Source organism: Phaethon aethereus (assembly GCF_964289735.1).
Source record: "Phaethon aethereus genome assembly, chromosome: 1".
In the NCBI taxonomy this organism is placed as follows: Eukaryota; Metazoa; Chordata; class Aves; order Phaethontiformes; family Phaethontidae; genus Phaethon; species Phaethon aethereus.
Window position 1 is genome coordinate 83891284 of NC_138575.1, and position 72089 is coordinate 83963372.

The 72089-nt window shown below is 42.5% G+C and overlaps 2 protein-coding genes across 2 annotated transcripts; one reads left to right on the forward strand and one right to left on the reverse strand.

Annotated features, from left to right (window-relative positions):
• Window positions 1-10816: 10816 nt before the first annotated feature.
• NDUFA9 (NADH:ubiquinone oxidoreductase subunit A9) lies at window positions 10817-29987 on the reverse strand (the record flags this gene model as incomplete). Its single annotated transcript, XM_082002008.1, has 11 exons — window positions 10817-11243; window positions 13736-13802; window positions 15793-15888; window positions 19461-19537; window positions 19684-19751; window positions 20512-20614; window positions 21742-21883; window positions 24844-24935; window positions 25125-25222; window positions 26045-26215; window positions 29930-29987. The coding sequence occupies 11 exons, from the start codon at window positions 29985-29987 to the stop codon at window positions 11073-11075; spliced, it is 1143 nt and encodes a 380-aa protein (XP_081858134.1). The 3' UTR covers window positions 10817-11072.
• Window positions 29988-38415: 8428 nt separating this feature from the next.
• AKAP3 (A-kinase anchoring protein 3) lies at window positions 38416-43747 on the forward strand (the record flags this gene model as incomplete). Its single annotated transcript, XM_082000846.1, is given in 13 exon segments — window positions 38416-38461; window positions 40846-41126; window positions 41130-41169; window positions 41172-41215; window positions 41219-41260; window positions 41262-41322; window positions 41325-41546; window positions 41549-41602; window positions 41605-41747; window positions 41751-41814; window positions 42236-42571; window positions 42911-42927; window positions 43499-43747. Coding segments are annotated over 13 exon segments (1506 nt in total). The 3' UTR covers window positions 43655-43747.
• Between the last annotated feature and the right edge of the window lie 28342 nt (window positions 43748-72089).

Here is a 72089-nt window from a genome sequence, read left to right on the forward strand (position 1 = left end):
GTCACACAGGGAGCTGTAGGCAATCTAGGAGACTCTTGGAGTGCATGGAGGAAAAATTCCTATGCCAGGTAGTAGACAGTCCTACCAGAGGGGATGCCATACTGGACATGCTTGTCACCAACACATGTGAGCTAATTGGTGACATCAAGATTGGAAGCAGCCTGGCCTGCAGTGATCATGCACTGGTGGAGTTCGCAGTCCTGAGGGATATGGGGCCGGCGAAGAGTAAAGTCAGGACCCCGACTTTTAGGAAAGCAAACTTCCAGCTTAGTCAGTAGAGTTAGTCAGTAGGACCCCCTGGGAAACTGCCCTCAGGGACAAGGGAGCAGAACAGAGCTGGCAGATGTTTAAGGACACTTTCCATGGAGCGCAAGAGCTCTTGATCCCCAGGTGCAACAATCAGGAAAGGAAAGCAAGAAGCTGGTATGTCTGAGTGGAGATCTGATGGGCAAGCTAAAGGGCAAGAGGGAAACACACAGGAAGTGGAAGCAGGGACAGGTATCCTGGGAAGAGCACATGGATGCTGCCTGGATCTATAGGGATGGGGTCAGGAGGACCAAGGCGCGGCTGGAGCTGATCTTGGCAAGGGATGCAAAGAATAATAAGGGCATCTACAGGTATGTCAGCCAGAAAAGGAAAGTCAAAGAAAGTGTACCCCCATTGATGAGCAAGACTGGCAAACTGGCAACAATGGATGAGAAGGCAGCTGAGGTGCTCAGCAACAACTTTGCCTCAGTCTTCACTGGCAGTTATCTCTTCTCACACCTCCCAAGGGGAGGGACTGCAAGATGGGAACTGGAGGAGCAAAGTCCCTCCCACTGTAAGAGAAGAACAGGGTCAAGATCACCCAAGGAACCTGAATAGGCACAAGTCTATGGGGCTTGACAAGATGTACCCCAGAGTCCTGAGGGAATTGGCTGATGCAGTTGCCAAGCCACTCTCCATGATATTTGAAAAGTCATGGCAGTCAGGTTTTTCAGACCCTGGACACTGCAAAAAGGGTAACATTGCATCCATTTTTGAAAAGGATAGCAAGGACGACTCTGGGAACTACTGACCTGTCAACCACACCTCTGTGCCTGGGAAGATACGGAACAGATCCTCCTAGAAGCTATGCCAAGGCAAATGGTGGACAGGGAGGTGATTTGAGACAGCCAGCATGGCTTCACCAAGGGCAAGTCCTGCCTGACCAACCTAGTAGCCTTCTATTATAGACCACATCAGTGGACAAGGGAAGAGCTATGGATGTTGTCTATCTGGACTTCTGCAAAGTCTCCTAAATTGGAGAGAGATGGATTTGATGGGTGGACGAGGAATTGGTTGGATGGTAGAGGGTAGTGGTCAATGGCTCAATGTCCAGATGGAGATCAGTGAGGAATGGTGTCCCTCAGGGGTCCGTATTGGGACCAGTAATATCTTCATCAATGACATGGACAGTGGGATCAAATGCACCCTTAGCAAGTTTGCAGATGACACCAAGCTGAGTGGTGCGGCTGACATGCCTGAGGAGAGGATACCATCCAGAGGGACCTGGACAAGCTTAAGCAATGGGCTGTGCGAACCTCATGAGGTTCAACAAGGACAAGTGCAGGGTCCTGCACTAGGGTCGAGGCAACTCCTTGTGTCAGTACAGGCTGGGGGATGAAGGGATTGAGAGCAGCCCTGCTGAGAAGGACTTGGAGGTACTAGTGGATGAAAAGCTGGACATGAGCTGACAATGTGCGCTCATAGCCCAGAAAGCCAACCATATCCTGGTCTGCATCCAAAGCAGCGTGGCCAGCAGGTCGAGGGAGGTGATTCTGCCCCTCTACTCTGCTCTGGTGAGACACTCCCCACCCCGAGTCCTGCATCCAGCTCTGGAGCCCTCAGCACAGGAAAGATATGCACCTGTTAGAGCACATCTACTGGGATGTTGTCGGCCTTTCACTCTTGTGGGATAAGAGAGAAACAGCCCTGCCAGCAGATTTCAGCAAATGCTGCTTGGGAACACAGTCCAATCAAGCAGGTGATGCAGAGTTCATGAACATCTTTTCCCCTACAGCAACTCCATTGCATCTATGCTCAAGGTACATGAATGGAAAAGACAAGAGTGTGTCAGAGTTCCCCTTGTTGCTCACCCACACAGCAGAGGCTGAGGAAATGGGGCATTTCCAGTTTCTCTCAAAAATAGTTTTTTATGGCAAACCCCTTTTGTTTTCATTTTCACTCAGTTCTGTCACTATGCCAAGTTACTGCTCTAACACTTTCCTGGAACACATCCTTCTGCTTTGCCCAGGATGGCCTCAGTCTTCAGAACCTCACCAAATGCAGTGGCAGCCTCACATTTAAGTGACAGCAACATGTTCAAGGCAGAGTTCCTAAGCAAATTATATCTATAGAGTCGAGCTGTGTATGTGTTCCTATTTACTCACCCTTCCCCTAGTACGTCCTGATCCTGTTGGCCAAAGACAATAGGCAACTTCACAGAGAAGAGACCTGCCATTTACCCACTTGCAGAAAGACTACAGCATTAAATTTAAGCCTTACACACCAGTTAATTCAACAGTAGAAAGACATCACAAGCACCATAACTGGGTCAAACTGAAGTGCTGATGCCCTGTTAGACAGCTGAAAAACTGAATACAAGACACAAATCCAGAAGAAACTAGATTTCTTTAGGCAAGAACCCTTCAGCTGCTCACTGAAGCCCTTGTTTACAAAACACACCAGACCCAGGAACCTTGGAGAGCCTTCCTGATTTTGTAACTCCCATGGCAAAATATTTATATTAGCAAAGCATTAAAAGACTGACTTACTACATGCACTGCCAGCGGAATGGATGCAGGAGCTCCAGGAATAGCTTGCAAACAGAAGGCAATAGTAGCTTCACAGCTCTCCCAACACTGGATTGCCAGAAAGCCAAGCTGACTCCTCTCCACACATCTGACTGCCTTACCACCAAGTAGGGCTTCTCTAAGTAGTCTGTAGTCACCTTTGCTCTCAACCTTCCTAACAGCCAGACCTGACCACACAGGAAAGGCTCCTCAGCTGCAGGCAGCTGGACAAATTAAGCAAATTAAAGGACTGGGTTTCTTGCTCTTGACAGGTCTGGGTTCTCTATTTGATAGTACAGACTTCTTTGATCAGGGACCAAAAGCTGAGGCGCATCTCCTTCAAGCAGAGTCAGTTTGCAATAGCCAGGTTCAGGGATGATCTTGACACAAGTGAACTCAATCATTTTAAAGCAAAGAACATGCACCCTCTACTGCCAAAATCAACAGTTGCTGTTGTCAAAGTTTGCTGTTGTCAAAGTTTGCTGTTGGCCAAGACCAGTAAGTCCATGGTAGAGAAAAATCATGGGATACAAGCACACCAGTAAATAAAACTTCATCAAGGCACAGGGTCGTTCATTTTGCAATTATCACCAGTGCTGTAATTGTTCACGTGTTCCTGCATGCACCATCTAGGACTTTCCCCATAGAATACTTGCCACAATTTGCAGAGTAAGACTTACCCACAGGAATGACTCAAGCTTGGTGAGCGTGTCGGTCAGCGTGCAGGAACGGAGCTAGGTGTGCCACCAACACCTTTGTCCTTTCGCTTACTTCCCAGGCCCAAGAACAATCCCTCAACTGGTCTTTCATGGCAATATAGAGGTAACCCTGTACACAAAACACTGCACTACCTTCTGCTCAGTGACGTTGGCCAAGTCAAAGAATTAGATGTTCTACATTTCATCAATACAAAGGAATCATGAAAAAAAAAAAAAGCAAAGGAATAGTTTGTTTTGATTAGGTTTTTGCCAGTTCCAAGAACACACAACTTAGATGTGCCAGTAGGTTGTTTGATTCATACATGTTAAAAAGCTAACCTTCAAATGGAAAGGAATAATGGAAATTAATCTGATTTTTTTTTCCTGATGCAAAAAGAAAGCGTGCTTACCTATGCTAAGATACTTCTGCTGCTTTTAGAGTTTCAGAACATGGCGGGGGGGGGGAGGGGCCCAAGGAAGCAGCAATAAAAACATGAATCCCAGAATCGTATTTGGTTGGTTGGTTTTAAAAAAAAATTCATTTTAATTTTACTTCTTTCATGAACACTTACGAAGAAAAGACAAAAGTATTTTCACAAAACATACAGATTAGGCTTTTGTCAAAATTTTATGGAAATCCAGGAAAGAGAAAAATAAAAGCCCTCTGGACAGACACAGAGCTAGGAAAAAAAAATGACAGAATGAGATTCATCTTGGGGAAGACTAAGCTAGCAAGAACATAGCAGACTGTATTGAAGTCCAGTAAACTGTATAACAGGAAGTGAACAACTGCCATCAAATTAACTACAGTGTGAAATGCGAGGAAGAAAATGTAGGGCAGTTCAGGATTCACATGCCACCACACACAGCACAGTCAGTCTGTTGGCTGTAAGCTCTGCTCACACCATGGCTGAAATATTATGCTGGCATTATTGCACAGCCCATTTTAGAGCCATTAAAAAAAAAAAAAAAAGAGAGACTCTGAGGGAACAAAGAGCACCTTGTACTGTACATGTCATGGTTAAGCCACAAGTACTGTACTATGTATGCACTGTAAACACATAGGAATACCTTAATAGTACAAGTGAAGTAGAACAGTATTTAAATACTGTGTATTTTAAAATATTGATTTTTAAAATACTTAATGTTTGGTTAACAGTACCAAAAAATACCTCTTTGGTAATAGGAATGTTTTCTGCATGGTTTGAGTATACTGGGGTGAATAGGAGAGAGGAGACAAGCATGCCTACAATAGCTGTACCATCCCAGTCACTTTCAGGATCAAAGAATGATCCTTTACTGGTCTTGTGTCACAGCACAGATACCGCCGTGACACACTGAAGAAAAGAGGGAGCGGAACTGGTTTCTAAGATGCAGAGTTTCTGGGCCTTGGTGGTAAGCAAACTCAGCACCCTCCGCAGCTTACAAGAAAACACTGAGCAAAAGTCCCATATGAGCTGAAGTCGGTGGCGTTTTTGCCAAACACAGGAATTCTTACTGGTAGAAACTGTGCACTGCCCAGGGTGGGCTCCTAGGAGCACTGGTAGCCCTCCAGCACAAAGAAGGACGGTGCATTGGAATTGGGAGTAAAAATACATGGTTCACAACCAAGATTTTGTTAACCTCCCTATCTTTTATTTTGGGCTGCATAAAAACCGTGGCCAGCAGGTCAAGGGAGGTGATTCTGCCCCTCTATTCCACTCTGCTGAGACCCCACCCAGCGTACTGCGTCCAGCTCTGGAGCCCTCAGCACAGGGAAGGCGTGGACCTGTTGGAGAGGGTCTAGAGGAGGGCCACCAAAATGATCAGAGGGATGGAACACCTCTCCTATGAGGACAGGCTGAGAGAGTTGGGGTTGTTCAGCCTGGAGAAGAGAAGGCTCAGGGGAGACCTTATTGCAGCCTTCCAGTATTTAAAGGGGTCCGATAAGAAAGATGGAGAAAGACTTTTTGCCAGGGCCTGTAGTGACAGGACAAGCAACAGTCTTAAACTGAAAGAGGGTAGATTTAGATCAGACGTAAGGAAAAAAAAAAGTCACGATGAGGATGGTGAGACACTGGAATAGGCTGTCCAAAGAACCTGTGAAAGCCCCATCACTGGAAATATTCAAAGTCAGGTTAGATGGGGCTTTGGGCAGCTTCATTGAGTGAAAGACGTCCCTGTCCATGGCAAGGGGGTTGGACTAGGTCATCTTCAAAGGTCTCTTCAAACCCAAACCACTCTGATTTCTCATGGTTCCCTCCCCTCCCCACCCCACCCGCCACCATGTAGAGGAAAATGCAGTGGCATAAGAAGTTGAACTGAGTACCAATACAGCCATTATAAACCTTGTCCCATTTTTTCTAACCGTTCTGCAGAAGCCATTACTTTATCTCCTTCCTTTTTCCTTTTAAGTCATACTTTCTCATACTACACCAGGAGATACGAAGTATTAAAAAAACCCTATCATATATACACACAAAATGTGAAACTTTGAAGGAAAGTATTTAATGCCTTTTTAATCAGTTTTATGAGCCCAGAAGATAAATGTTGGCCAGTAAAGTTACAGAAGAGGTGGAAAACCCAGAAAAGCATTTTCTAAGCAGTAGCTCTGACTACTGGCAGATTGAATTCTAATCAAGACGGTGGCAATGCAAAGGGTAAACCAATGCACACACGTTGCTATACATGTTTCTCAAACTGGGCATTCTATGCCCTGCTCCAAATCAGAATCCCAACAACAAAATCCCTGGGATCTGGATGAGATCCCCTCGGGACAATAAGAAAGGCCATTTCCATTTCCTGTTTTTTACCTCCCTCACCCTACACCCAGCCCCCCCAAAAACCCACAAGCAAACAAGCTTTGTCCACTACCATAAAACCACTCCCCAAAATCTTGGAAGCAGATCAGTTGTGATTCATTGTTGCTGATTTATATACAAGCCAAAACAGAAATGTGTGTTAGAACAGGCCTAAGAAAGCACAAAGGAAAGCAAAAGTAGAGGTTCACAGGAATCCAGAACTAGCTACATTCAGAATTTTCTCCAGAAGGTCTCATTTGTTTATTACAAAAATTTTGATGCTACCACCTTTGTAAGCTTTTTCAAGAAAAAATGGTGTTTAGGGTGAGTCCCAGGCTATAACTAGTCATTAAAAGGATAGAAAGAAGCCATACCAGCATACTGTCACTCTATTCTCAGCTCTGCAACCAGCTTTCCTTTGCCATTTTGTCACTGTCTTTCCCCTTCTGCCTCCATACCTCAAAGAGGCTGCAGTAACACTATCATGAATTACTCACAAGTTCTTGCAACACTTTGAATTAACTTTAAATATAGCAGTCCACTGATGTCCATTTCATATAAGACGTATCCATGCACATCACTTAGGACGGGGGGAAAGGAAGAAGAAAAAACAGCAGGGAGGGAGAGAGGCAACTACAGAGTTGATTCTGCCAGTGTGAATGCTCTTCTCAGTCGTTAACCATCTACCCTCTAAGCAACTGAAGAGAGCTTTAAGGCTTTCCAAGTCAGTCAAGAATGAAAAATTAACAGGTAAGAATAAAGCAACAGATAGACAGGAAGGCTTAATTCTATGCAAGTCACGTGTTCCAACTGGGAGCGATACACTATGCACAGCATAATTTAAGCATTATCATATTTTCAGCATAAATATACACATAATTAGCAGTAAGTCCAAACCAGAGTCCTAACTGCTTAGGATACATACAGTACATACAGTCTTTGAAGGAACATAAGGTCCAAATCCTTCTCTCCACCCTTAGATGCAGATACTATTCCCATCTACACAAGCTGTTCCTAAAATGCAAGTATCCTCCAGTCTTCCTTGCAGGGGGGTAAGTTTTCTATCTCCTTCTTCTTTCACACCTACCTCCTTTCATACTGAAAAATTACACTAGCGGTTACCTTCCCAATAAAGTACAAAGGCTATCAATATTTCCCACACAAGCTCAAAATACAGAGGTGCTCTAACTGATATGAGGACAACCATTACCATTAGAACAATCTCTCATGATATTCCTTACAATTTCTCTTCACATCAGCCAAGATATACCAGTGCCCCAAGGCAGCATATGAACCAAGTTAGCTACACTGAGCAGAAGTGTCACTTTTTCCTTTCAGGCTAACCAAGTGCCAAAAGCAAGAAGTGATGTTTTAGTAACACCTATGCACTGTTTCCTTTTTCCTTCTCAGTTCCAGGGAAATGCATATACTTGCCATCACTGCCCAAGGTTGGGTGGGGCATGTATACATACATATCTATGTACATTCACACACACAGAGATATATGCACATGTATCAAACATGACAGCCAGAATGATTACATTCACCAACTCTTTAGCCCTTATTGGTCCTTAACCATCTGCCTCCTAAGTGCACACATACACTCACATAGCCATGCAAATAATTAATCTGGTCCATACACTGATGCTGCCAACTGTCTACTTTCTCACAAGACCCTCTAGAGCAGGCTGAATATATACTGAGAAAGGACCAAAGCAGGCTCCCTTGCAGCCAGAGGTGGTACCAGTGTCATATATACCACTGTACCTGAATTTGTCGACATACAGTTTGGGGCCTGACCTGAAAATCCCTCTCTGCACAGCCTTCTGGCTGAGTGCAGGCAAGGAACAGAAATGAGAAATTGCAAAGCCTGACCAAGAAGCAGGCTGCGAAAAAGTGGAGGCACCCAGCACGCTTAAAGACCATCGCCACTTTCTGCTCTAGCAGTGACCTCTTGTGGGGAGGGTGGAAAACAACAGCCCCCTCTTTCCATACCGCTTTCAGGGACACCTCTCACAAAGGCGTTAAACAAGAGCCTTGAGCCCACACGTTTAAAGGACTTTCAGTACTTTGCAAATTGATGAAACACTATTGCAAACTGAGAAACGAAGGATAGGATAGGATAGGATAGGATAGGATAGGATAGGATAGGATAGGATAGGATAGGATAGGATAGGATAGGATAGGATAGGATAGGATAGGATAGGATAGGATAGGATAGGATAGGATAGGATAGGATAGGATAGGATAGGATAGGATAGGATAGGATAGGATAGGATAGGATAGGATAGGATAGGATAGGATAGGATAGGATAGGATAGGATAGGATAGGATAGGATAGGATAGGATAGGAATACAGCCCTCATTGATAAACGAGTAGGGATAAAAATCACAGATGAAACTGAACTTTAGTAACTTTGTATTCAGGACTGCATTACAAAGTAAGTGACTTTTTTTTTTAACCATTGAAGACCCCTACCAAAATTGCTTTGGAAGGATAAATAACAAGAAATCACACTCTAATTTCTACAGGGTGGGAAGAAGAAGTGCTATGTAAGGCAAAGTATTGCTGGTAATGAAACTTTCAGCAGCAGTAGCTCAGCACTAACATGACTCTCCATTTCACCACTATTCCCATCTGATGTGCAGCAGGCTGCTTAAAGCAAACTTTTCATGGATATTCATTACCTGCACATTCTCTGCCTAATGGCTGTCTGAATTAAGATCCTGTAGGAGTGGTCTGTGGTGGAACCAGAGCCACAGGAAAAGCTGTGCTTTGAATAGAAAAACAAAAATCCACCACATTAAGGTAATCATTCTCAGCATCGGCACCTAACATTGCAGTATAGCTTTGACAGTTTTTTTTCTGGCTCAGTTTGCCATCTGAAAATGGAAACTGCTTGTTATCTACCATGGACTATCGTGACAATTGCATATGTCTGTACTCTATGGGGCACTTGCAAAACAGTTCAGAAATAGTACTGTTTTCACAGCAGGATGTGAATAAAATCCAATAAATCAAGATTAGGGCCACACATATTAAAAGGCTACTTATGTACAACTAAGGTCTTATGGAAGAAAGCTTGCAGTCAGAAAAATAATAAAACTTAAGGATCAAATTATTAATGATATGCACTTCACTTCCAGTTTGTCCTAGCTTTTGAATGCTTGAATTAGCAGATTTATTTTAAAACAACTGAACTTACGTTATCAAAAGAAAAATAAGCAATCCATGAGACTCAAATTGAACACAGAGTAGGCGGGATCAAAAAATTTGTATTATCACAAAAGCCTACCTCTTCCTAACATAGTAAACATTAGGAGCAGCAGGTTTTATGTGGAAGCTGTTGAAATTAAAGAAACAATTTGCCCATGAGTTTCACAGTAGCTTGGCAACAACACAGAAATAGTGAGAATCTGATCTTTGGCTCCAACAATCAGTGTGTTCTAATAAAAAGAATTCTGTATTTTCCATAACTTTGACCTTTATCATTCTGTTCAATTTGTCTATTCTCTTTCCTACTCTCCTTTTTCACCACCTATTCCGTCTCAGTCTCCATTTCAGATTTCCCCTCCACCATTACATGTTTGATATCCATTTGTCCAACCTGGCCCAGTTCCTTGCCTCCAATTTCACATCCAAAGAAAGCAAGCAGTAGGAAGCTTAGAGGTGAAAACATGAAATGCTCTGTCACTCATTTTATACCCTCTCAGACCCAGTTTAAAACCAGTTTCCTGACGAATCTCAAACTCATCCTAGTTAATGTGATTTCGCCTACTCCCAGAACTAGCTGCTCACTCCTTGATTCAAGAAGTGTATTCTTTCACATCCTGAAGCCATCACAACAGTGCATTGCATATAGAAGATATAGATCTCTGCTCTCAGTCCTGTGCACAGACTTATTCAGCTCTAAGCTGCACCCTAGCTAACAATGTCTGTGCTAAAATTTAACCAAAAGTCTCCAGCAGCTCTTTGGATATGGAAACAGAAAGCACAGTTCTTGATCAAATACAGGCAGGTGCCTTTTTTTGATCTTAAAATAACTGAAAATATTTAATCCTGAAGCAAAGCTTATCCCTCTTACCAAAAGAAAGATGATGTCCCAGCTCACAAAAGCTTTGAGCATCTAAAAATAATTAGACTTTCTCATTTAAAAATGGAAGAAATGACACATTTCCTTATGTCTACGAGCCACAGCACATATAATTATCTCAAGAGATCAGATGACATATAGTAACTTGTTTACACATCAGATTGACGCTCCTTGACCTTAGAAGCAGCTTATGCCATTTTGGCTGGCATAATAGTTCTGCTCAGAAAAAAACCCCAAAGATCAGAAAAGTAAAGAACTTAAAAACAGGGTTTTATCTGAAACCTCATATCCTGAATAGGTGGCAGTACCAGCTCTCCTTATTGGAAAGGACATGTTCTAGGCCACATAGTCCTGAACTGCAGTGTTCTTCAAATCACTTGAGCACTTACTAAAGCTCAGTGATATGCTTGCTTTGATTGCTGAGGGAGAAACTGACTAGTGTTAAGACACCTTCAAAATATTTTAATGCTCACAAGTTAAGCAACAATATGTAAATTTGCTTTCATGACCTTTTAAAGAGAAAAAATGCATTTCAAAGACTGTTTTCTGTAATTACAAAGACAACACTGGTGAAATATAGTTTACAGTTTAATATATTTTACTCAGTATGTACACTGTTCTCCAAACAACTTGGGTCATACAAAGGCATGTAGTTTAAGAAGTGTTAAGCAACCACCCTATCATCTGTTACATGGGATATGTCTTAGCTGGTTTTGCTTCTTCCAGCTCAGTGTCCAACCAGCGGTATCTGCGGTGACGGCGCAGAACTTCGATTGCTTTTTGTTCTAGTGATGTTGGTTGAATACCCAGGTCTTCCAAACCAGGAAGATCAGGAAATGTCATGTCTGTTATGTGAAACTTTATAAAGAAAAGAGAAAAAAAAAAAAAGAAAAGAGGAAATTCACTTGATAGAATGAACAGCATTACATCCAATACAATTATTCACTTGCTAAAAAAAAGTATTGTGTACTTATACTTGAGGTCAGTTCCAATTTTTTGGAATTTTCTACAAATGGCAGCTCTTGGGAGATTCTACTGCAATTTCAAGGCTGCAGATATAAGACTGTTTCCCCAAAGAAAGAACCCCACAATATAATGCACTGCTGCATCTTGTACTAGATCTGAAGAACTATTTGAACACAACTGTGGACTCAGACAACTCCATGTGTCAGTCCCAGTGCCTCGATCATAATTTTGGCTCAGTGTTTTTCCTTTGGAGGGGAAAAGATTCAGTGTGGCCCTACAGAACTATGGCATAATTATACAAGGTATTGAGTACCCAGTGTACTTTGACAGGAGATACAGATGTTCTGCATCTGGCAAAAAGTCCTTAAGGCTTCAAACTGAATCAGGAATAAACAGCAGAGACACATGCAGAAAGTGTCTTAATTTTTCTCCTGCAGGTATACATTATTGGGAAGATTACTACATTGCAACCATAAAATTAGGCCAAATTTGTAAGGGCATATTTGAGCTGCAGTTATATACATTCTGCTTCATCAAGAAAACATATGTCAAATTATCACCTTTGGTAGATTGTTTTTCTCTGTTCATGGTTTACAACAGGGTCCTGTACAGGACAAATATTTAATTCTATTATCATATTGGCAACACATATGATCTATGTTTTAGAAAATGAGGATTTCTCTTATGCTATTATTCCTTGAAAGGTCTTTAAGTCAATCACATGTAATTTTGTGTAGATTACTTAAAGGATAGAGAGCTGTGAAAGAGGAACAATTAAGACACAGAAGTGACATGAAGAAACTCCCTCATATAAGCCCATACTATATCTGAATTGCAGTAGTTTTAGTGATACAGTGCAGGCTTATTTTATGAAATGTAACTCTATAAATCACAAAGGCAGCTAGAAGTAAGGTTTTCAGGAGATGTTACATCTACGTCCTGGGTCAATACAGTGAAGAGAACTACACCACCAACTCCCTCTAGTATGGGGGACGAGTCAGTGGTTTGGTGGGGAGAAGCTTTGCACTAGCTTGTGAATAAGCTTAACTCTTATTACATATACTGTCCACAGTTTTTTCACAATTATTTCCAAACAGAATAGGAAACTGGTTTATTTCACAGATGGAGAAATGTAAACATAGAAATTAATTGCTTACAGCTATTCAGTAAGCAGCTCTAAGTATAGGACCCAGTTCTCCCTGAATCATGGTAGCACTCTGTCTCAAATTAATTTGGGGACACTCAGGTCAAAATAGGCTATTGATACTGCACCTAACGCAAGGCATTAAAACTCCAACTCTGCAAAACAGTTGTGAGAGTACCTGCAACCTTCAGACAGCAGCAAGCTTAGAGTCTTTTGAAGTGCATGACCCTATCTTTGCTAACCTACACATGTAACAACAGTTTTGGCATTAATACTTGCTAAATCACTGTTTTTTCTTCACTTGCAATTGTTTTTTTGCAAGTTATTTCTCCACCTCCACTTAGACACTCTTGAGAAGTTAGGAATAAACATGAAGTTGCAACATGTTCACAAGAAATGCCCTCTAGTGTTAAGTGAGAATCTGGGCTGTGTCCAGTGCTGTCAGTTCGACTTGAGTTAATGTTAAAAATGCCATTATCTGGATAGTATAAGTGATTTCAATGTATCTAGAGGTACATAAACTCACTAGTTACCTAGAATTGGAGAGCATACCCTGCCCCAATACCTTAGCTGCACATTGCACATCCAATCTCTACTTTGGCTTTGCTACTTTCAACAGCATGTGTTCTGGGGGGAAGGGGAAGGGGCACAGCAAAGCATGCAGCCTTGACCACTTCTAACACTTAAGAAGGTTGGGCCCTTTCCCCACCTCCATCATGTTACTTCTTGCTATATAACCCTCTCACCAATTTTTTCAACCGCTTTCTTAAAAGTATTTAGAGAAATATGTTAACTGTTCTTCCTCCACCAATGCTAGTGGAAAGACTACATCATAATGATGACTTTTAAAAAAAAATTCAGTTACTCCCTTTCTCTTACTAAGTCTTTATGACTACACCAGAGGGCTCTGCTTTGACAGTTGGCACTGTTAACAGGTCTGGACAAGTAAGTTAAGAGCGAGATTGCAGAACAGTAGCTGCAGCAATTGTATGGCAGGAATCATAACCATTTTTGAGGAAGGTTATATATAGACACCTTTAAAAATTTAAATTTTTGTAGAATCCAAACAGTCTGAAAGGAATTCTTTATAGTCAAATTCTAGCCACTGAACTGACTGCAATACTACACCACATGATATACACACATTTCAGCACTCCTTGAATCCCAAACTACAAGTGCAAATTACAAATACACAATGAAACATTTCCCAATAATAATTTGTGGATTGTCCTACGCTTACCCGGTCCACTTTGTCTCGTGTTAACCATGGTTCAAATGGATTAATCTCAAAGCATCTTGCAACTAAACTGTAATCAGAAAGAGTATTGCAAAAGTACAGTCATTATCCAGATGCATAGAAGAAAAACAAGAACTGGTAAAAATATTTCACAAGTAATAGACAGTGAGCAAGAGCTTGTTCTGTAGCTATTGCAAGCTACGAATTCATTAAAGCATTGAACGTGCCAGCCAGCAAGTTCTTAGCTGTCCTTCTGGTAACTTTAACTGTTTGCTACTGAATTATTTGATCTCCTATTCTTTTACTTTGGAAGGGAATAGAGGAGCAGATATCTAGAAGTAAAAATCATCATTAGTGGGTGGGGAAAGTAAACCTCTACATCCAGTTCCCCACACACCAGGGAGTTCAATCTTGCCCCTGCCTCTCCTCCAAACACTCTTCCTGTGGAGGCAGTAATCCAATTAGTCATGAAGTTTGATTCAATGCCTCCATGAGAAAACATGCTTGCTGACAACTAAATGAGTTAAGAGCTGTACAAACAAGACAATGGAATCTGGAGCAATCTGAATCTATAAAAAGGATATTTGCAATTTCCAGAAATTAAGTTTCCCTTGAAAGAAAGAAAATCTGGCAGAGAAAAGAAACTAACACTACAGCTCTTGCTCAATGTCTTGGGACCAATAGTATTGAAGGTAGACTGTCTTACTATGCTCACCTGGCAGTCTAGGGTGTTACTAAGTTACTGTACATAAACTGAACTAGGCGTATCCACCTTTTAGATGCACTCTTTTCTCAAAAATATGAAATACCACTTAATTTAGCCCATAAAGAAAAAAACATTACACAGACGACAGCAAATGTGAATAAAACTATTAAGCACCCACATAGTCACTTTTTAAAAAGCTGCTCTGTGTCAGCTGAGCCATGTTAACTGATGCTTCTACAGCCAATTCAGAAACAGTCACAACACATTTAAGATGTTATTCTAGCATCACTCATCATCAGTTACATGAATCCAATGTTGACTCCTATTAGCTGATTGGTAGCAGGGTTTTAACATTGGTGACTTTTTTTAGCTTACTAGCTTGCATTGTACTAAAATTGAGGAGGACCAGCACCCCAAACATTAACACATCTCAATCATGCTGGGGGAAACTTCTGAAACGGCATTTACTGTTTGAGGCAGCTCTTCAAAAGAATATGACTATGCCTTAAGGACTAGGCCCAGGCTTAGATTTATACTGCACTTTTTCATGCACTTTTATTCAGTAGCTGCAATTCAGCAAATCAGTTTCTATCCTCAGTGCACCCTGAGGCCAAAATGTACAGTTGCAGAAGCAGCTCAGTGCATGCAAACAGAGCCTTCGCAGTCCATCCACTGTAGTCAACTGATGTGATGCTACACCCTTCCCTTGTTCCGATTTATTACCATCTTCTAAAGATGTTACTGCCCTCATATCACAGACAAAGAAATGCTTGCTCAAAACTCCACTGCTCAAATTCCCAGGCCAAGATATCCATACAAACTTACCTCCAACACTGCCTCAAATCAATACAAAGGACTGAATTAGAAAGTCAATCAATACCCATACCCACCCTTACCCCAACTCTGCTTCCCAGGTGACAGTGCTCACCAGAGTGGAAGGATAGCTGACAGTAGCAATACCTTAAACTGCTGCAGAAAAATCTGTCAGGGCCTACTTTCAGCAACATACACACATATTTTCCCTGTGGTACTATTAAAAGTTTGTTTAGTTTGCTACTGAATGTCTCTACTTAGGACCTTTTGCTACTTTTTGAATCAGAAAAGCCATTCAATGACTCTGGAATAGTTATGTTTATTTACAAGTACACCTTTCCTACACTAGCTCATTAAATGCAGGCCTGTGGATGAGCAGAAGACTCAAAGCTAGCTAACAGTACCTAGGGAAAGCCAGTTTCTACAATCCTATCATGTTAAGTAACATCTGGCAATATTAAATAACTAATGCAACAGTTATTTACGCTTCTGTGCCGTCTGGTGGATGCCAAGTTCTTAGTGAAGGAAGGATTCCACTTACTGGTAGAGAGGGCGTGGAAGTGGATAGGGAAGAAAGGTTCGAAAGGTAACAGCATAGATGTATTCTACCATGTCATACAGGAGGTACCGGTTAGGTCTGAAAGAAAAAGCAACAAACATTATAGGTAAGTTAGGTATATTTAAATATTTACAGCAAGAGACAAAAATTTTAAAGCCCTCCACCCCCAAGCCTACCAATGGCCTGTTTTCTTCAATCTAAATGATTTGTCAGATTTGTCATTTTCCTCACACGAGGGGAACAAATTTTGGCTCTCCAGATTCTGTACTGTTTGAAATAAAGACGGATTAAGTTAGAAAAACGTATCATCTGACATCAGTGATGGTAACAGTGTAAGTCATAAGTTGCAAAATTGTTTTGTCACCGAGTTGGGTGCCAATGCTCAGGTGCTGGCAGGGAGCGGAGCTGCAGGGGCAGCCTATGTGGAGAGGTTGGGGCTGCCCTGTGCTGGGCACAGCTGGCTCCAGCAGACCCACAGCAGGGCACAGCTGAGCCCCTCAGACAAGATGGTGGCGCCTCTGGGAAAACATATTTAAGGAAAGGCAAAAATGTCACACAGGCATAGAGGAGTGAGGAATATCTGTGAGAAACAGCCCTGCAGAAACCAAGGTGACAGCAGGAGGCACCCAAGCAGAGATTCCTCTCCTCACAGAGACCCACAGTGGAGCAGGTTTATCTTGAAGGACTGCAGCCCATGGAAGAGCCCATGCTGGAGCTGGGGAAAGTGTGAAGAGGAAGGAGTGGCAGAGAGGAGCTGTTATGGACTGACCCCAGAGAGGGTAGGAGTGAAGGATTGAAGTTGATCCTGGGAAAAGGGTGGAGGAGAGAAGGTGTTGTTTTACTGTTTTTGTGCTTTCGTCTTTATTTCACACTATTCAAATCTATTTTAATTGACAGTAAATTAAATTAATTTTTCCCAAGTCGAATCTGTTTGGCCCATGACAGTAACTGGTAACCAATCTCTCTATCTCAACCCATAAACTTTTCATACTAGTTTGTCCTGCTGTCCTGTTGAGGAGGGGGAGTGAACAGCTGGTGGGCATCTGGCTGCTGGCCAAGGCTAATCCACCACAATCATACTGAATAACATGTATTCTGTGTACTTTTAAAGCACACCTTTAATGTGCCTCCTCCATGCTGACTTAAATTCTGAATACAAGATTTTCAGTGCTGTGAGAGGACTGAATTTGTACAAGTCTTGTACAAGCCACTTGGCAGTTTGTAATAAAAGGAAGACAGAAAGCAAATGGTAAAATTAATAAAGGTTTGTTAACAAGACATGCCACCTTTGGTAGCAAGTGGCTGCAAGGAAATTTATTGTTCTCTTCAAAAACAAGAGGAAGAAACTAAGGTAAATTCCCCCAAAAGAATGCATTCCTCCTCACAAGATGGAGGGAAGGAAGCAGTCAGTCTCCTGCACACCTGCAGTAGTTTAAGAGAAACAGATACCATTGGGAGTTCCCATTCTTTCCTTGTTCAGACTTTGCCTTAGCATTTTAATACTCTATAGATGGCTCAGATTGAAACAGATATCTCCCTTGGCTTTCAAGGCAACTTGCTGGTATTCCAAAACATCCTGAAAATCTTCACAACAATAACAACATCCTCATGCCTATCCAAAGGTAGTATATGCCAATTTCACTTTCATCCTGATATGCAAGAACCATGGAAGGATGTATAATATATCCAAACTTAAAAATGTGAAAACAAAGACAAATATTGTTTGTTCCTTTACAAATTACTAAACATTAACAATACAAATTCACCAAGAATAGTATCACGCTGAAGTGTCATTACATTAACCACAATACTAGCAGATGGCAAGCTCTAGAGAGCATTAGCATTCAAGACACAAGATTTAATGAGTGGATGAAGCAAAGCCAACGCCATGGGGGAAAGAAGGAAACTGGTAAAAAAAACATACCAAATATTCAGGAATTCAGAAGTAGCAATGACACTACTAGCTGTCAGTTAAAACTATTCCAGCGTATAGTAGGAAGGAAGGGAAAAACACAACAAAACAAACCCACCACAGAAATAGAATGGTCTTTAACAAAACTAGTATTTTAAACTCAAACTGGTAACTCCTTTTAAAAAAATAAAAACACATGTCATACAGCTTTAGTCAAGGGTTACGCTGCACAGTTCCTTTGGTTTTCCAACAGCGATTTGGATCTTCAATTTAGACCATCACTTATTCAAAGTCTTTTCAGTCACTGTTATTGTGCCTGAAACTATATTCCTTGCAATGACAGCCTGGCATCCTTGCTTGAATTCCTGCATCTGAAACCTGGGCACTGAACTCCTGGCCTTCTGTAAATTGCCAAAAAATGAGACTTAGAAACCGTAACATTCAAAGTTTAGCCAATTGCTCTTCCATTTGGCTGCAAATAGGGTTCTATTTAGTGTGCAATTCTCAATTCCTCCTGCAGTTGCAGCAGTTGCTTCTGCTGAGACAGTGATGAAACTAAAAATAGGCGCCTCTCCCTACTTTTGGGTCAATATATATCCAAAGCCACCTGCCACATCTTCAAGTTTGCCCCCAAGAGATAAAATAGTCACTCAAAGGGTAATTTCTATTCTCTTTGATAAAAAAAGTGGTTTTGAATGGCTGTTTGTCATTTGTTTCCAGTTGTTCTTTAGTGTGATGCTTCATATCATCCCTGTGATCTGAAAGCAACTTCAAGTTACTTAATAACCTTATTGTTGCTGTTAGTAGTCCTTTTAGACCATTGCTAGCTTCTCTCTTATTCTGCTAGTTTTTGAGCAGAAGTTCCTCAGCGTGATCCAAAAGAAGTTGAAGGGCTGCTTGCTGCCTTTTCCAGAACACCAGCATACAGCACACCTAGCCTAGCTGCCAGGATAGCATCTTCTTCAACACCTCAGTTACAGCACTGAAGAAAGTGACATCACACAAGATGAACCAGAAATGATCTCTGCACTATGGGAATAAAGGGCTGTCACTGCAATGGCGTCACAAAACAAACATGGAAAAAACAATGTAATCTTAGAAAAACCTTTTGCAAAATACAGATACTATGCACATTTTTAGTGTATAAGGGGGTAAGACAGAGATATGCATGCAACAGGAAAAAGAGAGCTGTTCAGCATCAGTTGTATCTTGACTAATTAGCAACTGTTTTCTTTATCCATCAATCTAATGTTCCTTTTACCACATATACTGGATGAAGACCAGTTCCAGTGCTATGTTACAGTTTCAAAATATGGACCCATTACCTTGGCATTTGCCACAATGTTTATTCTTAATGCTAATGACCTATTCTGGCTTGGAGCTTTTGTACACAAAAATATTCCAAGAGATCCACTGTCTCTACCCATTTTAATTCTAAGTGGTTTACACACAACTTTTGCAGAATTTTCTCCAAACCTATGTCGTCTAGCAAGTTTCCCAAGACTGCCTATTTCTTTGTGTGCACATACATAACGTTAAACGCAATGAGGCCCAAACTAGGATTTTCAGAGTACTCACAATAACAGCTTGAGTCATTTTTCCTCCCAAAAAGGAGGTGGAATTTATTGCAGCTCAAACTGTGTGCATGGATAGAGAAATTAAATGTACTGTGCAGCATGCCAAAAAATGACACCAAAAAGAAGTACTTCAGTTAATTAGAATCAGAAAAGTAACCTACCCAGCCAAGGCATATGTTTTTCCTTTAGCATCAGGATCCTTAATTGCATTAATAATTGCCTTTGCTACATCAACCACCTGTGAGAAAAATTCAGACAATTATCAACAGAAAACAGGAATGCATGCACACAGTCCTCTTTCAGAAGTGATTTACAGGGGGAAAAGAAAAAAACAACACATATACAGGGTATGCAGGATTGTCTTGTTGTATTGAAAAAACTTACATATACCGGTTGCTTCACTGTTTTTTTGCCCAGAGAAATAAGAGGCACACCACCAAACCAGCGCATGTCTGACAAAGACACATAAATAACTTAAGAATAAAATCTGTGAATCCTTTCAGTAAGCAAATAACCAATACATTTTGAATACAGAGTGTGTATTTCTTCTTAAAACTGACTTAACTTAAAAAAAAAAGGGAATTACCACCCAATTCTAGTAGCACTTTTCAAGGCACATTTAGTTTTCTTAACAACAGTGATGGGAAGACTGTATTTACTGTTTAGAGTGGTTCAGAGATATCTCAACTTTGCAAGACAGAAACAGATTCCACTCTATCCTTTTGAGCAATTTTGCTGGTGATACATCAGAGTCATTATTGTTGCTTCTGAGCCCAGAACAACTCAGGTCAATTTTTACATTGGAGTATTACCAACTTGAAAAAACTACTTTCCGGGTAAACTACTCTGAGGGTTAAGATGACCAGTCTATAGCTCAGAACAACCTTTAAAAAAATGTTCTTTAAAAATCATTATTTAAAAAAAAAAATCTTTTAAAAAAATGCAACCAAAAACTACCACAATAGTACACCTCCCCAACTCAAAAAAAAAAAAAAAAAAATCAAACCACAAAGTCTAACTAGATTCAGAAAGAATTCAGTCATGAAATGAGTATTTATTATGTTTCCCATTACACACTATCAGCTACCAAAATACAGTACCTTCCTGATAAAAACATACCTCTCTGCTTTTCAAAAGAAGTCACATTTTCCTTCTGTTCTCTATGGACAGGTATACAAATCATACACGGTTTTTTATTTCAAGAGTACATACTTGCGTAATGATTGAGAAATCGGTCCTCTCTCCCAAACATCTCAGAGGGCTTCAAAATTATAGCATCTGGAAATTCTTCCTTCACTGCTTTCTCTCCAACAGCCTATCATTCAATTAAAACAAACACACCCATTAGATCCATTCTGAACAGACCAAAAGATGATGCCTTTTCAGAACTTAATGAATCCTGACTACAGCACTGAAAGAAATGACACCATAGTAGCACAAAAATTATTTACATCCAAGTCATTTGATCTTTGAGATGCTATATTAAGATAAAGGTGTCTCAGACCATCCCAAAAGTCACATAAATATGTAGATCATTTCTTCTATTTGAGATACTATACAGTCTCACTAGTGAAGTGACACAAATTTAAAGTGACGAAGTTCAAAAAGGAAGAAGCCCAACCTAAGTACTTCTTTTGCTTATATCAGACCAGAGCTTGTAAGAAAACAGAAAGTTTATTACTTCATTATCAGAACACTCCAAGAACTGCTTAAGTACCATTAGAAATTTCAGTGGTAGCTATCTACCTTCCACATGGGACTGGACAATAGAGTAAGGCCTAACCATCCTATAGGGTTGTGACGCATTGAGAGCTACCAAATTTTAACCCTGGTTTTAAAAAGATGTTATAGTAAAGACAAGGCAGAGTAAAGTGAGCTCAAACAAAACAAAAATAGCTGAAACTGGCACAGTAGCTGTATTAAAAAGAGAAAATCAGTAAATAGAAAATTATAGCTCCTAATAAGGAAAAAATAATAGGATACCAAAATGAGATTTTTTTTTTTTTTTGCTACAAGAGCAGGTAACAATCCCACTCTCCAAGGGCCTGTGATCATGATACTCATACGTCTTTGCATTTTGGCATCAACTACTTTGCTAGGTCATTCCAGCCTTAGATGTTATGCCTGATACCAGATTCCAAACCAACAAACTAGTTTCTCTTTCTTAATACCAATTTTAGATGCAAAGATATTCAAGGATAGAAGAAAGGATGAGTTTTCAGGAATACAAAATCTACTTCCCTGCAAAGCATATGAAATATTAAGGAGGATTTTTAGCTCCAATAAGCACAGTAACTCAAAAATTCCTCAGCTGCAGAAAACATTCAATAGTAAATTCATACACTGATTTCCTTCAAACAGACCCGGGGTGGGGGGGAAAGCAGAGAGGGGGTGTGGGGGGAGTAGGCTCTCAAAACATATTCAAAAGGTTTCCAGACTTACTTTACTCCTGAGGTATTTGGAAGGACTCTTCATGCTAGCATTCAGGTGAGAGATATGAATGAGTGTTTCCACACCAGCTTCCCTAGTTATCTGTGCAATACTTTTAGGAATATTTACAAATTCATCTTCAAAACTGAAGTTTCTAAAACAAGGCAAAAAACAAATTTTAATTTAAGAACAATAAACAGTGGTTCCCTACCAACTAATAGCAATCATTACATATTACTTGAATATATTTCAAAAAACCTATCTTGATGCTATTTGTTAGAAGTTTCCCTTCATGAGGGACTCTTCATATAATAAAAATGTGATGTAAGTGAAATGCAACAGTAAGCTTCAATTACAGCAATGGTACTGTGCTTTTTCATCTGTTAAGACTAAATCAGTATGAAAAATCCTCTTGCCTACTTGTCTGTGACAAACCAGAAACTCTTCCCAAGTTTAAAAAAAAAAAAAAAAAAATCTGTTTTCAAGAGAAGTGCTGCACCTTGAAATCTGAGGAAAGCTGTCTTTTTACAACACCTGTTCAAAATGGGACTTGATTTGATGCACTCAATTACACTACAAAGGAGCTCAAAAATTCTGAGCAGCCTAAGTTACAGCAGATGCTAGGCATTGGGAAAGTTGACAAAAACAGACCAAGGAACTCATAGGTGCTTATGTAAATGGGAAATTTTACATTTACAGAACAGGTAGAACCATTTCATAGCAGCTATAAGGGACTTCAAGGAGAAGCATGCAGAAAGAACACCTCTACTCACTTTATGGCATCCAAGGGGCCTAAATTAGGGGGCTTCAACTGTAATCTAGTTTGGCATCTGATCAAGAACAATACAGAAGCTCTGTCTCCAAGCAGAACTGACATTATAGGCTGGCAACAATCCCAAAATTCCTTCCAACTATCCCAAGAATACAAGCGAGAGAATTGGCTTCTCATGTTTTTATAGCGTCCTTGTAAACACCCTGCTCCGTCATTTCTATTTGCTTTGTGTAACAAACATCTTGTCCAGATGTCCATGTGTCTCTCTCTCTGTCCTTATCTACTCCCACAGCTCTTCAGATCCCACTGGAGTCTAAAGAAAGCCTTAAAAATAAAAAGTTATTTTTGAGCCTTCAATAACTAATCTGATCCTGGGAACCATCACTCCTGTTCTACTCACAAAAATAGATTTTAGCAACACACAAGAACGAACAACATCCCTCCTGTAACTATGGAGTTTTCAAACAACATAGTATACACAGATGAGATTGTACACGAGTGCTAGGCAAAAAGGAAAGTATTTAATGGCAGGCTTTACTTTTTTTTGACTGATCTCTAGTTCTAATCTTACTCTTTTTTTTTTTTTTCCCCCCCTGCTTAAGTTTTTCATAGACTTTGGGATGATTACAATGGTTAGTCTGTCCTCATGTTTAACAGCCCATAGAATTATCTCAGGGTTCCAGCACCACCGTTGATACCAACATGGTAGATAAAATACATAAGAACATTTGTGCAATACAGTGGTAGGTTTTGGAACATCCAAAAGTCCTTAACATGTACCAAGACTCCTCTGCTTTTGAATCTGTTGAAACTGACCAGAGTGACAAGGTTTGGGGTTTTTTAACTAGAATGAAACTTTTTGTTGTCATTGTCATACTTCCTTTCAGTAACAAAGAAACCCTGCCTTATATAAATCATGCTTTTCATAAGAGTCCAGAAATTCTAAAGCGGGGAAAGTACACACGAAATACCTATCTGAAAGTTAAAAGGAGATTACATTGTCCTTGGTCCAACTGTACAGACTTTCTTTTCTTCCCTCACTTGCACATTACGAAGCAATTTCTTCTGTTCTGACAGCAATAGGAGTTTGAACACTTACATTCATAATTTAGTAACAGCACAAAACAATCCTGACAGGTTGGTTTCTACATTTTTATGTTATCCCAAAGTCTGAAGAAGATATAAAAAGAACCAAAAACTTTGTCAGATGCACAAGGCCAAAGTTAATTTAGGTTGGGTGGGCCCTTCCCCAACTAAACTGTGTTACAGACTCCAACAGTGGGACAAGGAATTAAGTGACTATCAGAAAAAGAAAGTACCCCTACAAATTTGAATGCAAAATCAAAGCATCTCCCAGAAGTTATGTATGATATTTGACTAGACAAGAAGCAGCTGAAGTAGGTGCTTGCCAACAGACACACTATTTTAGGAAAAATAATTGTACAATTTGAGAATACAACACCAAATAGCTGCTCACAAAAAAAAGAGCAAAGGCATTAGGCTTGTAAATGCAGATGAAACTGATATCTGCATTTGTTTCTGTCTACTACAATAGCAAAATTATGTACCGTATAAAGGCAAATTACACAACTAATGAGTTTTTGTCTGGAAGTTCTGCATAAGGCTTTAAATAAAGTTTTTTTAAATAAAGAACAGAATTGCACACATGCAAAAAAAACAGGCTATTACAGGTATTTTTAACTTAAAATAAATACGGGATTTTAAAAATGGATTTCAAAAAGGAACTGTTTTTTAAAAATTATTACCAAAAAATGCTTATGCAGCTAATGGTGTCTGTGCCAAAATTCTATCAAGGAATGACGCTATTAATCATAATCTTAGGGACTCTCCATCAGCTACTCCTGTTTATTAACATTTACCAGAGAATAGGAAAAGCTTGATCATAAGCTTATTCTAGTAGGCTACAATTCATCACTATGCCAAAAGTGATGATGCCAAAGGACAAAAGCCCAATGTAAATACGAGCTCACAGAAACTGGTGAACCTCTGTCAGCTATAGGAAGGCACCCAGCAAACATCTGTAAGGTGTATGAAAGCCGTACATTGAACTCTGACGGAACAAAAGCCGTACACTAGAAACTTATAGAAAGAATGCACTTTTCAAGAGCAGATCATAATCAGTATTCCAGTTAACCATTTAAAGAAATGTAAGAACTTTTACATGCAAAATTTCAGTTTTGTCTTTTCATAGAAGCCAAGAATAATGTCAGCATCGCTGCATACTGTACATATGCTGTAACATGTGGCTACAACGTCCAATACCTGGCACAAATCTACCTATATATAGTGCTGGAAAAAAAAAAAAAAAAAGGGAGAATTACTTTGTTTCCCATTCCTTTCCAACAAGATTAATGACCACATTGCTGTGTTCCACGGCTCTTCGGATAGAGTCTTTGTCCTTACAGTCCCACTCCTGTAACCAGAGCATCAAATGGGAAAAAGATGAGATAATGTGTACATAGGCATAATCAAAGAAAGATCTTTCACACCATTTCCATTTAGAGGCTAAACAATAGCTGGAGTTCTGACTTTGAGAATGATTAACAGACTTCCTTGTATAGCAATGGTATTGTATTTGATCTAGAGCCAAAGCTAGACTTACCAAGAAGAGAAGTTGCCCCAGGTCACCCATCGGTCGCAGATACATGAGGTCATACTGATCACAGCGATAGGGTATGATTACTTGAGATCCAATGCGACCTAAGCATTCAAAAGAAGTTTCATTTGTCTCAAGCTACTATGTAACCTTAAGGAGATCAATCTCTGAATATACAAAACTTCCTTTTTCCCTGGCATTAAAGCACAACAAATACACACAGATATCCTGAACAGTTATCTGCAAAGCTGAAAGTAGCATAGAAGTCAGTTTTTGAATCTACATCACTGGAATTCTTAAGCAGGGACATACTTGAATAGTTGAGCTTCTAAGACAAAATGCAGAAGCTTGTAAGATAAACAGTATAAGCTGCTAACAAACAACAAAGAAAAGAAAAATCACAGTGTGTGCTATAAAATAGTACAATACTTAAAAATGTGTCACATCTAAGGATATTTGCATTTTTTTAAGTTGCACGGAGAGAAGGAAAAAAAGGAGTTATTTTCTAAAACTCAAATTCAAAAGGGCATTATAAAGAATTCCAACCAAATTCCTGCAAACATTTTAGTAAAATGTCCTAAGGAGGCCAAAACCAGAAGAATCAAGTATGTGTTGCACCTCTCCTCAGATCAGCATTTTACAGACTGGAAAAAGTAGTATTTGAAGGAGAAACTTAAGGAGACTTATTTAATGATTTTAACCATGTTCTAAAGCTTCTAAATCTCATAGATTAAAATAGTTTTTACTAATCGTCACATCTTGGCACTTTAGTAGACCAAACACTATGAAAGTATCACACAACACACCTCTTCGCTTTTAAGATCCAAAAATGCCAGATATTTCTAGATTATCCTACAACCTGAGGGAAAACTAGAGTTTTGTTAAACACTTAATTTTTTTTAATTAGTACTCCTGGGGAACATTACCTAAACGGTTGACAACATATCGTCCCAGAAAACCTGTAGCCCCAAAGACCGTGGCCACGATGCCACTAACAGAGGATCGTCCACTTCTTCCATGAGGGATCACTGCATGATGAACTTGGCAGTGCTGCTGTAACACAGATGGTGCTGCAGCTAACACAGAAATGCCAGGGCCTACAACACAAAACGAGAGAGAGCATGTGATATAAGCTAAAAGTTATCAGTGTTAAACCATGGTTAATGTTATTTTTCCCATTACAGATCTGTTTTCTGTAATCTCCCTCCGCAAAACTTCCCATGTCAAGACTCCTGCCAGGCTATTTCAGAGATAGGTCAGAGGACAGTAGGCTTGAGGGAGCTCCTCATAAAAGTCAAAGACCAAACTAGGACATGAAAGGAGCAGACTAAGGTTATCAGTTCCTAAACAGCAAGTAAAGCTTAACTGACTAGCATTAGTACTTGATGTATAAGGTGAAGCACAAAAGTTTGGCAAAGAATACTTGCTACAGACAAGTCCCACCCAAGTACATCCACACCCTGCTCCCAGATCTGGTAACTGCAGGACAAAGACCTCACAATCACTCTAGGTGTAGCTAACCAGACTTAGTACCTCAGTCTAAATATAGCAGACCCAAACGTTGGAGGAGAAGGTAGCAATCCTTCTATATCACAGCTTTGGAGTGAAGGGAAATGAAAGGATCAAAGAGCCAGATCGATGATGCATAGAATACTGTCTCAAAGCTGTTCTTTTCTCAAGGAGCTATGAAGAGTTAAAAGAGCCACAGAAATAGGACATCAGTAAGATATTGACATAAGTTGACAAGGTAGCTCCAATAGGGAGTTTGAAGAGAAGAAACATGTCCTCTCCAACCAGGTTAGCCAAAAGCAAGAAATAAACCTCTTTTAAGAGATTTTTGAAATTATAAGTGTTTAACGTTACTACGTGTCCATGCTCATAAAAAGAAAGGAACAGCGGCACTAATGTTGTAGTCATGATGTTAAGAAGATAAAAAGGACAGGGTATGTTTGGACACAAATTCTGTTTTGTTAGATCAGCTGATAGAATTCAAACCAGAAAATCCAACAAGATTTCAGTGCCTGAAGGAGGTGTTTCTCTACCCAGAAGTCCATCTATTCCTCCTCTCTCCATACCCACAAATTGGAATAACAAAAGATACCACATCTCCAATTTTGTCCTGAAAGGTAGTTTGACACCCATTTAACTAAATAAAGCAATCACACATATACACTTGTACTTATCAAATTAATATACTATGCCTAGAAACTGTACTCCAGTTGGCTGATAGAAACAGGACAAAATAATATATTACCTACACAAACTTCAAGTCGGTGTATGACTTCCTAAAAAGCAACTCTCCTACAAAACAGGTCCAAGATCAGAACAGTTGAACTGGGCATGGTATCTGTCTTAAAGTGGCAGATATGCAGGGCCTTTCTGTTACGGAAGCAGAGACCTTGAGACTAACTATGAGAAAGAAAGAAAATACAGCCTATGATAAGCACCCATTAAAAAAACCCCACAAACAAACCATCTGACCATTTGTCAAACATCTGGAGTTTAATAGAGGTACCCACTCCTGTGATATCTAATTAATATCTAAAAACCTGACATGCAGTTTTGAAAGTGGCACAATATGTTCATATTAAACTTCATAATATCCCAAACTGAAATTTTAAGGAATATGCCAACTCATCACTGTCATTCACCACCTATCTTTGCTCTCTGCTTTTTCTATCACCCAGTTAATTTAACAATGCCCACTAAAATCTTTGTGTATACTTCTGCAGAATTACAGTGAAGGTGAAGACAGTAACTTCAAAGGATTTCCAATACAGCACATCTTAAAACACATTACCACGCTGTCCTTACAACACAGGCTACACAAACATACAGCCCATACCGTAGGTTTTTCCATTAAAAATTTTTGGAGCAGGGTGTTGCTTTTTTTCTTTATTCTTTTAAATTGAAACAACAGAACAAACTTGCAAATGAGATCAGGAGTGTGTACGGAATACTCTGTACAGAATAAAGCCTGTAGCTCTGTAATGGGTATCTGGAGAGTGAAGATTAACAAAGCTCAGTACAAGCTTAAGTGTAAAGGTTAGCACTGAGGGAGGCAGTTGGATGAACTTGTTATCTTCGTTAGTGTTCTGATAACTAGGGTTTTGTTACTTATTTTTTAGGAAAAGCAGACTCACAGAAAAATTACTGGGTTCTTTATAACCAGCAGGATTTCTTCAAGTATGCAAAAAAGCTACATGGTATGCTGAGATGGTAAAAGAGAAAGCTTGATGACCCATACTCCTTCTTAGTACTTTGTTTACATACACTTCTCTTTCTAAAGGTTTGTAAAACATAAAATAAAATTACACAATATCCATATTGTGTAATCTATCCAACAGAATTAACACTATTTCTGTTACTTTTAGATAGGAACATCTCAGGCCTTACAATATAAAACCTAAAAGCAACAGGATTTTAGTACACTGAGAACACCTGTTGAAAAACTATTATTAAACAGATCAACCCATGTAAGAAGGACAAGAAAGTTAATCTGAAAAAAATTCTACATGTCTTTCAACTACTTTGTGGCTTTTTTGCTGTTATTTCTGCAAAAATTATTGATGGCACGCTCTCCAGGATATCACTGTCACAATAACAAATAACATCCAATTACTCTCTTGTATTCTCCCACCTGTATGTATACACCTGTTGTTGCTTGCCTTATGCTGTAAGGTCTTTACTGGTGTACACATTTTCTTGTTCCACCACCGTAAAAGATCAGTCACAATATATCACCATCTGTGGTTAGGTGCCCAATGACTACTCTATTACAACAAAAAGTTGAGTTTTAAGGATATCCATGAGACTCAAAGTAAGCAGGCTAGAGACATCCTCACACTGATTCACAACCAGTAAACAACCTTCCATACAGCACGGAACCCTGTCAAAACACAACACTTATTAACTCCAGACTACGTAACTTACCAGAGTCATACAACTTTCAAAACCTGTGTTAGTATCTCCAGACTGAGCAGTACTTCTTAAAGGTCTGCATTTCCATGTAACACAGGCTTGCTCAGAGGTTCCTTCCCCAGAACAGTAGGATTTCATCTTCTTTGCCAACTACAATTTATTTGTCATTGGAAATTTTCTTTTACTATCCATACCTGAAGCAGCTTATGAATACTGATTTGGATTAAACCTCAATATTCACATTAAACCAGAACCGTCTTTTTCTTGAAAAGACACATTGCTCCAGTTAAAAGTATGCTAAATTCTTTCTTCACCTTTATCAGCCAACAACTGTTAGCCATCTCCCACTCTACCCAACAGAGGGGCATGTACTGAATAAATTTAACAAAAACATAGTCCTGCTTTGGTGGCAAAAGCCCAAATACATGCTTTAAATAAAACTTTGGTACTTGAGCATGCTTACAGATCATGGCCAAAATGTCAAGGCCACCTAAGAAACCGTAAAAGGAATCCAACCTTTTAGCCTGCAGGACAGCATTTCTCCTGAGATTTTGACAGTCCCAGTGAGACAACTTACTGTGCAGCTATGCCAGCAGCCTGAGCCAATCCCATGCGGCCCTTTGAGCTACAAACCCCAGTTCCCTAAAGAGAAGGAAGGCAGAAACCTGACCATTTCTGCCGCAAACAGTTATTCTAACCAGCTGCTTTTCAGACACTGCCAGCTCCCTCAGCCACCTCTACTCCGAGGGCGCCGCGCTGAGAGACAGGAGGCCAGCGGACAGGCGGCTAGCATAGCACCGCACAGGCTTGGCCAGAAAACGCAAGGGCAGTCTGGCTCCCCGCGGCCCCGTGGGGAAGAGCGGCGCGCCGGCCCCGGCCGTGACACTCACCTGCCCTTGGCACCAAGAGGCCGCGGAGAGCCCGAGAACAGCGAGCCACGGCCGCCATCTTGCTTTACCCACTAACCCTCGCGCCGGACGGCACGGGAACAGGGTCAAACCTCTCCCCTGGTGCGTGCGCAAGAGCAACCCATCGGGAAATGGGAGGGAGGGGGACTGCACCTGCGCAGTCCCGGCTTCCTCAGCACGCATGCGTGTACAGGGGACACGCTTCGTTTCCCGTCTCCTGCGGGACGGGGCGGAGCGGAGCTGCGGCACGTGCGGCCCCCGCCCCACGCTTGGGCCCCGCCCAGCCTCCCCCTGAGGGCAGGCGGGGCAGGGCGGGGGCTCCCGTCATCCGGTGTCGGCCCGCGGCCCTGCTGCAGCCCCTGCCGACCCCGCCGAGCGCCCCCCCCCCCCCTCCCCGGCCCCCGAGCAGAGCCGCGGGCGGCCGTTAGCCCCTGGCAGCGGAGCAGCTTCCGGGCTGGTGGGCTGGAGCCAAGCCAGCCCGTGGGGGACGGGGAGGCCGGGGGGTGAGCACCGTGGCGGGGTGCCGTGCACAGTCGGGGCCCGGCTGGGGAAGGGCACTTGAGGTCGTAGACTCACAGCTCTGGAGCCGGAATTTTGGAAGCACGCGAGAGAGGAATTTCGGAGAGAGGATGACCCCCAACTCATGCAGGTGCATTTGAACATCCCAAGCTTAAATATTTGTTAATCTCTCTAGGGGAACTGCTGTTTCACAGGTCCTTCCTTGCACCTGCTTCCGAGTGCCTGTCTGGTGGGAAATGAGCCAAGTCCAACAATTAAATGACAGTAACTTTGGCCGCTGATGAGGGGACTGGTTGAAAACATTTTCAGTAACTCATTACTTACACCTTACATTACCTGGCCTCATTAAATTAGCCTTTAATAGGAATTAAACAATTTTATGATTAGACATGCGACCACTCTCAAATTCCTAACTCCCTCTGTCATCCTAGGTCTTCAGCATTTCACTGAGACTTTTTTGCCTAAACAAGTGCTGCTGTGAATGTTGCATCATGATCACACACGGGGCACTCTAAATCTGCCACTTGCACTATTATAGCCTTGTTTTTCCCATGGGTTCCCATTGCTTCTTAGTCTGCATTGAATACAAATGGCCATTCTTTTGTAACCTGGCTTACACCACTGTAGCCAGTGCTCATATTCACCAAAAAGTTTTTAGAACATCAGCACAGTAAAAGGCAGAACAGTCAGGGAATATTTCTGGCAATTTGGTACAGATTCCAAAATACTCGATTTTAACTCAACTTCTCTGATGCAAATCCAAATGGCAGTTCTGCCAGAGCAGAACTCTGGCACAGCAGGGGATTGGGGGTTTGGGGCAAAAACCTGGATGCTCTGAATTCTGGCTATCTCCAGTTCTCAGCCACAACACACTTTTTTTTCTTTGACGTGTAAGCCAGGTGCACACCAAAGTAAAAGTGCTCATCTCTTTTTGCTGGTAGCCAGGAACCACAGCAGCAGGGCTCCTCCATCTCCCACCCCAAAACTACCTACACACTACCTTCCTCATGCTTGTTGGTCTCACCACAGCTTCTGAGTGGCCCACCCTTCAGGAAATCAAGTTTGTATGGTTGTGCTCAGATACAGTACAAAAGAGCTGAGGCTCACAATGTGTATTTGTATGTAATGGGTGCTTACGGAAAGTGGTAGGAATTTACCAAGCAAAGCTGGGTACCAAGCCCTATTTCAGAGCTGGAGCACAGATACATAGAATCATATAATCATAGAATGGTTTGGGTTGGAAGGGACTTTTAAAGATCGTCTAGTCCAAACCCCTTGCAATGAGCAGGGACATCTTCAACTAGACCAGGTTGCTCGGAGCTCCGTCCAGACTGACTTTGAATGTTTCCAGGGATGGGGCATCTACCACCTCTCTGGGCAACCTGTGCCAGTGTTCCACCACCCTCTTTGTGAAAAATTTCTTCCTTCTACCTAGTCTAAGTCTGCCTTCTTTTAGTTTAAAACCATTACCCCTTGTCCTATTTCAACAGGACCTGCTAAAAAGTCTGTCTCCATCTTTCTTATATGCCCCCTCTAGGTACTGGAAGGCTGCAATAAAGTCTCCCCGGAGCCTTCTCTTCTCCAGGCTGAAAAACCCCAACTCTCTCAGCCTTTCCTCATAGGAGAAGTGTTCCATTTCTCTGATCATTTTGGTGACCTTCCTCTGGACTCGCTCCAACAGATCCATGTCTTTCCTGTGCTGAGAGCTCCAGAGCTGGATGCAGGACTCCAGGTGGGGTCTCAGCAGAGTGAAGTAGAGGGGGCAGAATCACCTCCCTTGACCTGCTGGCCACAGTGCTTTGGATGCAGACCAGGGTATGGTTGGCGTGCTGGGCTGCAAGCACACGTTGCTGGCTCATGTCCAGCTTTTCATCCCCCAGTACCCCCAAGTCCTTCTTGGTAGGGCTGCTCTCAATCCCTTCATTCCCCAGCCTGTACTGATACTGGGAGTTGCCCTGACCCAAGTGCAGGACCCTGCATTTGGCCTTCTTGAACCTCATGAGGTTCACACAGGCCTATTCCTTGATCTTGTCCAGGTCCCTCTGGATGGCGTCCCTCAGGGGTGTCAACCACACCACTCAGCTTGGTGTCACATACATGAAAGTGACTGTCCAATTCCGGCGTCTCACATGGATGTCTTGTTCTTGGTCCAAGTCAGAACCTCTTGCTGTGGAGACTTGACCCTTACTTGTTTTGTACAGTGACATAAATGCCCATGGAAAGTGATTTTATAACAAATTCCAAGCTTGGACTAGAAAGAGAATGATGAACTAAGGTTAAGTCAATAGAGTATAAATGAGAGATGGGTCTTCCTGCTCCAGGCTTGCCACCTGCTGAGTTTAGGAGACATGAACCAGAGGTCTGTGGTTTCCATTCTTCATTTTTAAAAGAATATTCTCCTATTTCAGCAGTGCTGTTGTAGGGATAAGATGGACTAGTTGGCCAGAGATGCTTATGTCTTATGGTGATATAATCATTAAAAAAAAGCAGTAAGGTAATGGACACATCCAACTTGTTACAGCTCCAATTACAGGTTAACTAGGTTAAATGTGCAATGTACAGGGAGCTGAATTTAATTTTAAAAACAATTTGGAACTTCATATTGCTGATAAAGGACTATCTGACTGTATTTGAATCCCAGGGAAGTTTGAGCCAAACACCTAAAAGCAGCCTCGGGGCTACTGATCACCTAAAACGTGTGAAGATTTATTAAGGGTCCCATGCTGAGTGTTTCTGGTATCTCTCAGGTCTCCCACATCAGGAAAAGGCAGGCTAGTTGCAAATGCTGTCGTTAAGGGCTGGCAGGTGTAAGTGACATGCCTCAGTTTCCACACACCCCTGCACCCTTGGTCTCCATGTGGTCTTACTGTTGTTACAGAAATACTGATGTCACTCTGCTCTCTGGCTGGAGCAAGATATGCAGGAGACCAAAGAGTCTATCTGGTGAGAATGACCGAATAGCTTAGTTATAAGCATCCTTTGAAAGCTCCCTGGGTCCAGTCGACGCTTCAGATTATTCAGTGCATATAAAGGATAAATAAGAACATGAGTTAATGCCTGGAGACCCCATTTGTTTTCTGATTTTACCATCCTTTGAATTCATCTGGATATTTCAGTGGCCTAAGAAGCCTCTTTGAAATAGTTCCAGACTATTCGCTTCTGAGACTTCCCCTCGCCATAGTCTCCCTTGTCCCTAATCTAGCTTTTTTCGAGAGGTGTTTGAAGAACAGCCAGCAGATATTCTCCTTCCTCTGAAAACTCCTTCTTCCTTTTCTGCTAGGTTTCTCTGCAGAGGTGTTTGGGTGGCTTAGGCCAGCAGTCAGGAGGGGTGCAGGGTGGAAGGCAGGAAGTACTTCTGCTCTGTATACGCTATGTTGCATCTACTTCATGCTGTCTTGCATCTGTTTCATTTGTTAACTCCCTTAACAGTGTTTGATGTGTAAGATGTTATGTAATTTCCCCAGTGTGTTAACTTCTCATGCTGCAATTAAAGCACCCCATGAATCAGAATGAAAGCCATTTCTGAGTGCAAGAAAACAGACATATGCTGCAGAGATCTTTGTGTGATAGGTTGTTTCCTGTGATGCTACTTATGAATTTGACTTAGACGAAGCAAGACTATATACTGTAGATGGCAGAAGGAGATCACAGCATTGCCAATGGATCAAGCATGGGGTTAGCACTCAGGAGACCAAAGGGCATATTCCCTGTTTTGCTGCTGGTCTGCTCCATAACATATAGAAGTCATGTCACGTCATTGTCACATCTCAGCTTCTCCATCCATAAAGTAGAATAATGATGCCTATTTTGTGAAACACTTAGAAATATACTAATGAAAAGCACTATATTAGAATGAAGTATTGATATTATTGTTAGTGGTTAACTTTATTTCCTGTAGGTAGCATATTTTTAGGTTAATATCCCAATACTACAGCTTCCTCTGTTCATTTAGAATTATAATTTTTATGATACCTGTTTTTGTGGGTTTTTTAATTGTTTCTTAGTAGTAGTATACTGTTACTGTGGTTTTTATCCTTGTAAGAGTGGTACCCTAAGTTATCCCAGCTTCTCCACAAATTGTCTTTCTCGTAGTATACAACAATAAATAACTTTGAGAAAAACAGATGTGACCATCTCACATGACGACATACATGAACAAAATATTTTAGTGCTGACAATAAAAGCTTGTTCTTAGATAGGTTAAATTGATATTACAGGTTAAGTTGATATTACACATACACGCGGGGCCTCAGGGACAGAAGTGTCATAGGAAGAGGAAGGTGAGGGCACACAGCAACCACATCTCCTGGAACTCAGAGCAAGTTGCAAGAGGGAACAAGGAGTGCCCACAGCGTTGTTATGCCACCTATGTGCCTACTTTGGTCCAGTGGTAACCCCAGGGAAAACAGTGAGCACCTACATCCGGTGTTCTTCCAGTAGATCTTGGATGTAAACTAAGGGGTAGTTGATACTTGCGCTGTCCTGGGTCCCACTCAACATGCCTGACAGAGTCCAACACTATCTAACTGGGTGCCTTTAGATATTCCACACTTGGAGGGAAGTGTGTTGATGTTTAATACCAGGTTTACTTGCTTGAAATTATTTGATGTTGCATGGGATTTTGATTTAGCAGAATGATACAGCAATGTATATAAATCACAATACAAATACAAATTATACTTAGCAGACTATAGCAATTGCAGTAGAGAGTTGAATCACAGTACAAACTTGTTTCTCATCATGGATCTCTATAATATGCTCACCATCATGACGGTGGACATCCTCAGCTGCTGGGAAGTAGTACATGGTTGAAAGGCAGGTCAAGCCCAAGACAAGGGATACTGTGGAAAGATGAAGTCTCAGAAGTCTAGAACTATTTCAAAGAGGTTTCTCATGTATACACTCCTCATCCTGGTCTGGCTAATGCAGGAAGACGTTTGCACTCTTTTGATTAAGTCAGGGATGAGCAGTTCTACAGCTGGTTGATTGATGCAGCTGATGTAGACATTTTTCTAGAAAAAAGGCCACTCTCCAGTCCCCTTTGTGTCAAGGGAAGTTCTACTTTCTGTGCAACAGCTGTGGTCAGTCACTCCATGCATTCTTCCCTGAGCTTCATGAGCATGCTGTCCTTGCCTGTCTCTTCAGAGGCTTTTTCCATTGTTGGGGTTCAGTGATCAGTCACATCCAGGATCTGTGTAAAACATTGCTTCAAACAATTATCAGAATGCCTCTATTTATGTTGTCTGTAATCCATAAATCTTAATTTCCCGCAGCTCTTCCTCAGCCAGCACCAATTACCTTATCTGGTAAGATCCACTTTATGGATAGGTCAGGGTGAATTAATCTTGCTTTACAGTTAGGTTCAATGACAGCAAGACATCCTTGAGGCTTCCCATTCCCATTTATTCTCTTGCTGAATTGCACTGACAGGACTGTTTTTCTTGGTCCCCTTTACTATCCAGCAAGGTAGGCTTCATGCCACTATAAACTGGGTGGAATGAATTGAGCTGGGTTTTTTCCTAATTTAAAAGGACACAGTTAAATTGAAAATTAGTCATTTCCAAAGTAAAATGAATAAAAATAATTACAGGTGCCATCATATCCATTCCTGAGATTTCCTTATCAGGATTTTGTAATCCAAGTTGTAAGCATTTTGTCCCACCTCTAGCAATATGGAACACTCAAAGAAAGTAGGAAATTGGATGTCTCATCTAATAAAAGATTATACGATTGAAAAAGCAATACAAATATATGTCAAATTTACTAAATACTTAATAGAGAATTTGAACTCCCCTCATGGCTACTGTTAGTAATATTAGGTGGTTTTTGTAACATTAAAAACATCCATGGAAAGAGAACAACTATGCAGTTGATAATCTTCCACTATTTCACTGTATTGATAACCAAGCCTTTGCAGAAAAATTAATCCAAATTCTGCAGCAGTAGTTCTGCAGGCTATAATTTCTGCAGCATTTTGTGATATTTTTTTAAAAATGAGATTTCATAAGTTCAGTAGAGTAAGACAGCATGTGTTATGTGAATGCTGTAGCATTGTCTTTCAAACGTGAACTTTTGCTGAAGTACCCTTTGTGGACAGGCTCACTGAAATAAACAGAAAATCTTCCAAATTGTAAAATTAACCACCTGCATAAGACTTTGAAAGATCTGGAGCATTTAAAACTTTGGAGCCCAACTCTTTCTCAACACCGTTGAATAACACCAGTGATTTATCTGCACAGTTAATTATATTTCAGTTTATACTTGGACATAATTGCAATTGTTAGGTAGTTTATATAGAAAATGGAAAAAAAATCCCAGAAAATTCCTTTGGAGAAAGATGAACAGGTTATTGAGGCAAAAGTATTTTGTATATCATGAAATGCAGTTGGCATTTGAATTATGCATGCTACAAAAAGAAGAGACTATCATTAATATTTAACAAAGTGGGTGCTCTCTCTGCAAAAGTTGATTTTCAAAGATGTATCAGAGCTACTGCGTATGTACCTGCGAAGGTAGACAGATACCTCAGTGTGTACAAGGTTAGACTTTTGGAGTACCTTGCTTCAGCAAATTCATGCAAATTCATGGACTAAATGAAAGCCTGATCAAAACCAGCAGATTATCTACGTCTAAGCTGTCACTTTTTACCAAATGAGAACAAAAGATAATTTGATAGATTCTTGTTTTGCTGCCTTTCTCTTTTCACACTCCTCAGTTACTATTTCAGCATCTAACAAGATTTTCCAAATACTAATAATATTGCTGCATTTGATTTATGCTGTTCTCAAATGCATTATGACATCCCTGGTAAAGATAAAAATTAGCAAAAGTAGAGTGCTAGTGTTGCAATTCACAAAGATATCTTAAAAACAATTTTTGTCTATTTTAGACTCTAATTATATATGGCTGCCTACAGGAGTTTTTCTTGAAAATGCTGAGGAAAATCACAATCTTTCAACCTGTTGCAGGAGCAAAAAGATAAGTTATTTCAAAAACTGGAGAGGCAAGAGGCATTTTCTGGAAGTAAGGCATTAAATTACAACTTTCTACTCCTTTAGAAATCTGTGTGTAATACACTTGCTCACATGAATTTAAAAAACTGCAAGCTCAGCCTACAAAAGCTTTTTTTATTTTTGATGCTTGTATTTTAATTCAGACTGAGATTTTTGGAAGACTTTCATTTTCTCTGAAAAATCTGTGTTCCAGTGTGTAAGTCTGTCCATAAATGCAAATAAAATATAAAGCTACCAAATTAAATTCTGACTTTGATGAAAAATTGAAAACCTCATATTACTATAGTTCACTACACACTGCAAACGCTTCTTTTCTTTTCACATCCATGCCTTTCTTGGATTTTTATTTTTTTACTCATTGATATCTGGTAATACTGACTGGCTGCAGAGCCAGAGCGCACTGTGAAGTGGATCATTATATTCTTGGAGGTGAGACAGAGTTTTAATTATTTTGTATATGCATCTACATGTAGAAAAAACACCCAAGAAAGCAAAAGAGGATTGTGTCTGGTTAAATATTTTAAAGAAAGTTACACCTTTTCCTTGTTAAATTTGCTAATAAAAGGAACACTTTCTGCTACCAAATACCAAATGTTTGTACATGTGCAACACAACTTTGGATTCTTCTCACTGCTTAATTCTAGGATGGCCATCTCTTGAATGTAGGAATGTCCCTGTTGCTTACATATGGTAGTTACTGGTGCTTTGCAGTAAGGAATTTGTTGTCTAAATAAGGGAAAGCAAAATTCTTCAGTTTCTTGTACTGTAAATTGGGTAAGCACATGCAGAGAACTGAGACTTAGAATTCCTCGTCTGATATATACATGTTTTCTTATCAGCCAAAGTAAACCATTGCATACTTTTTCAGACTATGTTCCTTAAGAGCTTAACTACGTTATCCTTGGCACAAGCCAGGAGTATCTGAATTAAGGTTTAATGTGCAAACCCAAACCAAGTAATTTTGAGCTGAAGCTAGACCTGGGTAAGTCTAGACTAGCTCTTACAGACCATTCAGCAAAGGTGCTCTGGTTTCTTACCAGAGCAACTATAAATGTTCATTTCCTGTATATGAGGACTTGGATGTAGTATTTCTAGAAGCATGTATAGTTCAGTCTGCATTCTCTGTGTAGCGATCACATATTCAAAATTTTGACTGAACAGTCTTTGACACAGTACTAATTTTCTATCTCTTCAAATTCATGCAGCCGCATACCCTGAGTTTAACAGAATGTTTGGGGTTTTTTTAACATCCAAATACTGATACAAAGATTGATAGGAAAAAAAACAGCAAAACTGCATTGTGGATTGTTTGCAATGGCTTTAGAGAAAAACTAGATATAGGATAACTGGAAAATCCCATTTCTAAGTAGAAATTAAAGAAGAAAGAACAGGTGAGAGGAATAAGAGGTGGAAAGAAGAAGAGGCAGCCACGGACAAATAATGTTTTATCCACTGAACCTTTATGATAATCTCTGCTATTTCAGCTTGCAATATATATACATCTTTCACAAACAACAGAAAAGGTGGTGGAGTTTGAAAGGAGCCAGTCTGAGGAACGTCGAAGAAAGGAGAGCACTCTATTCAAAGGACTCACTAAAAGAGGAGAGATGAGACAATAAAATGGAACATAGTGAAGGATTCCAATTCTTTATCCTATGTCCACTGGTGCAAGCCAGGGTAAATAAAAAGTCTACAACATTCAAGCAGCCAGGTAGGCATGTAAACCCATACTCTGTGACAGAAACATAAGGAGTAAGGTAATCATTTGTGGCACAGCCACAGCATGGAAGGTATCTAGCTGAGAAGACACTGCTGACCACTGAAATAGATGCCAAACATACTGACTCTTTCAGCTACTGGAAACGTGCAGTCAGAGAGACCCAGCTATTTTTTAATGCCAATTGGAAAAAATTTAAGCTTTCAGACAATAAGGAGTGGCACAGCTGTTAAGCCGCCTCATATTTCTACTGGGTCCATGGAAATACTGTGCAGATGAGGGTGCCACTGGTAAAATGGCTTATCTTGAATTCTAGCAGCTTAAATCAGGTCCCTGCCATTCTGTTGTTACCTAGCTGAGCTAGAAATACATGAATAAGCTCATGCCTATCTTGATGAGCATACCTGTAGCTATGCCCGCAATTTTGAAGTCTACCACAAACTTATGCTTGCATCAGTACTAAGTGTAAAAGATATTCTCCAGATGCAAACTCTCCTTATGCCAAAGCCATTTTTAGACATTCAGAGGCGATGAGCCCAGGAAATTCTGCCACTAGAATTAGTGCTGCCTCTGCAATGGAAGAAGGAGTGGACATATGACATACCCACATGCTGTGTCCCCACATTTTTCCCAGCACTCGCTGCTCTGTTTATACTGACATGTACACAATTTTTCATACAATCTTGCTGCAGATGCTGACTCAGGAGCAATGCTAGGCAAAAAGACTAGTTGTTTTTTGTCCCCAGACAGGTTCAGAAAATGCAAAATGCTCCAAGATACCTGTCCATAAATCCCCTCAGCATTCTGGGCTTCTCCTGTCACTCCTTCCTTTATAATGTATGTCTCCTTCATTATGTGGAAAGATATACAGTTGGAGTAGCTGACTGACTGTACACTGATTGTAAGAAGTAAAAACACAGAGGAGTAGGGATTTAGAGTCTATGTTTTTAATCTAACCTGAAATTAGAAGTGTCCTCAGTAATGAGGCTGCAGTAGAGCCTATCAGATAGCAGTAACCATCACTTATGGAGCAACAGTAGCCCTCAACAGAAACAATAAGGCAAGATTTAGTGGCATGATGGCAAAACCACCTAAACTTTATTCATATTAGTATTCACATAGTTTATGCCACTGCTGGAGCTAGTTGCTGCCATTGACAACATACCGCTGAGATCAGTATACATACTGATTCTCTGTAGTCACTAAGACCAATCGGAATTTCACCTCGTACTCATACGCGACTCCTTAATGTGGAAAGACCCTTTGTGCCAAGGGACAAAGGTGTGGATAATGAATTGCTATGCATTTCCATTTTGTTTTATTCCTGGGACTGATTCAGGAATCTTATCCACTCAAAATCTTGAGCTGGTTTCAGAAAGACCCTGAAAGGTATGTACTCAGCATTGAGGATGTGCTGAAAAGCATAAGGGCCATGGAAATTCAAGACAACCATCTGCTGAGGGACAGAGCTTCAAACAGTGCAGTGTATCACCAGGAGGATTCAGTGTCTATGGCAGACATATTATTGTGGACATGAGATCCAGCACTGTGCCACCAGATTTTCACTTGAAGATGAAAGCCACTCCAGATCCAAAGGAGCCAAAGGGCACAGAGGATGAGGCCACTACTTGAAGGCACATAAAAATTAGAAGAGGTTTCCTTTTATACTGACAGACTCTCTAACCTTGTCATTGCAATGGTTCATAAAGAGATTAATGAAAAGTCAGATGGGCCTGGCCCATGTTTTGCTGTTCTTGGAAAACCTCATCATAAATCCATTGAACTGAGTACAAATAAAGAAAAAAATAATCCATCAGCAAATGTTACTCATGTCAATAAGAAAGAAACCAAATATGAAGAGAGTCCACCTTCCAAGAAGACATTTTCTATGAAGAAAAAACACTGGTCTTCCAGTAGAAATGAGCTTTTCTAGAAGAGAAGAGTAGCTCAACAAGAGAAGGAAAAATACCATCACAAAAACATTTTGGCCAAGATGAGTTTGCAAATAATTTAAGCAAATAGATACTAATTTATGCAAATAATGTGGTTTCAGTCATGGTGGTCTTCAGTTATAAAGACCATGGAAGGTCAGACAAATGACTCAAATATAGCTTGTATTGTGCTGAAAACTTGTTACTGAAGCACTCTAAGGCTGTGGTTTCAGTCTTAATAGACTCCTCTATGAAAAACTTACATGACGTAGCCAGTAAACTCTTGACTAATTCAGATTTTGCTTCTTCAGTGAAGCTGATTCTGTTCACCCTAGGCAGTTGTAAGGCTGCAGAAATTGTACAAGCAATGTTGAATCATTTGCGTTCTACCTTGATAGTGCAAAAACCTGGAGGAGGTAATGTCTAGCATATGCCTCTCTGAAAACAGGTTCAAGAACAGATGCAAAGGCTCAAAATGAAGGTTTGCAGCAACAAGGACTGAAACATTGCCAAAAGAAAAAGAAATGACCTGTGCAGACGCAGTGGGTAACCACATTATTAAGCAAGGGTTTACCCTCTGGCATGAAAACCAAAACCAATGCAGCCAATGCTCAAAATCATAACCAGGAAGGGAAGCTGAAACAAGATCACCAAAGAACATGCCGTGGAGTTCAGATATTTTGGGATGTAGCCAAAATGTTACCAGATTCATTGGCTTGATTGTGATTGCATTATTGCCCATAGAGTGTCATCTAATCTAGCAGAAGAATGCCAACAAGAAAGCAACGGTGGCAATGCTAGCAAAGCAGGTCCCACTACCTTTGCGTTATTACAGGGGCCCCATGATCCCACCTTCCAAGCATTTGCAGAAGAATGTCAGGATCCATCAAAAGAAGATGAAGAACCAGATTCACAGAAGTCAGACCTGAAAGGCAGAAGCCTGAAAATTACATATCCAGTGCTATGTTAATTCTAATCTGGAAGTTAATAAACAAAAATAGAAGAGGTGTTTTTGTTTGCAAAGTAGAAGGTCAGCCTGGAAATCCAATTGTTCATGAAACAAACCAAAATACTGGCAAAACCACTAAGGGACATATTGGCCTTTGAGACATTGAGCAATCCTGTGAAGAGGCCATATCTGGACTGACTAAAATGCTTACTGATCAACTTGACCTGAGCAGAGAAGACAGCAGCAGTGCACAATTTATTGGCAGTCTGGTGGGTACAGTGCTGTGTCTTATGACAGTTACATACAGCAACCCTGAGTCACTTCTGGCGGAGTTGAGGAGCAGGGAGGATGGCACAGGATCACTAGGCTCTAAGGTCATGGGAACCACTGACTCCGTGGCTGGATCCAGTGAAGGTACTGTATCAGGACACAGGGTGGTAGCGGTGAATCAGAATCTTTCTGAAAATGTATGTAATAGCTCTGAGCCCTCTTGCAGCGAATGATTGCCTCTTAGGCAGGTGTGCCTGCGCTCTACTTCTCAGATGGCGATGAGAACATGAATAAACGAGGCAGAAATTAGAAATTAGAATGTTGGTTTCCCCAATCTTCTTGCCTTACGGGGAGCAAAAATCTTTTCCTCAAGAAAATCCTTTCTAGACATTTCTCTTTTTAAGCTAGTGCCCTGAGTAGCAATGTGGGCTACTACTGATCTACTGCCTTGTTACAAAATAGTAAACTAACAGGAAATAAAGATGTACAGAAAAATACATACCTTTAGCCCAGCACAAAGGTGGTGCAAAATTATCTTATATGCTGTATTTCCCGCAAATTCAGTGGATGTAATTTTAAAGGTAACAAATACATTTGCTTTCAACATTTGTTACATAAATTAAAAGATGTGTACATTCAGAAATGTTCTAATGGCAATGCCATTTTAATAAAGATATGTTTACATTATAAACATTATGAGTTGTTCACGAACATTTTTACCTATGTTACTGAATTGCTATGGATTCTCAGTATCCAAATAATTCAGAATACCAAATTACTTTTCACTCTGTGTTTATTATATGTCTTTCAACTTGGACAATGAAGAGCAGTCTGAGTTGTTTCTGGAGTCTTCTCCCCTTTACTAATGATCTAGCAGGCAGCAGCTCTTCACCTCTTGTAATCATTCTGCTTGGCAGACTCTTACAGAATCCATCCATGGAGAACATAAGCCTCCAACAGCAGGATGGAAATAGAGGACTCAGATGCATCTGCTACATCGTGCTCACTCACACACAGAGACACATGCATGTGCACAGACTCTTCAGTTCCTCTTTAAAAATAATTGACCTTATCAGTACATCTGGTGTATCACACCTGTGTTATCACTTCTGGTGTATAACACACTTCTGTTGTGTTTCTGGTTTTCCGCAGCTTCAGAAACTGTCATCAGTAGCAATGGAGAAGGGATACAAAGTAGGAGAAATTTTACAAGCAATGCTGAAATACAGAAAGGAAAGGCAGTCTGGTGAGGCTGTAGGCAGCTCTGTTCAGTTGCCAGTCTTGAACTGGCTGCTTAATAACTCATGAGCAGGGCCGATGCATGTCATGTCCTCACCAGCAGCATGATGCTGGGCCAGCAAAGCACAGCATGCTGATTTCAGTCAGGCACTTAGCAGAACTCCATCGACTCAGACTCATTTATACACCAGTGATTTGTAGGAGCCGATATTAGTTGTACTACTCCTGCTTGGCAAAACTATGAATTAAAAAAGCATGCAAAATAGCTGCGGAAATCTGTCTGAAAAAATGTTGGTCACAAAACCTACCATTTACCTGCCTCCTTGAAGAAAATTTTGTGTGCTGTTCTTGTCTGCCTCCATCACAGAGTTCCTATCCTTCCTGAGTATCTTTTTTCAGGCAGTTTGGCCCAGTGCAGAGGGGTACCTGAGCTCTGTACTTCAAGCTGTCACTGTGCTTGGAGTCAAACCCAGGAGATCCTGAGTCGTTACCAGGTTTGTTCCTCGTCTGCACACACTGAATGCCATGCAGCTGGATTCTCCCTCCGTTTGTCAGATAGCTGCCCATGAACGGAATGAGAAAGTGGGAGCAGCCAAGGCACGGCAAGCTCCTGGCTCTCTGGAGCGACTCGGGGTTTGCAGCAAACCAGCCTGTCACTCATGCACTCCGGTCAGTCCTTGTCCCTCAGCAAGCGCTATGGTTTTAGCATTCCTCAAACTTCGCCCTTTATCCACTTGAAAGCATTTGTGACTTTGAGACTGGTGTCTAAACAACCAATTTTTTGTGCTATAATGCGCAGTCTGTTCTTTAGAAATCTGCGTAGTGACATGAGAAGAATCACAGAGATACAGGGAGAGCATGTTATGACACAAAATTAGGGACTGGAGGTTAAGAGTGATTTTATATAATGTGGAAAATAGAAAAAATAGTATATTATTGAAATTTTAAGATAATGCCAATAAGAAAAAGACAAAAATTACCACTGAGGGCATAGAATATGACCCAGAAAAAAAAAAATACCATAAAGAGAGAATGCTTACAGTATCAGGAGGCACAGAATAATATAATATTTATAATATAATTTATAATATCAAGAAAGACAGAATTTAGAAAAATACAAGGCAGCTGTAAAGAAACCTGAAACACAAATACACAGTGGAAAGCAGAAGCCAGGAAAACAGCACCAAAGGAGGCCAAGGAGTGACAGTGAAGATCAAGTGAGATATGTTTTCAATATACTATTGTACAGATGCAGAGAGACTATAGGGAAATATGTTAAGGCCTGGCTTAATGTAGAACAAGGGTACCATAGTCCTCAGTTGTACACCCCCATAAGATTGCTTCTTGAATGGTAAATCTAGTCCAAGAAACAACTTTAACAGAAAAATACTGTGATAATGGAGCAAATTTACATGACAGAAAATTGATAATGGGCTACAAGATGTGATTTTTTGAATAATTAAATACATCTATGTGGGTTACAAGATTTCACGTGAATGGACATATAACATGATGTCTGCTTGTGCAAGAGATCTTTAAATATTAAAGCAAGAAGAGTATTTATTTAGAAATGTACTAGAAGGTGTAACTAAAATAACAGAGGTAAAGTAAATACCAGTCAGTAATCACTACCCTTCATCAGGATTTATAACTGTGTGCTTCGTAGCTGATCCTGGCCAGTCATTTGTGTTACTTTATGAACACTTACATAGCCAGTAGATACACATTAAGGTTACAAAGAAGGTCAGTGAATTGAGAACTCACACATTTCTGTTCCCTGCAGCCTATTGAATGCATTTTCACCCAAGTTTGATTGTGTTTTGGACTAGCATTAAATCTGGAATGACTCCGTTGAATTCAATAAACAAACTGATCCTCTGCACCCTAAAGGGCCCCTACAACTGAACTAGGACCATAGTGGGGAGGCAGCATGAGTCTTGGGTGACCTGGGCTGTATCTTTCCCCATGGCTCAGCTCCCTCCTTGGGCAGATTTTGCTAATCCAGTATTTCTCAGCAGGAAACTGGCATGGCTTGTGCCAGTAGTCATGCTGTATTTTCCACCACTCAAGGCCCTCAGGAGAGGATCCTGCACAATGAACTCAGTAAATGATTTTGTCCAACACAGCTTCTCTGTGCTTAATCTGGTGAAGTCCAACATCAGACCGTTTCCATGTGTTCATAAGATACAGTGATATAAAGAAAAAATATCAGATAACAAAATTCCTTTCACAGTGAACAGGAAAATTTTCATGGAGAAAAGCACTCTGCACAGCTGGAGGACCACACAGATCAACCTCATTTGCCAGAGTATAGCAATGATCTCATTTCTGTGCATGATGTAGTTAAAACAGGGAGGTCTAATTAAAGCTTGCTTTGGATGGAGAAATAGTATCAAGAGCAGGGAGAATTGGAAGGATTGGTTTACTCTGTGGCTATCATCTTAACAGAGCTAGGAGACAGACCTCTCAGATTGTAGGTTAGTTCCTTTGGAAACATTACCTTCTGTTTCCTTCCAAATGGACAAGTAAGAGCTGTCAAGAGCCTGTGGGAATATCCAACTGAAGTAGGTAGAAAAGGACACAACAATCACAAAGTGAGTATTGGAGGCAGAGGGAGCCATGCTAATTTTTGTTTCCAGTGTTGGGACATCTAACTGCTGCATGTAAGTACAAATAGGTTCACTATGGGAGTCTGTAGAACGCACACAGAGCAAACATATTGCTGCCATAGCTGATGTAAGGTCTTTCACGAAATCATACTGTACTTGGACTTGTGCTTATGGCAGGAGCTGCTGAGTGTGTCACTGACAGAATGGAAAACTTTGTGTTAAAGAAAACATCTAAAACAAAATTATTGCTCCTGGACTCTGAGGGAATAAAAGTCTCTGAAATGAATATGTTGTTTTTCTCGGTAACTAGGTAAAAAGGTGCTGCCAACAGTACACTGAGTGGGGTGTAGTATTTCTGTCATCTCTGTCTACCCACATTTTAAAGCTCCTTGCAGAAGCAAGGGTCAGGAGTTCAAATTGATTGCTCTTATCAGGTGGAGAAGGAATTTTCTTCAATGGCTTTAGATCTCCTTGTGAACAGACAGGTAAGGAACATATAGCTGGTAGCCAAAGCAGGTAAAAGAGACTGTCTAATAATTTGCAAGAATTGAAAAACTAAGAGGTTGACAGTATTTGCATTTGTGGTTTTTTTACCAGTTCTTCATGCTGCTTTCTATGATTTATCTCATCACCTGAATTCTTCCCCACCTACTTTGCCTTGTTTTTCCTTCCAGCTAATATCAGAAATTTTTAATACCCAGTATTGGTAGAATTCTGTATCCATAGAAGCTGCAACAGGAATTTTAATGTTTACTAATGACAGTGAATCAAGACATTGCTCAGACTGCCTTACTACACATAAATTGGGGAGGTGTGGAAGGGTGCCTGTTACCTTACTCACTCTGTTGGAAAACAGTATTCAGCCAGATCGTCATCAGGCTGTATCTCTAGAGCTGGCTGTTGGTCTCCAGGTGAAGCTTCAGTGACTCAACACCAAAGCTATTTCCCAAGGCAGGTGGTCAGTTTAATTTTGCAATGTAAAATAGTGTGAATGTCTAAACATTTCCAGCCAGATTTTCAATGGAGGTATAAATCAGCTGGTAGACTGTTACCATGAGTGCTGGGGGATTGTGTGTCTCAGTTGCAGCAGCAGCAAACCTGAATTTGAAAGTCCCAGCTGAGCTCCATCCATTACAGTGGTGTTTTAAACACATCAATCTAATACTCTGTCCTCAATCAGCCAGAAGATTCCTTTGTAACCTAAATGATTTCCAGGTTTCACTTGCCCACTGAGGATATTATTTCAGATTATATTTCCCCAAGTATGTTAGCATGCATTTTCCAAGATGAATCCTGTGTTATTTTCGGCCCACATTTCAAATGCCTGTGTGTTATTTCTCTGTCATCTTTCATTTGCAGTTCTTCATCTCATATGTATATTTTCTTAAACTTTAGTTTGTATATAAATGGATTTAAAACATTACTGCACACCTTCCCAAGTTTAGCATGTTCTTGGCTAACAGTCCTGTCTGTTTGTAGGCACAGAATCAAAGAAGATAAATTTACAGGAGATCTGAGGAGGTCTCCTGGTCTGTTCCCTGCTCCACCATAGCATCAGCACTACCTAAATTGTTCCTACCAGCATTTGCCTGGTCTTTGCTTAAAAGTCTCTGAAATTAAAAATTCCATGATTTCTCTAGTCAATGTATTCTGTCCTATGCTATTAACCAGCCTTACCAACAGAAAAAGTGTCGCAGTGTTTAGTTTAACTCTCCCCTGAAAGACTTGCAACGGCTGAATAATCACCACTTTGCTCCTTTGTCTTAAGCATTTTCGTGTCTTCTTTCAGGTTGACCTGAAATCCGTGCCCCCTTAAAGATATGCTTCTGAGTAATTTTTAGTAAGGGTGAAAGAAAGGAATATTAGCCGTTCCTTAACAGATTCATTATTACTTTTTTTTGTTGTTTTCCAGGTTTTGCTTGAGCGTGGTCCATAACAAAAGAGGATTTCGGAAGAGATCCCAAGGAAATGCTTTGACTTGCCATTTTAAAAGTTTAACAGCACAGCAACTATGATTGCTAATAGTCACACAAAGACATCCTAGGAAACATTTTACACAAAAGACACAGAGAGAGCACATTCTAAGAAATCTCAGTTGTATTTGGCAGTGTAGTGGTTGTAGGTCAATTCTTGGATTTTAAGGCAGCAGTTTGCTGTCGGTGAAGGGAGTCAGCCTGACAGGGACAGTGACTTCAGCCTGCAGCCCTCTGGACCAAATACCTTATGGAAAACAGAGTGGGGTTTACATTCATTTGACTGCTCCTCCAGATCCCTCAGTGAGGGGCAAATATGGACTGATAAATTCATTATTACTGCCTTCATGCCATTTCCTTCCTGGTCTTCTGACCCCAGACCACTATGAAGAATGAAAAATATTTTGTGTCTGCAGCCATTGGTCACTGAGCAAGTTACTGCAACCATCTTTTTGCTTAATGTGACTCACTGAATAGCCATTGGTTGGTAGCAACTTCTGGTAACTATGGGCCTCAGTTGGATCTCATCCAGTCTCTCGCAGACCAATTCAACACTCGGAGAGACAGAAAAATCTTTCCATCGACTTTAAAAAGCATAAGCTTGGGCTGTGTCCATAGACTTTACCTTCTATCACAGTGTTCTGAGCCACTTAGCTGTAACTTGTAACCTTTTAAAGTCTATCTCTCACTCAGCCACAAGTAAAGCTAAAGACTTCCTCTAAAACTGACTGAAAATTATGTTTTCATTTTATCTTAATCCATAAATATTTCACACCGGTGTGTGGCTGAAGAGAGTCAGGCCCCTGACACGCCAGGAGGTTTTAGCAGGATTACATTAGCACAGGTCAAAGATGACCCCTGGAGGACTAATAAATGCTGGCATAACAGTGTGCTGGGGTTACAGTTGTGCTGGGTCTTTAAAGAGAGATTCCTCTGCCTTTAATCAAGTGTCTTACGGATTCAGATTACTAAATGCTTTTTAGGAGTTCATGAACAGGGAAGCAGGGTTGGCAGAGAGCTGGTGAAGGGCAGGATGGTATTAGCACTAGCTCTCTTATTGGGGTCAAGGGAAAGCTTTGCTTAGCCTGTCACCCCTTTCTCTGGTTGGGCCACTTCCAAATTTCTCTTTTTTCAGGAGGACAGTGGGAATGGACAGTGGGAAACTGCATGCATCAGCTGATCTCAAAATGACCAGTGTCTGCCTGTGTTCAATTTCTCTTCTATCATTTGTTTACTTCCTTTTCATACTTTCTTCCTTTCAGGCCATTCTTTCTTCCTTTCTTTTCTGCTCCTTCACATTCTTTCACCCATATCTCTTTTTCACTCCCATCTGCACTTTTCCACCAGCTTATTTGGTTGGTTTTCATAATTTATTTATTTACATGTTATTATTTCAATTGCACCAACAAGCCTGAGTGAAGATTGAGTTCCCATTGTACAACTTAAATACATAGCAAAATACAATCCCCATCCTGAAGAGTTTATACTTTGAGTGGCCAAGAGCAGAGAAGCAAAATGAGTTTCCCAAGGTCCTACAGCAGGTTAGTGGCAGAGAAGAAATTAGTGCTGAAGTGTCTCAGCTTGGTCACCTGAGTCTAAGCCTAGTCACTGTCTACTACATCTGTTACTTTTCTTCCTCTCTTTGTGTGTAAAATTACACATTTTGTTCCTGGCAGTCTTGATCGTCTGCCCACACAGGACCAACCTGGGGAATAGTAGGCAGAGTTTTTGTCTGATTGATGCTGTCTATGCACGTTGTCTTCCCATACCTTTTCCCAGAACTTCATCCCCAAAGTTGAGGCATCTCCTGGGATTTGCATATAAAAGTACTATGCTGTGTCTGAAATTCCATCTGCTTTTGCTCCAAAGCCACAATACACTTGGTGCACTGTATGGGCAAGGCTGAGCCTGTTCTCAAAGCCAGACTTGTCCACTGCTTTTCAAGCATGCTCCTCAGCTTTTAGCACTCTCTGGAGGAGGAGAGTCTGAATGCTTTCTGCTCCTTAAGGAGGTATGCTATTTACATACCTTGGGTTCAGCTTGCTTAACCACAGAAGAGACACTCTGAGCCCTTGTTGCAACCAGGCTTGTGGATAGAAAGCCACCGAGCCTGGCCTGCTTAGCCGTGCTCCTCACCTCACAATACAGCTATAAACCAGCCATTCCTCCACTTACTGCAGCAACTGGGAAAATTCAGGAACTAACACATTTCTAGAATAAATTGCTTCAGAGCTGTGTTTCCCTATGAGAATGAGGGATGAAATTATCTTCTTAACCTCTTTCACCTTGCCCTTGCCACCTTTGTCACCCAGCTTTTGGTGGAAACTCTGCAGGGGTACTTCGAAGAGCTCATATGTGAAATAACCAAGGAGGTCCATGCAAAAAAGCACCTTTACAAGACGAATCTTGAGAGATTTTCCCCTCTCCCTCCTTCTTTTTCCTAAATATTCTCTTCACTGGAACTAAACATAGGGTATTATCACTTCAACAGTCACCAGGTAAAAAAAAAGCCTGTATTTTCAGTCACGTGAACAAGTGCTTATTTAAATGGTCCTTTTCCAGCCCTGTGCAAAGAAAGCTGAATTTATAATCAGTAACTTTGTCAAAGTCAGTCTGGGCCCTATTGGCATCTAAGAAAGCCAAACAAAGAAAAACCCCAAACCCAGCACACAAGCTTATTTGAGTGGCAAACAGAAGGCATAAAATTAAGAATCTCCATGGATGGTTTCCTCTCCACAGAAAGTCCTGAGTTTGGAGACATTTTGACAAGCCAAATGCTGGGGTTGTATGATTATAGGTGCTGCTGTCAGTAGATTTATTTTGTGGGTCTCTTCAGAGATTATCTCCAGTTCTGTGGTTTTGTATTCTGATGCAGGGCCCGTTTTGTATTTCGATTGCGTATGCGTTTGGAGATATTCATTAGGCTTTCAGAAGGATATTCCATAGCTGTAAGCCTTTTAAATCACATACAATGTGTTTCTTATTTCCCTATGGCATTCTGCTTGCATCTGCTTGGTATGTGGAACGTCCAGGCCAGCCGCATTTCAGTGGACCGTTTGTCTCCCAGTGATGGAGCACGTGGCTGATAATACAGGGACATGTAAGCATTCATGGTGCTTTTCTTTTGAAAGCACGTGCCTAGTGTTTAACACAGTCAATACTTTTGGGACAAAAACAAGACAGAATTGTCCTCTGTACCCAAGAAGAAGGGAAAATATTGGAGCATTTGTGCTTGCGGAAACTTCGCTTTTAAGGTTCATAGAAAATAGACTTGAAACTCCTCCTCCTAAGGCAATGATGAGGATTCATAAAGAATGTTGATTATGTTTCCTAGTTTATTTTCTAGCAAAAACCCTCGATCTGTCTCAGTGTCTACAGTTTCAGTGCATTCCTGCTTCACAATGAAATAGTTTACTGAGGGCTGCAGCAGGCAAGTAGGGCGAAGCCTGAGGAGAGAAATGCTGCAAGAATGTCTGAGAGGGAAATCCTCCTCTTCTCCCTTTTTTTTTCCTTTCTGCACTCATCACAAAGGAGCAAGGAAAAAAGCCTAAGACATGGGCTGGGATTCCTTAAATTCCTCAAACACCATGCAGCTGCCTACATGCCCTTGCCTCTACCAAGTGTTTTCCCACAGGTCACTAAGCATCTGAACATCTGCTGCTGGATAGATGTACTTCACTCCTTTCCCTGACCAGGGTGAGTGCATTGAACCCTACTTAAGCTCTTTTAGTCTCCACAGGAGCTCTCCATGTAGTTCAGCTGCAGAGTTGAGTCTAATCAATGTTTTCAGAGCACACTTCCTAGGTGAGGCTCCACACACAGAAGCCAGAAAAGGAGTTTCTTTCCTTGCCTCATGCTGGGCACTTGCATGCAATAGTTAACATCCAAGGTCAGATCTCTCTTCAGCACAAGCACGTGTACATTCATATCTCCAAAACAGATGGTGAATACTCAGGTCAACAACTTCAGAAGAAGATACTAAGGCGGCCTCCCTTCCACAGATAGCTCTGTGGTTGAATGTTCAGCTCTAATGCAGTAATCATAGTACACAGAGCGGGGACTGAATCTGAATGCGGCACAGGCTGTTCTTCTCATAGGAGGCTGTACCTTGCAAGCAGGAGCTTTCATGGCACAAACACAAAGCTCTAGAAGTGAATACATTAGGGGGAAGCCCAAAGAGGGATGGATGATCTCCTACAGATCACTAATATTATGCGGTCTCCCATTTATTGGTGACTACGTATGTGTCTACCCTAGTTTTTTGGGATGCAGTGTTTTGGTATGCCTGACTCTCCACAGTGTTGTTTTCTGGGTGCCTTGCTCAATCAAGGTCTCTGAATTCCATTAAACGTTCTGGGTGCCTAAAAGCTATGAATCCTTTCATGGATCTAGCATGGAAATCTTCCTCATGGGACTGGGTAGACCTGCTAGAAGAACTCCACAGAGTTATCAGGACAGCTGTTCTCCTGGCCTTCACTTTTCAGCAATTTCCAGTTTTATGTAAAAAGGATGTTGGTTGTATATTTTACTACTTCCAAAATGAAGACATTTAGTGAGACAGAGTTTCAGCTGCATTAAGCCATAATGGTTCATTAAAATTGTGAATGTCAGTTCACATTCACTAAGGAACTGCCATGGTTTTAGTCTTTTTACTGCTTATTAATGTTATTCAAAGATTTTAAAATCCCAGTATCGTGCTTTTTAATGGGGAAAACTACGGTGTTTTAGTAACTCAGAATCTTAACAAGACATAACTGTACCCATTTTGTTTCCCCACTTAAAATTTTGCACGGCATGACGGAGCAGGAGGCGCCATCAAATGGGCTCAGTATCCCCTTTCACAAATAAAGCGTGTACAAAGTGTGTCAGCATTTCAACTGGGGCCCTTCTCCTGAAGGCCCTTAATTAGTGCAGAACGCAGACTTCAGTTCTTTTGCCAGGGTAGATGAAAATGATTTTGGAAGACAGCCCAGACAGAGGAATTTGTCATAGGTTAGAACTGTTCCAACTCTAAGAACCAAGTGTACAGCTTATGCAAATCACTTTGCTAAACACAGATTCTGTGTTAATTTTTTTAAGGCTTTTTCTCTGACTAGCAACAAGAGCTCACTTGCCAGATCTTGTCTGAAATGAAAAAGAAGTGATTCCTTCTCTGCACCCAAGAAAAGAAAAATGTTTCTAGTCTAAAACATGTCAAGAAAGAGCTGGGATGTAAGAATAAGGCAAATGTTCATAGGAAGTAGAAATGGAAAAGCCCGATGACATCACCGCTCCATCTGCCCAGGGCCGTCAGATTCCGCAGTACAATGTGCTCCACAGTACATTGAAGATGAGGCTGGAAGAAGCACTGAGCACTGTCTCAGACTGCACTGAAGAAATGGCTCTACAAATTGAATGTCAGACCATTTTCCTAATAACTGGCAGGTGCCGTCACCGTTCCTTCCAATAGACCTATTCATAGCACATAAAGCTGAATGCAGGTAGGTCTCACATCTGTTTCAAATTATTAATGCTGAATTTTGTCAACTGTTATCAAGTTGTTTGGTGCTTTAAAATTTGCCAAAGCAACATTAGAAATATTGACAGTATCAGCAAGAAGGCAAAGCTTGAATGCGAATTGCCCAGTTTCACATTTTAAGTTTTTCAAATCCACGTATGTACCTACATCAGAGATGAGATTCAGCTCCAAAACCAAGACCTGACCTCATATACCTTGTTCAACCACACTATTATTATGCCTCCTTTTACAAGTTCCTCAAGGTGCCTCAAAATGCCAGAGTGCCAGCACTTCCCTCAATGAAAAAATTAAACAAAATTCCAAGAAACAGGCACTGAGAGTTCATCAAAGAGAAACTGGATAAAAGCTTTAGGCTTTGGAGCCTGTCTGGTTCAATAAAGGCCATGAAGTGATGGCACTGGTGTGTATAATGCCAGGATAAATGAAAAAAAAAGATATATTCTCCTTTTTAAAAATGTAAATAATTTCACAAATATCTATATTTCTTGGCTGTTTTTAAAGCAACTTCTTTTTTTCTCCCTTATTTTTTTATCCACAGAATTTTTTCAGGAGAGCGCTGAGTTCAGTGAAAGGAGAAGACCAATCTGGCGTTGAAGCAGAGCTATTGCTATTGAAAGTAGGATTGTCACCACAAGCAGTATGCCATAAACACATCAAGGCTTAAGCAAAAAATCACTGGTTGAGGTTAAATCTTAGACTTAACCACGGTCAGAAAGTATGGTTTTAAAGTTGATGATACCTTTACACTAGATGCTGGTTAGTATTTAAAGCTCTCTTGTGTAACAGTGCTTAGCTATTGCAGGGGTTTTGTTTGTTTGTTTGTTCTTAAGTACAACACATGCAAAATTTCAGAAATGCAGTTTTTATAGTCTTGTAAAAGCAGTGGGAGGAGAAAGAACTTCATTCAGATTTAGCCACAACAGTGTGATGGGACTTCAGAGGAATGTTGTCTTAGTTTCTCTGCTTCCCATGGTAGAAGGGCTAAGTATTTCCTTCTTTCCTGCTTCATCCTTCACAAACCAGCAGAGATCTGAAGCAAAACCTTCAGTTACGTCAGCGAGGCCACGTTTTGTCTCAAGGTCCTGTTAGAGCAACATGTGAACTTGCCCATCCCTTACTGCATTTAAGCTGTTTCAGCTGATTGAACTTACAGGCATTTCAGATGAAGAAAACATAGGTACTGACTGCTGCTGCAGGCTAAAAAAAAAAAAAAAAAAAGACATCAGTTGCTGTCTTTTGCAAAGGAAACGTGTTGGTCAGAGAATAAGCTGCATTCCCAGTAGTATCTTTGAAGTTGACACAAAGCATTTCTAGGAATTATGCATGTTTCTTTCGACGGCAATTCAATGCGTTTGTCTCTCTCTCCCCCCCAGCTGCCCAAATCTTTAGCTTCAGTTCGACAGAGTGGCTGAGAACAGCCACTGACATCCTTACCCAGACAAATAAATGTAAAAAAAACCCCTGAGGCCTGATTGTATCCGTCATTTGTACCAACACTTGTGGGCTGCGAAGGCTGAAAACAAGCCTCCCCCCTCCTGTGCCAGGACCGCGCAGTTATTGTTGTCCTCGCTGTTTTGTCCTGCGGCAGTGCCCCCGGGGTCCCCCGCACGGAGCCCAGGGGGACAGGGAGCGAAACCCAGCCCAAGCCGTGACCCCCACGCAAATCACTTGAGCAGATGAACAAGGGGGAGATGATGCTTGTTATTTCCATTTTGCAGTCAGAGAGGCGAGACCCGGGGGCAGTGGCACCAGAGGCACCCAGAAAGCCTCTGGGAGGGCCAGGAGCTGAGCCTGGAGCTTGAAGGTCCCAGGCACGGCTCTGTCGGCCAAAGGAGTCATGGTCTCTCACGAGACAGCTCCTGCCCCTCCAGCGTATGGCCGCTGCTCCCTGTTAGCACTTCCTGGGGCCCCGGGCCTGGCAGGTAGACAAGTCTGCGGGAAGTTGGCTGTGGCGTGAGGCTCTTCCCGGCGGCGGCCAGCCACCTCTGGCAGCTCCCTGAAATTCCCTCAGCCCGGGCCGAGGCGAGCGAGGGCAGGTACCTGCCCGAGGGCCGCAGCAGGGCCAGTCCTCTGGAGGAGCAGCTTCTGCGCCTCAAGAGCAGCCGCCGGGTCCCCCACATCCTCACAGGGAGCATGGGTACGTCTTTAGTTCTTAGACAGGTCACGTCAGCTGCCATTTGCCACCAATTTGCACAGTGCAGTCAGACTTTCTGACTCAACCTGAGGAGGTGGCTCCCCTCCTCTCCGGCCCCTGCTCGGCCGGGCTCCCTGCAAGCTGTTGTTTTCAGCGAGCACCCCGTTACCCCTCCCCAACTCCCGCACCTTCCCTGGCTTTGTCTCACCTCCCTACAACACCCGTCCCCCTTTTCGCTTGCCCCTAGCCCCTTCCGTGTAGCATGTGCCAGCGTTTCGGGCACCATGGCGGTCCCTTGGCCTGTACGCTGGCGGGGCGGTTGCGGGAGTGCCGATTCCCTGCCATGCGCGCCCTGCCCTGTCCGTCACCGCAAGCTCTCCGTTGCTGGCGTGAGAGCATTCCCCACTACACCGAGACAACTCGCTTACATATGCTCCTCCATCTCTGCACCGGTCTCGTTTTACAACATATAAACTGTATCTTCCCCCTTTATTTCATTTTGTTTTCTGCTGTTCTTCAACTTTGTGCCTTGTGCGTATCTGAACAAGTCTGGTAATACTTGTATTAGTCCTGTATTTTCTATTTATGATCTATGTACAGTTTAATTCCTATTATGTCTATTTGGTTCCTATATAAAGTGAAGTTTATTTCTGGGGCTGATCCAAAACTGGAAGGAAAATGTCATCACTTTTTTTCTCCCCATCAAAATTTGAGGTTTCACATTCAGCTCTCTGAGTGGGTAAGAGTTTTGCTATTTTCAGAAACATTTTAGTCAAAACCTCCAACTCTGTTGTCCAACAAAATCTGAAATCGTGCTGAAAGTTTTCACTGAAGCTTTGAGTTCCAGCCAGCTCTGCTCTACTGCTGCAGTCCTAAAGTAATATCACTTTGTGGCCATTTCCTAATAAATAGCTGCCAGGTTGGGGGGAAAACAGTCCTTTCTCTTTAAAAGGACTGCCTGCCCGGTAGAGTCCATCTCACGCAATAACAATACGATGCCCAAAAGAAACCAGAAAGATGCCCCAGGTTCAACAGACCCAAATTTTGAAAGGAATTTCAAGATTGGTAAACTCTACGAATGGCCAGAGCAAGGCTCTTTGCAAGCAATGTATATTCTGTTTCCTGTGTTAGCCATGCACATTTAGCACAGGAAAAGCACTTTGAAATGTCATCATTATCACCAATCAAAAGATGAAGCAGAACTTCTCAGGAGGTAACAATCACAAAAGCAGCACAAGTTCAGAGAAGTTTTACAGCTTATATTGTGGGTAAAACCTGCTTTTTTGCTGTATTCACAACCTTGCTTCATTACAGGATGGCTGAGGTACCCAGAAAATGATCTGGGAAGACCTCTCCCAGCACATGGCTGGGTCACTTGGGGGTGGACCACAATGGGCTCAGGAGGGTTTTGTTACCTCACGGCTTTGGACTTCATCCCTGCACCTTCCTGGCCTGTGTTGCAGCTCCCAATTCCATGGTTCAGAGCCGGACATCCCACGTGGCAGGCATACAAAATGGTATTACTGACAAACACACGAGCATTGCACAGTGGATCATTTTAAGAAGTGCATGTTGCTGTGCACCCTGTTTCCAAGAGGACCAGAAGAAGCGAGGACCTTAAATCAGATTGTAACAGTTCCAGGTGAGCAGCAAGCATGTGAGGTATGATGTCTTCACTGCTTTTCCTGGTTGTGGAAAAAAATACGTATGTGGTACTGCTCATGTGCATAATGCCGAGGAGATCTGACCACGACAGCAATGAAATACTCAGCACTTAAGCACACGCTGAATTTCATGAAGGTGCTTAATTGCCTTTGCTTTCTGTGGGCTGGATTATTTTTTAAACCTTTAGAGTCCTTTGCCAAACTGAGGGACTCGAATCACTCCACTGAGGTCTCCAAAAGATAAGACAGTAAGAGCACTTATCCTAGAGTCCTAGTGAACCCACTATTCCTCCCTGTAGAAGAAATCACTGGAAGAGACCCGAACCCGACCACGGTCTTTGTCAGGTGAGGCTCTTGCCCCGCACAGGGACGTCCCAGCTCTGCATTCTGCACGCGGCTCTCGTGGCAGCTGCCTACAACAACGGGGGCTCTATTGCTTCTCGCCCAGGCAGGAAAGCAGAAGCATGGTGAAAACATAAGCTACTCAGACAAGATTAAATGCAAAACATGCAGTGATGAACACCACAACAAGCATTTAGGTTTCCATTCTTGGGTTTGTGCCCTACTGCCTCGAGTAGATGCCACTCTGGGACTACTGAGCTCACCTCCACCATTTGTGGGTTCCTTGTCCCCACTGCAGATAAGTAAATGTGCTGGAGTCCTACCTGAGCTCAGCTAGCAGAGGTTTCTCAGTAAACCTGTGAGCAGCTTTGCAGCTGAATGCAAGGACAGCAGCATTTCCACTACTACTATCATAAAAGACGTCACTAGGACAGACCCGTGTTGATCACAGAGCTCTGCCAGTTCATACCAGCCCTTGATGTGACTGACTGTGCTTTCCTCTAAATCAGAAATCAAAGTTGTTTTCACAAATAAGCAAAGGGGTCAGAGGGAAAAATTTCCATTAAGGCAGAAATTTTCAGGCTATTTCAGATTCCAACTTTATGCAGAAGCAATTAACACACACGTGTTGTATGTCTGATCTTGGCAAATTCTGTCCCAAATCAGAACAGCGCTGTGATTAACTGCATGGGTTGCACTGCATGGTCTTCCTGTGACAGTTGGAAGAACAGTCTTTTCCCTTGATAACGCCTGAGTGTCAGGTTCAGGGAGCCCGTGTAGATTTGGTGGCCATGCCTTCTCCCCTGTCTGAGATTAGCTACCATCTGGTAATCCTTTGGAGAAGAACCTTTCCCAATTGTCGCTTCCTTTGTCTGATGGTCTGTAACATCTGACCTCTGCTTCACAGGTCGTGGCCTTCACCTCCTTTCTTTCCAATAGGAATAATGACAGCAGGGTTAAGTTTATATGATACCTCTGGTAAGTGCTACTTGTGAGCACTGGGCTTTCGCAGCGCTCCTCCTTTCTTTGATGCTAAAGTTTCTGTTTTGACCTCCTTGCAACATTAAATCAGTCTACCCTATCTGCCACCAATCTGGCCCCCTGGTTCGCAGGGATCTGCACTTCTGTTTCTCTCTCCTGCCTCATGGTCTGTGAAAACCCTGAGCTGAAGGTGCATCCCAGTTGACTTCACAAGGGTAATTTTTTTTCTTTTCCCTTAATCAGAGACTTAAATTTTCCCTCTCATTCAATTGTATAGCCGTTACTCCTTGTTCCATGTGTAACTGATGGACTAAAGGGCCACCAACCGTCACAGCAAGAGACAATCTCGGCCCCAAAGCACTTCCCCTCTGATGTCAATCGGGACATTTTTCATTTTTGTTTATTAAAGGACTGAATTCCATGGCAAGACTCGAATCAGCTGCTGTGAGAACAAGACTTCATGTTAAGTAACTTCCCTAAGTTCATGGCAGCATGTTCTGGGAAGACAATTCTGAATGTCTGTCCTCACTTGTAACAGCACAAGTGCATCCCTCCTTACCCAGACCCTGCACGATCGTCACTGACAAGAAGAGCATTTCCACTTGTGGGCTTCAGTAATAGCAGGAGTCTCCATGGTGTTCCAGTGTCATTCTTCTTACCATGGTGCGGTGTCTTCCCATTCTCATTACACAGACTGAAAAGCTCAAGCTGACAAAGAAGTCTTCTGCACTGAATTTAGGGTCCACATAAATGATAACAGCCTTGGAAGCAAGCATCTACCCACATTTAAGAGTTATAGACATATATAGAAATACAAATTCTCCTTGCATGAACCTGCCAATTCCCGGTCTTGGGGTGGAATCTCTCCCTGTGCAATGATATGATTTTACTTTCTGTGGCCATTCAGCCATGTGTTTCTGAAGAATTCAGACAGATGCTAGTGTTTTGCTCCCCTGGAAATCAGCTCGGGTCAGACACCTAATCACTTTTAGGTCCCTTAGCCGCCATAAGAGTGGCAAGAAGAGACACTGAATGCATTGGCAGTTCGCCGATACACCTGCTAGTATCCCGAGAACCAGACTGTGCGAGTGCCACAGCCATCTCTTGCCAGTCGCTGCCACTGCCTGGGATCACAGAGCAACGTTGCGCTCACAAGCCCTGCAAGCGTGTGGCTTCACTGCGTGGCCGGCACAGGGATGGATGAGCAATCTGAATCCCTGCCTCTGGCAGGAAGCAAGGTGAGAGAGGTGAGAGCAACCATCCCCAGGTCACCTTCGGAGGAAGCCAGAGGCCCAGGCCTGCCTCAGCCTGTGACGGCTCAGGGACCCTCAGGCATCCATTACCTACCTCTGTGTCTGATTTCATCCCAGGGCACATTTTCCCTGTCTCTCCGAGGTGTGGTTAGCTGTCATACTGCTTTCAGTCATGTGCAGATTTCGGTATGCAATTCCTGGCTGGGGAAGGCTGGAAACTCCTGAGGCACAATTCGCTGCCAAGATGCATTGAAGAGGTTTGGCCAGATAGCACTGCCACTGTGATCAGGTGCAATTTCCTTTCTAGGTGCTTTTTTCAGCCTTGTTTCTCTGACACACCTATGCAAGTGCCACAGAGTCCACTGGAAAAAAGGTGTCCTCACCACTGTTACTGTCTGTAGGGACATTCTGCATTTGGTCCCCTGCTCTCTCGTTGCTGGGGGTCGGGCTGGAATGCTGCTGCTGCTGCCCCTTTAGCTGGCAGGGGGAAATCCCTGTCAGGCATCCTTTCTTGCTTTGGAAAATATTTTCCAAATTATTGCTGAAGAGGCTTTTAAAAGTTTAAAGGTTTCAAAATGAAACTATTTCCATTTCAACAGAGATGAAATAGCTCCAAATAAATTTTGGAGGTGAAGAGGAAAGAAAGAAAAAACACGGTTCCATTCTCGACCTTTGGAAGCAACACGCATCATTTTTTTAAACCTGACCCGCGGCATCCACCTCTCTCCAGCGGCTGCCCGAGAGCTCGGCTCTTGGCAGACCCAGGCAGCAGAGGCCCGGCTCCCCGGCGGGGCCGGGGCCGGCAGAGGGCGGGCGCGGATCGCGCTGCCCGGGACGGAGCCGCCGCCGCCCGGGACGAAGCCTCCGCCGCCGCCCGGCCCCGCCGCCCTGGGCGCTTTCCCCGCGCTGGGGTGGGGATGCCGGGCACCCCGGCACCTCCTGCTCCCCGTTCCTGCCGAAACCGCAGAGTTACGTATACGCTATAGATGATGTAACGGCCCCCAGCCGGAGGTGGATGCTCACCGTTGGCATTGCGTCCGGGGATCTGGGGGTTTAAGCTACCTGGTCAGCCTGACTTTTGTCCCTGGGCGTGCTTGGGGACTTCTCTGCTGAAAAAGAGAATCGGGTTGTCCCTGCTGAATCTCATTCCCAGCACAGCAGAGCACTGGCCTCGGCAGGGGCCTCTGACTACTCCTGTAGGACCAAAAAACAACAACGAGGAGAGCAGCCTACAGCTGAAACTTTTTAGAGAGACACGTTTTCTACCTTCTCTTTTCCGTCTGCTTTTGCTCCTTCTCTGCTTTCACTTACCTGCCAAAACCTGAGCTGCTGAGACAGGTTCTCTTCTGCAACCAGCCTTCCTCCAGCAGAAGACCGCTGCATAAAATGGCTTACCTTTCCTGAAGGGCTCCTTTTTGCTGCCAGCAGGACTGGGAGGACTTTAACAGAGAATGAAGCCCACTGTTTTATGGCTGCTTTAGTCTGATGTCTCAGGGTATTGGTTGGCATTACGTACAGGCCAATGCAGACATGCAGAACTGCTAGAATCGCGTATGAGTAAGGCAAGGCATGCAAAGATTTGCTTGTCATGTTAGCTAGGGAATGCCCACTTAAGGATGCTTATGTGTGTTGTACACAAGATCTCTTTTTGTCAGAATGGATAATGAGGGATCTCTTTTTGGATTTGGCATTTACTGTAGCATTCAGAAGTTAGCCGCACAGCTAATAAAAGAATGTGCAGTAATTCATTTTTAATGATAGTTTCCTGGGTGTGGCAAGTGGTTTTGTCGCTTTAAATTCTTATGCAAATAAAATCAGGCTAATCTTCTTAAATAGGTAGCTGTAGCTGTGTCAGCCTATTCTGAGCTGGCAGGAGAGCTGCATAATACTTGGAATTCTCTAAATTGTTCGTGTCAGTGGGATATCAACAATCGGCACAATAATAGTGATAATAGGCATGTGTTTGCTTGCAAAGAAATTATTGCATAACTAAGGGCCTCATTAAGGGTTTTCAATACCTCAGAAGAATGCCCCTAACTTTCTGATTGTTTTCATCCTATTAATACCAACATCACACAAGCCACTCCCCAAGAGACTTCTAGCAAGCATGTTGTTTTAATCACTGGTTAGTTAGGAAATTCAGATGCAGCAACATATTTGAAATGAATTAACAGTGCAGTTATGCCTGGAGTGCTTTGATTAACAGAGAAGAGTGCCTGCTTATGAGACTGCCATCTCTCCAAAGCAATGCTCGCTCATTCCGGCTTTCTTGGATCATGCAATGATGCCCCTAATGTGATTCCAGTCATCCTGCATAAGGGGTAGCAGAACAGTCATTGTTAAATGTAAATCTTCTAGTAATTTCTACAAGATCCTGCTAAAAATTGAACGGTGTCAGCACAGTCCTACCCCAGCAACACAGGAAACCAAATGACAGCTCTGTGGCACTCGGGCAAGTTCACCTACATCAGCAAGTCCAGGGCATCGCAGTCACGAGCGTCCTGCAGTCTGACAAGTTCCAGGGAGTATCCATGCCCTTGCCCTGCCACAGCACAAGTTACAAAATGCTCCATCACCCGAACCAGCCTGAACATCTTTGCCACAAAACTTGCTGTGCCACAGGGAAAGAACCAGAGAGATGAACAGCATGGCCAGATTTCCAAATCGCACATTTACAGGGATTTTATTAGGTGGAGATGCCCAGGTGACAGGGCAACCTGAAAGATGCTGACAAGTCCTGGGGACACCTCATACGCTTCTGAGGCTGGAGTCTCTGCACACGGTCACACAAAGTGGCTGTGTGATTATATGAGGCAGGCCTGGCACCTGCAGGGTTGGATCTACTTTTCCGCTTGTGAGCCTAAAGCCTGGGTCTTTAGCATTTCTTAAGATGGCAATAGATAATCTAGGAAGCCAACCGCAACCCATGCTGCAAAGCAAGGAAAACAAAAACAACACAATAGTCCCTGCCAGTGTGACCTAGGGCAAAATTCCTTCCTGACCCTAAGATCTGGCGATTGGTTTAACCCAAGTATGTGAGCCACACCTGCCCACAGGTACTTGAGAAATTTTCCAATACCACTACAAGCATAAGCATGCTTGTCCAGCCTTTTTTTTTCAGCCAGGGCAACACCGGTGCTTCAAAAGTGAAATTAAACTCTAGAGTGCAGGTGATAAATCATAGCAGTTGTGAAGACGGTTTCTTCCTAGTCCTCAGGCAGCCAGCAGAAGCATGAAGCATGTGACTGACACAAGATAAATACAGTACAGAAACTGGCAACCAAGTCACCTCCTAATTCCTTTCTCCCCCTCCCCACCACAACCTTGAGAATAACAACAAATCAACCCCCACATCCTCCAGCCATGTCCTGATGTGCTTCCCATTTGCAAATACAAAGCGAAGGGATGAAACAAAACTAGCTGACAGGGAAGGTAAAACAGCAGCCTGGAAGGAGCTGAATGAGCCAGCGCTATGCTAGCTGTCAGCCCTCACCCTGTATCACCAGCACAGCCTGCTCTAGCTCCCGTACCAGCCCTCCTGTTGCCACCCTCAGTGGTCACGGATGCAGCCACGCGGCGTCTTCCCCGCTTGTTTCCCCACTTGTTACGCTCCACAGTTTGCTGATGAAACCGGTTGCTGCCCCGCTCCCCCGGTTTGCTCTGCTGAGGTATCCAGCCAATGCTCTCTGAGTTATTCCCCGCAAAGTCTTCATCCAGACTTTGCAAAGTCCAGCTGTTAGGTCAATTTTTACCTCCAGAGAGGCAGCGTTTATACCAGGGCTGTGCTACACAGCTGAAGTAGAGACTACAGCCCCTGAACGATAGGGAAAGCCTAGGCAGGGCCTTCTGCCTGCAGTGTTGCTTTCAGCCAAAGACCTCACAGTTCTCCTCGGTACCTCAGTGCACCCTGTGCACTACTTCAGCTTTTTAGCCAAAAGCAACTCAACAGAAAAAAAAAATGGAGTAACTCCAATAGAGTTGCTTTTGGCTAAACAAAGCAGACGCAAAGCAAAGAAGTCCTCAAAAGAATCTTTAGCGCAAATACTCCCAGATAAAACTTCTACCATCCTTTCTAAGGTTGCTGTCCTCAGGACTCCTTGACTGCAGTATAGGCTGTGGTGAGCTTTACTGCCAGACACATTAGGCGCAATTTTTCTGTCCATTCATATGCAGTGTGGATAACAGCATTGTGTTCACTCCAACTTCACATCCTAGCACAAGTGGGTGAAAAACCTCAGGCAGCTAAAGTTTGGCCCATCTAGTCAGTTCCTAACTCATGCCAACAGGAGCCAACAGACCGTTCCCACCACAGGGGGCACAGAGTTGGGGTTTCTCTACTTCTGAGTCCTTCCCAGCCTCTGCTACACCGGCATCTTTGAACTGATCACAGATAGGACCGGATTCTCTTCCCTTTGAAGTTAAGAGCAAAACTGCTTTTGTCTTTGCTTCTGAACAGGCTCAGTCCCCATGAAGTCTTGTGGGATGTCGGCTCCTAAAAGCCCAAGTCACATGTGAAATTGGTACTTCAGATCCAAGGTAAGGTGGCTGATTTTGAAAGTTTCTGTCCTCCAATCCTCAGTTAATACTCTATGACTTAGGAAGCTCATGGGACAGACAATGTGTAGCTCAATTACACCTTTGTTCCTTGTCCTTCTCCTCACCTTGAACTTGCCAAAGACTCATGTAATACCTAGCACAACCATAACCATGTAGTAATTACTACAGGCATTGTACCACCAGCTGTGAACCTGCAATACAGCCATTGCAATAAAAGATAACAACAACAAGCATGTTGATATTTTATCATTCTCTCAGCTTTGGTTATCCTATGTCTGAAGGCTATGCATAAATACCAGCCTACCTGTGCTTTTACCACATCTGCTCTATCTGGAAGATAGCACCCCCTTTCCTCTTCAATTAAAATGGGTGAAGGGATGTTAGCATAAAAACACGCAAAGCAGATAGGCAATCACAGCAGTTCGTGATAATTGGAAGATCTGTGTTCCACATTTTAAGCCTACCAAGCTGTATTTAAAAAAAAAAAAGGAAATGCTGCATTTTATTTTTTTTTTTACTTTTATTATGACAGCCTAGGGTAAGGTCAGGGCTGGGGGTAGGAGCGAGGCTGAGGAAAGAATTATGGTTAAGGATAAACACATCCAAGACTTCAGAAGTCAGGCAAAATGAGCACGTGCAGCTCTCCTTAGGTTATCAGGGATCTCTGCTGGTAATCCTGAATATGCAAAAGAGACCAGATGGCCAGCAAATGGAAATTGGCTGTTATTAATGAAGCCGTAATTTTCACATATTTTACAAACCAGGTTGTGTGTTATTGCAACAGACAGGAAAATCATAACCTCCTGATCAGTGCAAGGGGGGTTGGGAAGCAGCCCCACACTGATTGTTACACATAGGGTATGAGGTGTTTGGACTCAGTTCCACCTTGGCCATGGACTTGCTGTAGGAACTCCACCATGTCCCTCACACAGGCTTCTGCTTTCTCCCCACCTTTAGTCTGGCATTATTTAGTCTGAAAGCCGGGGAACAGGCACTGTCTCTCAACATGTGTCATCTTCAGTGCCTGGCAGAGTCTGATTTCACAAGGAGACTTTACATCCTATGGAAAACATAGACAAAAGCTGTACTAAAAGAGCATAGTTTACACTGTGGTTATCTGTAACACTGTAGTCCAGCAGTAAATAAAAAGAGGGCAAAGTCATCTGTCAGGCAGGAAAGGGGATAGACTCTGCCTCATCTAGAAACAGATGCGCTCCCTTGTCCTCCCTTTACCTCCATTTCCACTACTTGGACAGTCAGGATCTGTCACATCCTCACTTTCAGACACGTGGCAGTGCCAGTTCAGTAAGCCTGGTTTTGTACCTGTTTCCCTTGGATTTATTTAACCCTATAAGATCTGCTGTGTCAGAATCCTACTTATCAGCCTCACCAGGGAAGAGTTTTACACCCAGAATACCTAGGACTGCAGCAGGCATCTCTTGGGCTTTGACTTCGGGACCACCTGTGTTCAGTCTCAGCAGAAATACACTTCAATCCTGGAAGCTCAGGAATGGTTTCTGCATGCTGTGTCGGTAGGCCTAGGGTGGAAAACCAAGGCCAGCTGCCCCTGTAAGAAGCTACCGCCAGATATTCCCAAAAGAACACCACGCTCAAGTGAAGCATCATGCTGCTCTGGGGGAGTGTCCGTGTTCGCTGGTATCATGGGAGGTTCCGGGATTTCCCGGACAATCATGGGGAAAGAACAAAAGGATTTTTAAACCCATTTATGTACTAGCTAAACCTGTGTGGGATTCCTTAGGATACAACAGAGTTTCCCATCTCAAAACTTCCCTTGAGTAGATTCCAAAGATCCACCATAACAAAGGAAAACACAAATACAGGTCGTCATTGATTGATGCTGTAACATCAGCAACAATAGCAGCAATGTTGTGCTCTGAAGACATACTCAGCAAGGTCAACAGATCTGCCTTGGAGCCGACAGTGTTACTCCATTGAAGCCAGTGGAGCTATTTCTGTGTAAGGGAGAGGAGAATCCGGCCAGTATTTTGTCCTGTGGAGCTGAGGCACCACCAAGAACACTGCTGTCTCCTTTTTTCTCTGCAGGACTACAGGTAACATTGCAGTGGCAACAAGCAGCCACACTGAAACTAAACCCAAATACTGAGATTTGGCTACAGAGAAAAATAGCATGTCTCAAAGGTAATGCCTGTGATGAAGTCTTCAGCAACTCAGCTTTTGAGGCACTGCGTGAGTAGCAAGCTATCAGTTTAGTGCCTTCCACACTGAGATGTTTCTAAGATAATGCCTTCTTAGAAAGAGATCAAATGCAAACCTGTTTTGCACGGCTGTGTTTTGCACCAGCGCTTTCAGAATTCTGCAGCTCACTTTTCTTTGTTTTTCTCCAGGTTGTACAATGAGTATCTCACATCAGGTGCTTTTTAGAGGCCCTTTTAATAGGAGCAGGATATTTGAGGCATCAAATTGTATCCTGCGGGAGCTGCAGGATTGGGCCACAGAGCAGTTTATATTATATGTCCTAAAGGACCAATATCATTTTATGTTTTGTCTGTTCACTTAGCTATGAAATGGTGACCTGCTCCGCCAAACTTTGGCTTGAACTAGCAATCATTTGCCTTAATCTTGTTTTCCTAGACTGTCACACTCCATGTGTTTATGCTAGGATAGCGTACTACACTCATCATCTCCTGATGCAACAAATACATGGGAGCAAGAACAACTTGGCGTGAGAGACTAAACACCAAGGATTCAGTATCTGGTCTTTTCCAACATTAGGCCTGAATAATCAGTTGGTTGATTCTGAGCTTCACTCTTTGCTTTGCACACAGTTCAAAGCAGGAAAACCACGATGCCTCAGGATCACCAAAGGACTGCCCTGGAGAATTTCTCTTTTCCCCTTATGCAGCATGTTACTCTTCTGGCTTTTGCCCTGCCAGACCAGAGGCTGGTGAATAGTTATGGTAATTTTTGTGGCTGATGAATTATTCTGTGGAAGAATTCTTGTACTGTTACTATTATTTATTATTTGCTGAGTGCTGGCAACATGCTTCCACCTCAAAAGAGAGACTTTACACAGGGAAACTTCTTTATCTGCCTATGCACCTAAATGCATACATGAATATGCTCTCACTTCTACCTCAGTTTCCAGTGAGTGGTTTCTCTGTGAGTTTCTGCATGAAGTGCCCCTACAGGAGCGATGCCCGAATGGAGAGACAGCCCAAGACGTATGGACTTGATCAAGAACGTTAGTGTCTATCTTCTGGAATGAGTGCTCTCATGTGGGAGAAACTCATCAGACCCGCCTCCTCCAGCTGTGCAGAGCAGCCCCAAACAGGAGCCACATTTTGTGCAGTCATGGCTGACTGCATGCCAGATGTAGCCACTCTGCCCATTTCCAGGCCCATGCCAAGAACAATGGCAATCCCATTGTGCACATCTCTCAGAGGAGATTAAATGGTCCCAGGGCACTTGGAGGCCAACATGAGGAATAGTGGGAAGTGGAAAAGCTCTTACCAACCCAGGCTTCAGATTCCGCCTGCTGTAATTTTAGAGTACTGTGCGCAAAACCATGTGTGCCCCATGGACAAGACCAGACGTTATTCATGACAGAGGTCCCTTGATCCTTCTGGACTCGGGAGCAACAGCCTAAAAGCTCTGGGGCAGCTCTCTTTAAACTCAAACTGGAATCCAGTATGAACATGAATAATACAAGCTGCACATTAGCCTCTATTATTTATTTTGATATTGAAGTACATTTATCTTAGCCTTTCCCTAAACATCCTCAGCAGTCTTCCACTGAAGTGGGAAGAGCAGCACAAGGAATACCACAAATACCAAGGTAATGTTATCTGTTTTTTCTAAAGCAAACTTGGCAGATTTTGAAAGGACACCCACTGTGGCAAATTCCAGGCTTCAGTAAAACCTTTTAATAATGAAAATACAAAATCTCAGATATCGATAATGGAGGCCAGATTCTGCGTTTTGTTGTGGCTTTTTCTGACTGGGGCAGAAAAGGACCCATGCAGCTTTGCAGCAATGGAGTGGTGGGAGAGAAGCTCAGGGATGTGCCCTTCCCTACAGCTCCCAAAACAAGGGGCTCACCAGGGAGGCACAGAGATGTGATGGGAACGTGGAATTTCAGCTGGTAAAACAGCTCATGAAGGACTGGTACAAACTGGCTAGGGAGGCATCAATATTCTCTCTTTGTACTGCCACCGCATCCAACCCCATCGTTTCCAACTGGACAATATATGGACATTGGGCTGGATGGAGAATCTGGCCCCTGAACCGCTAGTTAAATATTTCAGAAAACTTTCAACTTTGTTAATTCTGCCACTTACTGTCATGGTAGGGGTACTTGTGAATACCTGCTCCCTCGTTTTCAGGCAAACAGCTGCACATTCAGCACATTATCAAAATGGAGACAATTTAGGCAGAAGACTGGGGAAAACCTGATGATGATGATACGTATTTGCCTGCTGAGTAGTGTTAGTGTATAAAGAAGGTGCTGCATTTGAATGACTGAGGACTTCAGTAGGCAAAACCCTAGAGCCTGTGCTGGGGCAAGACAGCCCTCCCTCGACTGGAAGCGGACAGTCACGCCACGTGCCCTAGCTAATTTTTCTCTCCCAGAGCGCATCATGTAGACATCTCTGAAGAAGAAACCCCTGCCTCTTTTCCCTTTTGTATGAGGGCTATTGTATGCGTGCTGAAAGTAGGCTGTGTTTAAGTTGGCCAGAGATAAACCACTCCCTTTGCAGCCATCGGTGTGTTTTTTTTCACCTCTACCTAGCCACGGGTACCATAGCGAATGTTTCTAAACAGCAGATTATCAGAAAACACGAGGTGAGGTTGCAGCCAGACTGCGGTTTCTTCTCTCTCCCTTTGAGGCAGAAAGCATTTGTAACCACTTTCCTGTCTTCACAGAGCTGCTGATGACTGCATCTTCTTGGAATTTGCTTGCTCGTGCTGGCGCACAGCGGCAGGCAGAACCACCGCAGCTGCCGGGGGCTCTCAGATTGTCTCTCTTGTCCCGCGGCTAGCCGGGGTCACTCCAGTTTCTGCTTCCAGGCAAGGGGAGTCCAGGGGCGTGTGTGTGATCTAGCTCCAGCTAAACTCACAGCGGATATCGGAGCCCGAGGGGGGTGGGAGGAAATGGGAGTGAAGAGGAGATTAACTCCGCTTGAAGCCCGGCGAGGCGCTGAACCACGCTGCAGCAGCTGATGGGCGGCGGGGTGGGTGTGGGACATTTGGCCCTTACCTCTCCACATCAAAGCTCTTGAGAAAAAAAACAGCATCCTGAGAATAAGGGAGGGTAATTCAACAGTGTCACAGTGCCTCTCCTATGGAGAGCAAGCACTTCTAACAAAAGGCAGCTGACGAGGGCAGGGATGACTGAATGCAGCTTGAGGAAGATGTCTTGGGGTTGAACTTCCCATGAAATCATTGTGTGGCCTCAAAGGTACGTGATGCTCAACCTCTCCCCCCGTAGGGGGTGGTCACAGACCCAGGCGTAAGCAGCAGCACGCAGAAGACACATGGAAAGGCTGGCTGTTGCCGTCAGCACACCCAGCCAGGTCTTGGCTGGGATGAGTCCTTAGCCCCTTTGGCAGAAGGACTTTCCTATTTCACTCCAGGTGAAGATTTGGCTCACCTCCTGTGGTATCCATTCACTAAAGCCACATAACCTCTACCTGGAAAAGCAACTCCTGAGGAGTTCCCCCTTTTTGGATGAAATCTCTGTCTTGCCTCTAATCTGTCTATCTGTCTCGCTGATCTTGTCTGCCAGGTTATAGCTCTCTCTATCGTTGCTGCCATCTAAAGCTGGTCTAACCATAGTCCTTTTTTTTTTTTTTTAACCAATTTAATTGTATCCAGTGAGAAATATGTGTGCTTGCACTGGCACTGCTCCCTGGTGGGAAGCTGCTAGGGGATGCAGGCTGTTGATGCCCAGAGCAGAAGTTAGGAGCCTGGGCCCTGTGGACCACCTTCTGTAGCTCCTTCTGACCGGGATGCCCGCATGGGCTCCTCGTGGGCTCCTCGTGGGCTTTGCAATGACTTGCGCAGCCCACAGCCTCTGAAGAGCAGCAGCTTGTGGTAGTTAAATGACTGCTCAGTTTTGCCCAGGCCTGCTCAGCCTTTAAAGTGTTTTTTGCTTCTTCACATAGTCTCTTTAAGCACATGCAACAGGGTGGGTGCCAGCCTCCTCTTGCTAATCCATGAGCTGTTTTAGCCTGATGCTTTTGGGGAGGGAGTGTGTGAAATGTGGGTCTCTCTGTCTCTCTGGCTGACAACAGGCCCTTCCCTGTGCCAGCATCCTTGCTTGAAGAGCTGAGTGGGACTCAGATCTGGGACCTGATCCATTGACAGGTAAACCTGGGGTGCTAAATTATTTGTTTTCAGCCAGGTTAGTTCCCCCATTCAGCTGACCCTGTTGCAGCTTGAGATCTCACAGAGCTACAACACGGGCATTGGGAACAAGCAACCAGCACCAAGGGAAAGAAGGAGAGGACCACCACTTTTAATGGCTTCCTAGCTAAAAGCCATTCTGTCCTGGCTGCAAACGCCACATCCTTGCTATCATCACCTTCATTCTGAATACCCTTGAGTCCCAAATCCTGCTTCCACTCGCCACACAGTCCCAATCTGTCCTCTCCCATCCAGCCACCCTAGACAGCTCACTCTCCCCTGGGTTTGGATCTTCTGCCTCACCTTAGACCTTGGCTTCTGATGTGCAGTTCTTCTCAGTCTTTCCCCAATGATTTACTCCCTGATGGCTGAATACCACCACAGCTGACACAATTAGTTGAAGCTGCACTGGCCAAATTTTCTTCTGTTCTCTACCAAAAATATCCCCATGCTTTTAGGACAAGAGAATACATTGTCCTTCTGTACCAAGCTAGAGGACAGTATGAGCAATTAATGCCAAGAAATGAAACAGGGGGATAAGATTAAAAAAAAATCCCAGACCCCAGGATATTGGGCTAAACACAGGTCTACTGCAAAAAGATAGCGTCCGTGTCTCCATCAGTAGGTACTGATGACATATATTGCTGATAAGCGCAACAGGGAAACCGAGATGTAGCCCTAAACAGCACATGGGAACTTTCAGCTTTCTCATTCTCCAAACATTTTTACAAGTTTGCCACCTTTGAATACTCAGGGCCTGATCCAAAGCCCTGCGAAGTCACCAGAAGGAATGACAATGATTTCAGAGCCTCTTGGATCTTGCTTGCCTGCCCTGGCCCCTGGAGGAGAAGGGGAGGCAGAGCTGTTAGGGGAAAAACGATTCTCATGCTTCAAGAATTTTTTCTGGATTCCTCAGGGCGTGTCAGGCTCGCAGCATGCCAGCAGCTGGGAAGTGCACACTCTGAGTGCTCTCCTTTGCCATAACCTCCCATCGCTAATCGGATGAATAAAGGACCTTCGCTTCAATCTGACTTACTCCGCAAGATATTGGTGCAAGCCTTGAATACCCCTCTTGAGCTGTAAAGT